The sequence below is a fragment of the Microcebus murinus genome, chromosome 22 (assembly GCF_040939455.1).
Source record: "Microcebus murinus isolate Inina chromosome 22, M.murinus_Inina_mat1.0, whole genome shotgun sequence".
In the NCBI taxonomy this organism is placed as follows: Eukaryota; Metazoa; Chordata; class Mammalia; order Primates; family Cheirogaleidae; genus Microcebus; species Microcebus murinus.
Window position 1 is genome coordinate 27211149 of NC_134125.1, and position 68232 is coordinate 27279380.

Here is a 68232-nt window from a genome sequence, read left to right on the forward strand (position 1 = left end):
CTGTGGGCAGCACCAGGGTTCCAGAGGATCCCCGAGGAGTGGAGGGGGGGCGTGGAGGGTGGAGGCGTTTTGGGCATTTTGAAGGCAGAAGCATCAGGGTCAGAACTCTATGGGGGAAGCTGGGCTGACTTCACAGGTCCCCAACAGTCCCCAGTTACTGGCCCGTGTCACAGGTGAGGAAGACTGAGGCAGGGAGAGGTGACCTGTCACACCCAAGGTCACACAGCCAGCAGGTGGCTGAGCCTAGACCCAAACCAGGCCCCAGTTCTGCCATGCCAGGCCCCGTGCATGCCCCTCTGCTGGGGGAAGGATGACAGGTGTCTGGGTGCTGACCTCCACCCAGCTTCGTCTTGGCACAGGGGCTTACTTCCTCCTCACCTCGCTGGAGCAGGATAGGGACAGTGCCCGCTTTATAGATGGGAAGACAGGGGCTCAGAAAAAAGCAGTGGCCAGCCCCACTGCTCACAGAGGCCCGCCCTGCAGCTGCCCCTCTGTCGGCATGTTTCAACCCTACATGCCCCGCTAGGATGCCCTGCCTGTCCCCACTCTCTGGATGAGGACAGTGGTAGTGACTGGGGAGCAAGAGGTGTGGCCCACCTCTTTGAGCCCCAGCTGGGGGTCCTCCCCAGTGCGAGTGGGTCAGCGGCACCCTTACCCCTCACCCGGCATGGTGGATCTGCTCAGTGCTCCACACAGCTGGAAGCAGGTGAGACCACATAGGAACCCCTCACCAAGAAGGTCCCTGCCATGGAGAAAGCAAGGCCCCTCTGAGGTCACCTGCTCCAGTCAGTTGAGCTGCAGTGGTGGCTGAGTATGCCCAGGGTCTGGCCTGTTTATCTCAATATTGACCTTACGGTTTGAAATGGGTCTTCCCTGCCCAGGCTGGTTCCAGCCCAGCATGGACTACCACTGCCCCAGCACTGGTGGGCGGGGAGTGGCTGGGAGACTCTGCATCTCACACCTGGTGGTGGGGGCACTGCACAAGCCCCCAATACATGTTCCAAGCCCTCTGCTCCAGATTGAGTCACAGCCTCCCTGGGCACACAATGGGCACTGACTCCCAGAGGCAAGGAGACATATGCTGATGTGCCCACAGGCACACCCAGTCACGCGCATAGACACACACGTGCAGACGCATATGAAGTTGCACACACACATGCTGAAAGGCTGTGAAGGGGAGACTCCCAGGACATGGGGATAGAGACAGGCAGCCCTAAGGGTATCTCACCCTTGTCTGTAGCCCCAGCTGCCCTGAGCCTCCCAGGAACACAGGAGCATGTGGACGGGGGAGTGGGTTTTGTTAGAGGGGCCCCAGCATATGCTAAGTGTGGAGACCATGGCAGGCATGCTGCATGCATGCGTGTGTGGCCGTGGGCGTGCAGGCGGGGGCAAGGACGGATGTGCGCCTGCATGGTCCGTGTGTGCACCCACAGTGTTTGTGCATGTGCACACTGGGGCAGCAGTGGTATGCATGTGCACATGCCCTGTCCAAGTGTGCAGCTCCTGTAGACACGTGCACGTGCAAGGAAACGTGTGCAGCCTGCGGCAGCAGCAGAGCAGCCTAGTGGGCACCTGGGAAGCACCCTCCGGACAGGGCACGCCAACTCACACAGACCCCACCCTCCCTTGCCCCCCTTCCCGGACCTCACACCGGGTTGGGGGAAGGGTCCTGGGAGGGCTGCCAGGAATGGGATGCTGCGAGGGAGCCCCACCGCCCCTCACGCCCCTCAGCCAAGGCCCTCAGAGGCTCTCAGGCGACTGCTGCTGCCTTCTCTGACTGCCAGCCTGGGGAGGCGGCACTGGGACTGCCCTGTGCCCCACGCCCTCTACTGCTGCCAACGCCCCCATTCATCCCGCTGCGGCCTGACCTCAGAGAAACAGGAGGTTCTGCGCTGAGCTCGGGGCTAGGCGGGGGTGGAGGTGGCCCGACACCCCCACCTCTGCTCGGCACCCACGTTTCTGCAAACCCCGCTCATTAACCCCTTCGCAGCGGGGCGCTCCGAGGCCAGATCCCACCCTTCCAGCCCGCAGCCCCCACCCCGAACCTGGGCGAGCCTCAGGGACCCCCGAACCACCACCCCTGGCCCCGCCGTCGCCGTCAACTTTCCTGGGAAGTGGCAACTTTTCCTGCTGCCGCCGGCTCCGCCCTCCCCAGGCCAGGGCGCCCGCGACCCCAGCCCGGCGCAGCACTGCGGTGGCCCTCCCGGCCGCCCAGCGACGCTCCCGTGCCTCTGCAGCCCCGGACAGGCCCTGTGCCCGGGGAGGGTCGAGCGGCCCCCTGCCCCCCACCCCTGCTGCCGGGCTCGGGCGCTGCGCGGCCACTCACCTCCGGCGGACGCCCTCTTCATCGTAGGGGTCGGGCGGGGCGCGTCGGGGACCGAAAGTCGCTTCGGGGCGGCCGCCCGTCTCCCCGCGGCCGGGTCCGCATCCAGGCGCCGCAGCTCCGGCCCGGCCCCGGCCCGGCCGCGGGACGAGGCTCGGCGCGCTCCGCTCTGCCCGGCTCGGGCTGGCCTCGGGCCGCGGGCGCGCAGGGCGAGGGCGGCGGCGCGGACTGGCGGGGCGCTCGCGGCGCGGGCCGGGAGCGGATGAATGTTTTATGGGATCATGTGGTTTGACGCGCAAGGAAGCCGCCCGGTCCCCCGTCGGCCGGGGCGGGGCGGGGGCGGGCCCAGGCGGGGCTTGCGGCGGGCGGGGCGCTCACCTGGCGCGGGCCGGGCCGGGCCGGGCCGGGCCGGGCGCGGGCGCGGGCGCGGGCGCGGGCGGCGGGGGCCGGGGCGGGGGCGCGCGAGCCGGCAGCTGAAGGCGCTCCGCCGACCGGACCGTCGCTCGGGCGCCGCGCGGCCCCAGACAAAGGCGGCGCATTCCTGAAGAGGCGGCGGCCCCTGCAGGCGGCCGCGGGGATGGCGGCAGGGCGGGAGCGGGTTGGGGGCGCGGGCCGAGGGCGTGGCGGCCAGGGCTGGCCTCGCGCGCCGCCGAGGGCTTTGTCCCGAGGCTTGGGGATGGGAGGGGCCTCTCAGGCCTCTGCCTGGGCCTCCCCTTTCCTTGCCCACTAAATCCTGGAGACCCCGGCCGCCTGCGCAGCAGTCCTTGGCTGAAGTGGATTGCCTCCATTTCTCAGTAAGTGAACCGAAGCTCAAGGTTGAGACAGTTCCAGGGGCCCCTGCCTGTCTTTGCAGCCCTCTCTGCCCCATCCCAGGGAGGGGCCCCAGGCCTGGTCCTACCCTTTACCCCGCAGGGCCCCCCACCTCTTCCCTTCCGTGGAACAGGGCCTCCAAACCCAGAAGACTCTCTCAAGTGCACCTGCTTAGTGTCTCCTACCGTCCACCAAGCCAGCCTAGGCTGTGGGGCCAGGGGCCCCAGTGAGGACCCCACCCCCACAATTACACACAGGGGTCCCAGCTCCCTCTCCTGCTGGGGAGTCTACCCAGCCTCACAGGTGAGCTACTGAGTGCATCCCGGGCTCCCTGGGAAGGCTGCCCTGTACATGGAGGAGCACTGGGACCCAGGTTGGCTGGCCCCGGGCCTCTCCAAGCCCAACTTGCAGGTAAGAGGACTACGTGGATGAGGGACTGGCTCGTGGAGCTGGTGCCAGTGTGGATGGCCCTGACCCAAGGAAGTCGGTGAGCCTGCCTGAGGCCAGGCCCTGGCTCCTGCCTGTGGCTGGAGTGTCCTGGCTGAGAGCTTGTTACCCTTGTCTGGCGATGTGAAGCGGAGAGACCTGGCGACTGGGCAGCCCTGAAATACAGCCCCCGACCGTAGAGGTGTCCTTGAGGGAGACCACTGCCTTGTCCAGGAAAGCGAGGACCTCGCAGAACGCCAGCTCTGAAGCACGGGTGGCAGGCAGCTTCGTGGGGTGCCCATGCTGGACAGCCTCTGGTGGGGTGTGAAGGCTACACTGCTCAGACTCCTCTGGCTGTTGCTTTGTGGCCCTGACCATGCCTCAGCCTGCTTTGTCCCTGCCACCCTGTCCCAGCCTTGGTTTTCCAGGCCATTGTGGAGTGTGTTCAGTTCCCAGCCACATGGAAGGTGAGGTGGAGCCCAGGTACCCCCAGCCACTCTGCCCTTGGCCCCTGCAGGGGCAGGGTGTGCACCCACCGCTGCCTCTCCAGTGGACGCTGGCTGCTGAGTGCCACCAGCATGGCCCCTGCGGTGGGTCAGTCAGTCCTCCTACAGCCACACAGGAGCTTTGTCACCCATTGCACAGATGGGGAACTCGAGGCCATGCTCACAAAGCCTGACCTGAAGCCAGCACCCTTCCTCTAGGGTCCGTGTATAGGCAGCCACCAGACCAGGAACTGAGCTCTTCCTGCAGGGACACCTCAGGCCAGGAGAAAAGGTGTGTGGCCATCAGTGTGAGGACAGGACTAGTGTGGGCCAGGCTTGGTCGTAGGCTGCCCTATGCCTGCAGAGGGGCCTTGAGAAGACGCTTCCCTGTTGACTGCGCATGGGGGACTTTCGTGGTTAGTGACCCAGAGTTGCCCACCATGGTTGAAGGTTGTAATCCCACCCCCTGTAGGGTCCCCCCTACAGGGGGATCCCACCTCCTCCTACAGCAGCTGGGACACAGGGTGGGCATCAGAGGGAATGGGGAGCCAGGGCTGCCATGGAGGCTTCTGGCACCTGAGCCCTCTCCAGCCGTCAAGCCCGGCTGTTCCTGGATGTTCTAGGTTGGGGTCTGGTCCTCCACCTGCGCACAGGTCTGTGCAGTGGGAGCAGGGCCGAGGCCTGCAGAGAGAGCCAGGGCTGCTGGCAGGTTTCCTGTGCCCACTGTCAGCACCTTGGCCAGCGCCCTCCCCACTGGAGGCGGGGCCAGACTCTGGGCGTTGGCTGGAGTGGAGTATGTCTGGGCCAGTGCTGAGGGGACTGTTGCTGGCGAGAGGGGGTCGCGGCATGGGGGATATAGGACTCTCTGGACAGGCAGCCATGCAGGCATCACCCCCAGGACCCAACAGGCAAGGGAGGGTGGGCAGCTGATAGCTGGCAATGGGCCAGTGGGGAGGGCTAGACAAGGCTGGATCCTCTGGTCAAGGGGCCCAGCCAGCTCCCTGCCTCTGCCTCTTTCATGGAGTTCATACCACTCAGTTCCTAGGAAGTCCTGGCAGGGGGCTGGGAGGACAAGCCATTTGGGACATGTGACCCTGGGGATCAGGAGTGAGCTGTGACTGGATAGACCTGTCACACCTTGCCTGGGCTGGGTCGCAGAGCACACCAGCTTCTGCTTGAATTCATCCCTGTCCCCACACCCACCACACGCAGGACATGGCTTCCTGCTAGCCCTCCTGAACCTCCATCCGCTCGAGGGAGGCCTGCTGCTGCCATGGGACCACCTCACCTCCCACCCGCACTCAAGACTCAGCCTCCACGACCAGTGTGCACAGCCTGAGCTGTGTGGCCTGGCCCAGCCCTTGGCCTCTCTGAGCTGGGTGCAGCATGTGGATACACTGATGCCTCTGAGTGTGGTCAGCTGGTCACTGTCCCTCCTTTGTCCACCGTTCCTGTCTCCTAAGAGGACTGTGGGGCCCTAACATGGCAGTGCAGCATTTTCACTCAAACCTCCAGGACCACTCACAAAACCCAGCTTGGGGCAAGGGGACCCTTCCCAGTGGCCAGTGCTGGGCTGGCAGGGACGTGTTTTAGCCTCCTTGGAAGGTCTCTGCTTCCAAGGGCTCAGGGAGGCTTGTTTCCATCCTGGAGAGACAGGCCCATCATGGATTTGCACAGGCATCCCTGTGTGGTGCCCATGGACATTCAGATCCTCAATCCCTCCTAAGAGGGGTAGGGGAGCAAGGGAACTTGGTCTTTGATGTACATGTCCTGGACCACTCCGGGACAGTGAGGACAGACCAGGAAGAAGCTCGAAGGTCATGTGGCAAATGTGTGCCTGCTGCCCAAGCGTGCCAATGTGACCGACCCTTCCCAGCACTCTGAGTGGGCAGCTGGGGATGTGGTCCCAGTGCCAGGGAGCTGGGGGGTGCCAGCCTGCCATCTGCTCTCACCACAGAGGGCGGCTGTGTGCCCGGGGCCTGAGAGGACTGTGTGCCAGGCCTGCTAAGTGTGTCGTCTCATTCAGTCGTGTGATGTAGACACCACTCCCCCCACCCATTTTCCAGATGGGAAACAGGTCTGGGGCAAGCTTAAGTGGACACATGTCCTGGCAGCCCCCTCTTGGACCACTCTCTGTCCTAGAAGCCCCAGCTTCCTCCAGAAGCCTCTCACCATTCCCCAGCCTCGTGGCTGTAGGGCGTGTCCTGGCCTTTCCTCAGCAGCTCTGTACCTCCGGGGACTCCCATTCCGATGAGTCCCTCTGCCCAACTTTGGTGCACATGAAGCCATAATTAATCTGCTTCCTCGTTTCTTATTCATCAAAGGCACACACAGCAGCAACAGGGGCTGGTGTAGGGAAGGGGCCAGCAGCCCAACCCTCGGCAGTATCCCAGAGCATCCCACTGGGCTAGCCTATCTCCAAATGCCTCCGGCCTCTGCGCCAAGCAGGGCCTCCTCCCACAGGATGGCGTCCTGGTTCTGCCTCACCGGGCATGCCCCCTGCTAGGCCACGTGCACCTCTGTCTCTTGGAGGCCAGTGGGGTGTGTGCATTGCACAGTGACAGCTCTCACCTCCACCTCCCCAGCCCCGGACTGGATCCCCTGTGGCCCATCTCCAGGATGGGAATCTGGCCAGGAAAGCAGACGAGACTCAGGCTGGGTGGGACATACAGGGCCGGCACCTGGTCCCCAAGGCTGGCTCTGCTTCCTTTTTCTGGGTCCCAGAGGAAGGGGTGAGTCACTAGAGTCTTGGGATGCGCTTGGGGCACGCTTGCAGTCACCAGTGGTACTCAGGGTCCTCTCCTAGGTGGTGTGGCTGAGTTGGTGGCTTCTGTCTGGGTAGGCCAGCCTGGGCTGGGGCTGGGAACGAATAGGACACTTCTGGCCCATGAGGACCCAAAGTCTGGTGCAGAAGCCAAATTCCAAGGTGGGGTCCCTGGGCTGTGCCCAAGGCGTCTTGCTGTGGCTTCCTGCCCCTCCCCTTCCCCCACAGGGAATGCGGATCCCTCTAGAGCCACCCACCTGGCAGTGACAGCTAAATTGGGAGCTGCTGTTCACACCAGAAGCTCAGCGGGCAGTCAAAACCGGGTCGGGAGGGAGGGGCACCTGCTGAGGATACCCGAGAGCTCCTGGCAGGGCAGGGAAGGCAGGCCTGGGCACAGCCATGGCTGTCAGCTGGGGTGGACAGGAGTGGAGGGCAGGGAGGGCCTCGAAGACCCATCTTGCTGGGGCAGTTCAGGTTCGGGCTTGGTTCTGACTGCTGGCCTGGGATGCCCAGCTGGCCAGTACCCTGTCTTGCTCTTCCCAGGCCTCCTTGGGCCCCTGAGTCCCCTTTCTGGGCCCTGCGATCCATGGGGCATGCAGATTTGTTCCATATCCCAGATGGAGAGGCTGAGGGCTCATTTCAGGGTTCCTGGGACACAGGAGGGTCAGCCTGGCTCAGAGCTCAGTGGTCCCACCCAAGGGGTACCATGGAGGCCCCTCCACTGCCTTCATCTGATTACTTTCTTAGTCGTTTAATCACTCAGCAAACACTCTGGGAGTCCAGCTCCAAACCTACTCCTGTCATCCCCACAGTGTATAGGTGGGGAAACCGAGCCCCAGGGAGGAGGGCCTTGCTGTGGGTCCCTCAGCTAGTGATCTCAGAACAAAGGGCATGTGTGAGCCACATGGAAGCCCAAGGGATGATTGGGCAGAGTCCATCTGGCACCCCACATTCTGCCGGGGTGACTCAGACCAAGCCCGCAGGGCTCTGTCCCCCAGCAAATGGCACTGCACCCAAGAGCCACAGGCCTGGGAGCTGTGCAAGGTGGGGCCCACAAAGTTCTTACCCCTGCCCAAGCTGATCCCGGACTGAGTCTCACTAGCCCCTTTCCCAGGTCATGAGTAGGGGGTGGCACCACCCTGGCACTGTGATGAGGCAGGGTCTCTGTGGACTGTCCTGGAGACCAGACTGGGGCTGGGACCACTGGGCGCAGGGCCTGAGTTTTTCCTCTTGTCCAATAAGCCCTGTCACAGGCTTCCTTGGACAGAGAGCCCCAGGGCACATAGGCGGTGCCTGGAGTGAGGAGGGGGTTCCGAGGAGGCTATAGCAGCTGGTGGGCCTCTGAGACTGGGATATTTTTAGCCAGGATTCCTGCTGACAGTCCAGGCTGGCCGAGGTTTGCTGCCAGCCTCAGAGGCGCTGCTTCCAGCCTGCATCAGGACATCTGGGGTCTGCCCACCCCCACCTTCTGCTTGAAGCCCCTGCCCCACCGGGCTATGCAGCCGAGCTGGGTGAAGTTCTCCCAGGGTCAGCATGGCGGGAGCCAAGCCCAGGCCTGGGCTCTGGGGTGTGGTTGCCTGTGTCCTGGGTCTTGGGCTCCCAGCTGCCACTCTCAACCACCCTGTCTGAGGCTTAGGTTTCTGGAAGGCTCCAATCGCTGCCCAGGCTCTGGGTTCTTAGTTGAGCATTTGCATGCTCAGCTCAAGGGCCGACTGGTTGCAGCCTCCCAGCTGCCTGGAGGCCTTCTTTGGATCAAGCGGCTTGGCAGAGTGGCCACTGGTGCCGCTTGGCCATGGGGCTGCTCTGGCTGGGTTGAGCTGGGTTCCACAGGGTTGGGCTGGCTCTGCCGAGGTGTGAGTGTGCTGAGGGGCCCACACTTTGGATTGCAGAGGCTCCCAGCTTGGCCTTGACCACCTCCCTTCCCATCCAGAAGTGGGGACATTTGGAAAGTAGGTCTTCTGTGTTGGCCACTCCCTTGGGGCACTCCTCTCCCCCAGGCTGTAGGCAGAACCACAGTCCAACCTCTCCGACAGCACCGAGCCTGTGTACTCCATCTGCTGGACGTGGCTGAGTCCTCAAGAGCAAGGCCCAAGGGCACAGGATGATGAGATGGACCCAGAGTAAAGTCCAGTGCTGGGACCCACAGCCTCTTCTTCAGCCCAGCTGAAGCTCTCACTGCTGGTTCCTTAAATGAATCAGAGGTTTGTTGAAATCAGTTCTGAAGTTCGTGGGGAAGAGTAAGCACACAGGGCAGAGTGGCTGTGTTGCGCCCTAAAGCACATTACGTCCTAAGACCACAGTGACCAGCACAGCCGCGGACAGTCAGAGGACAGGAAGGTCCAGAAAGAGTCAAATGCAGACAAAAGAAAGAGGAGGTCAATTTGGAATGAAAAGGTGGAATATTCAATAAATAATTCTGGGCCAGGCGCGGTGGCTCACGCCTGTAATCCTAGCACTCTGGGAGGCCGAGGCGAGCAGATCATTTGAACTCAGGAGTTTGAGACCAGCCTGAGCAAGAGTGAGACCCCATCTCTACTATAAATAGAAAGAAATTAATTGGCCAACTAATATATATATATACAAAAAAAAAAAAATTAGCCGGGCATGGTGGCGCATGCCTGTAGTCCCAGCTACTTGGGAGGCTGAGGCAGCAGGATTGCTTGAGCCCAGGAGTTTGAGGTTGCTGTGAGCTAGGCTGATGCCACGGCACTCTAGCCCGGGCAACAGAGTGAGACTCTTGTCTAAAAAAAACCAAAAAAATTTAAAAAAATAAATAAATGGCAGATGTGTGGAGGGAAAAAACCAAAACAAAAAGATAAACAACAACATGTAAAGATATTGGCAACCCACAAAGGGCTATTTTTGATTTTATATACAAATCAGTAAGAAAAAGACCAGCGGCCCAAGAGCAAAATGGGCAGACATGAGATAAAGCTGTCAAACTATGCTGAACTCTGCTCAGAATAAGAAAGGTGCAAATTTAAGTTCCAGTGCCATGCAGTCCCCTGACCCATGGGGCAGCATTTGTCAAGGTGGGGGATTTCCCGTGGGGGCCGGTCCACCTGGAGATGTGGCTGGGGGTGTCAGGTAGCTGGAGATGGGAGAGCAGAAGAGGGGATCCACTCAAAACAACAAATGAAGTACATTTTAAAGTAAAAAACCTGACACCAATTTGTTTTGCTGCTATGACCAATGTGGCAGTGGGCTGTTGTGGCCATCCTGCCACCCTGGTCTGGCGCCGAGCGCTCCTGACGCCTGCTCGACCTCTTTGTCTTCATTAGCACCCTGTTAGCAGAGGCCTGCTCTAATTAGTCTCATGTCGTGCTTCTCAGGAGCAGCGCCAGGTTCCATGGGGTGGAGGGCACAAAAGCCTTGCTTGGCCCCAGGACCCCCCAGGGGCCCTGTCCACGGATCCACCACCCCTGCTCATTGGCTATGGCCATGAATGCCCACTCCATGTTGTCTTCATCTGTCACAGGCCACTAGCAAACCTCAGGCCTCCCACAGACACGGCCCTGGGTGGTCCCTTTGCCTTCCCACCCTCAGTTTCCCTGATGGTGTAATGGGGTGAGAATTACTTCCTAGAAGGGAGGATCTGCAGGAATGCGGAGGGTGGAGGAGTGGGGGGAAGAGTGGGAGGAGTGGGGGAAGTGGGAGGAGGAATGGGGGGAGGAGTGGGAGGCATGGGGGAGGAGTATGGAGGATGGGGAGGAGGGGTGGGGGAGGAGTGTGAGGGATGGGGAGGAGGAGGGGGAGGAGGAGTGGGAGGAATGGGGGAGGAGTGTGAAGGAAGGGGAGGAAGAGTGGGAGGTGGAGTGGGAGGTGGAGTGGGAGGAATGGGGGAGGAGTGGGGGAAGTGGGAGGAGGAATGGGGGAGGAGTGGGGGAAGTGGGAGGAGGCATGGGGGAGGAGTGTGGGGGATGGGGAGGAGGAGTGTGGGAGGAGTGTGGGGGATGGGGAGGAGGAGTGGGGAAGGAGAGTGGGAGGAATGGGGAGGAGTGTGGGGGAAGGGGAGGAGGAAGGGGAGGAGGAGTGGGAGGAATGGGGTAGGATTGTGAAGGAAGGGGAGGAGGAGTGGGAAGAATGGGGGAGAAGTGTGGGGGAAGGGGAGGAGGAATGGGAGGAGGAGTGGGAGGAATGGGGGAGGAGTGTGGGGGAAGGGGAGGTGGAATGGGAGGAGGAGTGGGAGGAATGGGAGAGGAGTGTGAGGGAAGGGGAGGAGGAGTGGGAGGTGGAGTGGGAGGAATGGGAGAAGAGTGTGGGGGAAGGTGAGGAGGAGGGGGAGGAGGAGTGGGAGGCATGGGGGAGGAATGTGGGGGAAGGGCAGGAGGAGGGGGAGGAGGAATGGGGGAAGAGTGTGGGGGAAGAGGAGGAGGAGGAGTAGGAGGAATGGGGGAGGAGTGTGGGGGAAGAGGAGGAGGAGGGGGAGGAGGAGTGAGAGGCATGGGGGAGGAGTATGGGGGAAGGGCAGGAGGAGGGGGAGGAGGAATGGGGGAGGAGTGTGGGGGAAGAGGAGGAGGAGGAGTAGGAGGAATGGGGGAGGAGTGTGGGGGAAGAGGAGGAGGAGGAGTGTGAGGAATGGGGGAGGAGTGTGGGGGAAGGGGAGGGGGAGGGGGAGTGGGAGGAATTAGGGAGGAGTGTGAAGGAGTGGGAGGAGGAGTGTGAGGAATGGGGGAGGAGTGTGGGGGAAGGGGAGGAGGAGTGGGAGGAATGGGGGAGGAGTGTGGGGGAAGGGGGAGGAAGAGTGGGAGGAGGCACAGTGGCTGTTAGCAGGATTGCCTCAGAACCCTCTGCACCAGCAGGTCTGGAAGCGCCTCTGTGGTCCCTGGGGTGCAGGCCTTTCCCCTGGCCCTGCCCCACTGGCTCTAGGACAGGGCGACTCTGTGTGGGGGGCTTTGTGGTCTGGGTAGGTACGTGTTGCCCTGCAGCACCTGATTATACCTAAAGTGGGGAAAGGCCCTGTCACCAGCCTGCCAGGTGCGGGGCCTGGTGTGGTCAAGGCGGCAGCCCCTGCACGTCACAATGGAGGACCCCGAGGCTAAGGAGTGTGTCTCCAGCTCCCAGAGTAACGAGAGGAAGGGCACAACCTTTCTCCACCTTCCAGGCCTGACTCCTGGAGAAGCCCCCAAATGCCCGGGGTGCAGGGATGGGGCATCTCATGGTGGTGGGAGCAGCCAGAGGCCTCTCTGGCCAAACACACTTTTGTGTCCCCGTGTTTTGGGGGGCATTTCAATGACCAAGAGTCAGATCCCAGAACAGAAAAAGGGCCTCAGGTGAGAACCGCGGAAACCTGTGTGGAGCCTTGGCGTTCGTGGTGGCGGCGCAACAGCATTGGCTCTTGCACTGGGACTTGCCAGTACGAGATGCTGGCAGGAGGGAACCTGGCTGTGCGGCGTATGGCAGCTCTCTGCACTGTCTTCTCAATTTTTCTGTAAATATAAAACTGTCCTAAAATTAAAAAGTTTATTTTACGAAAGAGGACAGACTTGTTAGCAAAAATCCAGGCTGTGTAGAACCAAGCTGTGGGGCTCAGCCCAGCCCTGCTCAGGGCTGACGGGTGGCCCAGCCTGGTACACTCTGAAGGGCTCCGCCTGGCAGTGGGAGGCCTCACGGGTTTGTTCCCTCTGTCTGTCCTGCTTGGGTGTGGCCATGGGCTCTGAGTTAGGTTGGGTCTTACCCTGCCAAGGGCACCCCTGCATCCAGGACCTGGCCCAGCTCCGGCCCCGTGGGCTGAGTTCAGCCCTGCCCAACAGGTACCCTGTGTGCAGACGGCTGATGGAGGGGTTTGGCCCATCTGAGCTCTTGGGAGGTTGGGGCAGAGCCCTCAGATCCAGCTGGCCCTCTCCTGTGTGGCCGCAGCTGTGTCTCCGGGCCTCTCTGGCCTCCTTTGATTCCTCTGCAGAAAGTAGAGTGTGCCAGGGGACATCCTGCCCTAAAGGGCGTCCTTAGACAAGTCAAGGACAAAGCCCTACACTGTCACCTGAACTCTTCCTGGCTGAGTGGCTGTGTCACTCTGGGTAGGGGCCCCTTGATAGAACAGCCATCGTCTAACTCTGTGGCAGGACAGAGACAATGGCAGCTCAGACACCAGCCCTCTGCCATCCGGGGGGCCAAGTGGGGCTCTGCCTGGGGCAGGGGGTTTCCTCTACTGGGCCAGGATGCCCAAATTAGGCCTGGTGATGTCTTGGAGCTCATATCTGCTGGGAGCGCTAGGGGCTGGGAGAGTGGGAAGGGCCCAGCTCTATCAATAATCTGCATGTGCTGAGCCCTGTAGGCAGTCCCAGCCCCATCTCCCTGACAAGTCCTGAGGCCGGGCAGGCTGGCTGGAGACTCAAGCTACAGGAAGCCCGAGGGGCTCAGAGCAGTAAGCCAAAGCCTTGGCCTCAGCTCAGAGCCGGCTGCTGACAGGCACAGTTCCTCCCGCCCAGGGAGCCCAAGCGCTGACCCAGCCCGAGGCCCACATGTCCACCAGACCTCCTGATTTCTGACCCAAAACACCAATGGGCGGCTCTGTGGCTTCCTTCCCTCTAACCTGTAACTCCCAGGAAGTCCCTAAGGGCCCAGCTGAGTGGCAGGCCTGCCCTGGGACCAGGGAGCAGGTCTGGGATTGGCCGCCCTCACCAGGATCCTGGGTTGGAGCTAGGGGGCAGGGTCTCCCCAAAGAAGTAGGTTGTCCTGTTCCTGGGCCCAGCACAGAGCCTGCTCCCCCAGATACCTGCAGACATTTGTTCAAAGAGTGGATGACTATTTCCATTATGCAGGAAAGGAAACTGAGGCTCAAAGTATTCCCAGACCCTAGATGGCTGGCTTTCCCTTTGCTATGCCAGGCAGGTGGGAAAAGGTGGCTGTAACCAGAAAATTCTGCTGTGGATTTTTCCAGTTGTATGAGTCTGAGGACATGAAAAATGAATAGATTGTGGGGAGATTAAAAGTATGAGTGGTACACAGGACGGGAAGCAGAGGAACCTCATAGACCCCACTATGCTTCTGACGGGTGACTCAGAGACAGCTCCAACACACAGAGTACATGGAGTTTGGAGGGACAGGCTCTGTGTCTGGATTAGGCACCTTGTGCAGCTGGTCCCAAATCCTGGCTGCCAGTCCTGGGCCATCCTGTGCTGGGGTACATCTCCCCAGGGCCACACTCTGGAGCCTCAGAGACCCTGTCTGCCCCCAGGCAGAAAGTGGCCCTCTCTCTGCACAGGTGGTGGATTGGGCTCAGGGAGGCAAGTGTATCTTCAGAGGGTGCTCGCTGTCTGCCAGCTGCTCATCAGCACCCTCTGTGTGCTGCAGAGTGACCAAGGGGAGCCAGCTCTCCCCAGGAACCAGCCGTGCCTCAGTTTCCCTCAGTATACCAAACTTTGAATTAAATCTCTATAAAAGCACACCTGTTCCCAGGGTGGGGCTGAGAGTCAGCCCCCCACATCAAAGTGAGAATTAGTGGGTACGCTAGCCCTGGCAGGGGCTGCATTTGGCTGGATGGAGAAGAGGAGGAGGCAGCACCCGCCAGGCTTGGGCAACTGTCTCAGCTGCCCCCGCCCAGGCCCACCAGGAGAGGAGGGAAGCCTTGAAGTGCCAGGCCTTTGAATCGCCCATCTCCATGGCAACGCATGGGCACAAAGGGCCGGGCCAGCAAGCAGGCAGCGGCTGCGCAAGGCTGGAAAGAGGAAGGGAATCTTCTATTTATTGGGAGGGAGCGTCGGGAGATCGGCTGCGCCCACACTCACGGCCAGGCCGTGGTCTTGAGGCCGTGCTCCTCGCCCTGTGTGCAGCCAGGGCCCCTGAGCAGCACCCACCCTGCCCACCGCTGACCCGCTCGGCCTGGCCAGAAGCGTGGGCAAATGGAGGGCAGGGCTGGGACACCCAGGCTGGGTAGCGACCCCAGAGGACCCCCGGGAGAGAAAGGGCCCCCGCCGTCCACCATTTCCCAGTCTCTGTGGCTCACGCACCCAGGCAGTTGCCACGCTGACAGCCCGCCAGACCTGCGACCCGAACCAGTCCTGCAGAGATAGCAGTCAGGTGGGGGCTGCTCCCACAGGCTTTAAAGAAGGGCCTTGCAGGAGAGGCGGTTAGAAGGAGCCAGACATGAGCAGAAAGAGACACAGGTGCAAAAGCCCTGAGGCCAGAGCTGGCAGTACCTGAGGACGGGCAGCAAAGCGTGAGCTCGACGGGCAGGCCCTGTAGGGCACAGGCAGCCGCCTCATGCTACCTGGCCTTAGCCGCTCACCTTGGATGGAGGGCCTTGAGCCCCAGTGCTGTGTGTCCCACTGGCTGTGCGTGAGGCCACCTGCAGCCCCACCTCTCCTCGGCTGCTCCTGTCCGTGTTCACACCTGCTCCCTGAGCCCCAGACACAGGAGATGGCACCTGTGGTGCCACAGAGGGGGAGTTCTGACCCAGACCTGGGAACAGTACAGACATTTTATTTCAGTTTTGTGAATGTCTGAGCCAGATTGAAGGGAGAAAGCGAGGAGAGAACGAAAGAGAAGCACCCACCACAGGCCCTGACCCCTCCCAGCCTACATCTCCTTTCCTGGAAAATGCCTAAAATGGGGCGATATTTATGAAATGGGAGAGCGAATTGGAAATTCAAAACCAACACATACAGTGCACATGCTGTGGTTTTGAGCCGAGGTGGGATGAAATGAGGTCCTAGGTGCCAGTGAGGAGCCCGGCTGCTGGGGCTGGGAACCTTGGGGAGACGCTGTGTCCCCTTTGGCCGGATCTGGGCTCCCTGGGAAGCTGCGAGCCTCTCAGGGACCCAGGGCGCCTTGAGCCCAAGACCCATAGTTTAAGTCTGAGCTGACACTGCCCCCCACAACAGGGGGGGGGAGACGGCCTCCCCCATGCCCACCTCTGCCCCAAGCCTGCCTGTCCCTCTCCCTGCGCTGTCTGTGGGGTCAGTTTTATTTCCAGCTGAGCCCTGTGCTGGGGGAGAGAGGGTTCGAAGGGACTGGGTGGGGCCGAGGGGAGGGGAGGCGCTGTCAGGCAGGCCAGGGGCCATGGGCACAGAGTCGCGCACAAGAGGGGGAGCCAGGGCGGGCAGGGCGGTCTCTCTGCAGACACTGTTATGCAACCACCCGGGACTCCACGTCCCAAAGCCGGGACCCCGGGCCCAAGGAGCCTGGGTGATTGTGCCCGATACCCCGCCACGTTCAAGTGGCACATCGTGGGTTTGAGACTCCCGCCCAGATAAGCTGCCTACTCTTCTGGGGGTCTCTGAAACTCAGAAGAAAAGGCTCACGGCTGCCACATGATTGCTCTGGGTTCCACGGGCCCTCTCCCGCCCTAGCTGGAGGGTTTCTCTTGCTGGAGTGGAGCGGGGTGTCTTATCCTCTCATTTTATCCCTCCTCAACTTCGTTCTAGAGATGAGAAAACCATGACACTTGGGATCAAACAGCTGGGAAAGGCGGTCAGTGCTCTGGGCGAGCCAGATGTGGAGCCTTCCCAGGACCACCGTGAGGCCGGACACTGCCCACCCACAGGTGTGGTCAGGGCACCCTGGATGCCCCCCAGTGCCCGCCACACCCTCTTGGCCCCTGTGTGAGCAAATTGTCCCCTGTCACAGCCACGGCCTCTAGGTGCCATGTCCAGAAGGACCACACATCGTCTCTCCCCAGCCCTGCGAATGGCTGGCAGGGGCTCCAGGCTTCCTCCCCACCCTCCCCACGCTTTCCCAGCCACTCTACTGCAGGACATTCCCAACGGTGGGGAGATGGTGGCCACTAAGCTGCAGCTGCCCTGGGAGGGGGACAGGTGAGGTCATGCCAGCTGGGGGCCTCAGTGTCCCCTTGGTGGCCTGATTCACAGGGCCCGGAGGAGGGCGAGGCGGGGGCTGCCTCCCAGGACAGTGGGGATAGGAGGTCCAGGAAGCCCGGTGGCTGGACGGAAGGGGATGCATGGCCAGGGGAGGGCAGAGCCAGGACACAGGTCTTTGTTCCGTGTGCAGCAGCCTGTGCAGCCACTCTGGTCTGTCTTGGTAAGTGGTAGGAAGGAGCTCCTTTACTCGGTCAACTCTCTTGTTACAAAACAACTCCCTCCTGGAAAACATTGTGCCTCGGAGAGGAGCCAGGCAGAGCCAGTTCAGCCGGGTGCCCTTGGGGCTCGCCTGGGACACATCGGTGGGCACTGCTTCTGGGGAAGGCCCAGGAATCAGGCCTGCGGGCATTTGTTGAGTTGGGCTGTCAGTCACTGGACAGGTGCTTAGCCAGAGGCCATGCAGGCACCCAGGGCGGAGTCACCCCTGAACCCTGAGGAGGGAGGAAGCTGTGGAGCTTATGCCAGCTCCCAGGAGGAGCCTGTAGATTTGCCAGCTCCTCAAAGTCATCTGAGAGCCAGCCAAGGCCACCACAGGCCCTGGCATCCTTCCCAGCCATGGACCGAGTTCCACACGGGCGGACATTGGGCCTGCCCTGTCTTCCTGGTGTGCCATGTCTGGGGTGGGGGGCGCAGATGTTCAGTGCAGGTTCCTGGGGGCCAAATAAAGGGTTCTGTGGGGCGGCAGACACCTGGGGATGGGGCTGTGGAGCTGGAAAGTGCACGAGGGGTTGGGGGGTGGGGCGGGTGGAGGGGTTGGCGAGGGTCTCCAGCTCCTGTCTCCCCACAGTGTGACCTGAGGGTTGGGGTTGAGAGCAAATGATTCTCCTGGGCATGGAGTCCTCCAAGGAGCACCTCCCAGGGAGCCTTCCCTGTGTCTACCCCCTGGAGGGGCCTCGCTGGGGAGCCGGAGCTGGGACCTTAGGGTCCACTGGGTGTGTCTGGGGCTCCTGCACCAAAGGGATTGTGCTGGGACCTGCTTCTTGCCACTTCCTGGGGAGCCAGAAGCCAATTACCTCCAGGGCGAGTTGGCTGCAGATAACTGGGAAGACAGGCTTTCAATGTGGAGCCAAGCTCCAGGGTGCCAGTACCGGGACTTGGGGACTCGGTGGCCTGCCCAACCCCATACCTAATTGGGAGCCCCTATGTGCCACTGTCTCTGGGGGAAGGGGAAGGCAAGTACTGAGATGTGGTCCCACAGGTGCCTCCGGACCCTATAGGTCAATTGGTGCTTCCCCAACCCTCCTCCTCTGCCTCGCAGTAAGGCTCCCAGAAGGAGCCTCCCCTCTTTTCTTACATGTGTGGACCTCCATCCTGGAGCCCTGGGGCTCCAGGTTAGGGAGTGACACCCCTAGCCTGCCCTTCCTGGAGGGGGTGCATGGCTCTGCTGGGGCACCCGGTCTCCTTCCCACAGGGTCCCCTGGGCTAGCTGTCCAGAGGGAAGCAAAGGCTTTGGGTCAGGCAGACCTGGCTTTGTTCCTCCTCTAGCTCACTGCTGAAAGGCAAATTGTCACCCCAACACAGGGTGGAAGTGAGGAATAAGTAATACATGACCAGCACTCAGCGAAGAGCCTGGCCAGGGTGGGGCAGAGTGAGGGACAGAGATGACACATAGTGAGTCTGTAGCTCTAAGGCACAGAAAGCCCACCACAAACTGGGAGATGGTGAAGGGGACTTCTAGGCTGGGAAGAGTCCCAGTAGGGTGGGTTTCAGGTGTTGCTTGCTCAGGGTTCAGCTCTGCTTCTCGGGATTCCCTCAGTGGTGCCTTCCTGGGGCCTACCTCACCCTCCAAGCAGCCCCCTTCTGCACCTCTCTCCCCAGCCATCCATCAGCCACCCTCAGCTCGCTCCTCCCTTGGGCACCATCCACTTGGACCATCACAGTGCTTGGGGCCGGCCACAGCGACCTGGCCGACCTGGGTTCTTCTCATTCCTGACCAGCCGCCAGCAGGGACATGTCTGCACCGATGAGCTGAGCCCACCAGCTGCAGCCCTCACTGCGGCCGAGGTTTGGGCCAGCTGTGGGGCTGGGCTGGTTCTCAAGGAGGTTCTGAGGAGTGGGTGGGAGCAGGAGGGCAACTGGGAGCTTCTATGCAGGATGGGCTCTGCAGGACAGACTCAGGGCCAGTGATGGGGTTGGGAGGTGGGGTGTGGTGGAGGTGGGGCTGGTGCAAGAGGGCAGAGGGCGCTGTCCCTGGCTGAGCAGGACAGGGTGAGGGTAGTGAGCAGGCGCAGGAGTGGGTCCTGAGGAGGCCGGGTTGGGTGAGGTTCACGGGCCTCCCCAGTTACAGAGGGGAATGCTAGTGACAGGCGTGACATTGGACATGGGCACCAACAGGCCGGTAGCCTGGGGCATCTGGTGGCAAATTCCAGGATGCCACCCCTGCGACTGAAAGAGCCTGGCTGATGGGAAGGAGCTGGAACCAGCAGCCTCAAGAGGGCAGTTCCCCGTCCCCAGAGGACACGAGGGAAGTGACCACTAGCCAGGGCCACAAGGCTCTGCAGCCCTCAGGTGCTGGGCTCCAGGTGGCATCACAGGGGCACAGCCCATGGCCACCTTTTGGAGACCCCATGGGGAGGGGTTGGCCTCTGAAGACTCTTAGGCCTAGCTGAGCCTGGCCAGGTCCTGGGGCCACATCTCTGTCTCACTCTGTGACATGGCGCTCTCACAGTGGAGGGGTCTCGGCTGGAGGGGGCCAGGCTCTTGTCCACACATGTGGCTGATGGCATGCGGACAGAGGTCTCGCGCTGCAGAGGGTGTGTCCAGCGCGTGTGGCGCAGGGATGGCATGAACATGTTCTGAGGCGCCTGGATTCGTTCATCCCAAGTACTGCCCAGAAGGTGCTGGAGCCTCACCCTGTCCTCCAGGGCCCAGGAGCACAGGAAGGAGACCTCATGCCGGGCTGTGGCCTGGCAAGGCTGGCATGCAGGCGGGGTACATGTGGGAAGACCAGTGGAGGGGTGCAGAGGGGAGAAGCTTGAGTGGAGATGGACCCTAGTCAGCAACGGGGCTGGGGTCACGAATGAGGAGTGAGGCCTGGCCTCTCTCTGCTGTGGCTGCCCAGGTCTGGGTCTGGGGTGTCCTGAGGTGGGATGAGACCAGGAGCAGGGCAGAACTGCTCTGGGCACAGGGTGGTCCAAGTCAGTGCCCAGTGAGTGCTGTGAGCACAGCTTGGTGGCTCCATGGCTCTCTTCTGCCCCCTGCCTGCCATCTCTGTCCCTGCAGGCCTGGCCACCTGCTGGGACAGGACACCCCCCCACACCTGGGAGCTGGACCCTGGAGCCTGCAGCCCAGTGTGGGCGGTGCCAGGAGTCAGGGCAAGGTGGAATCCCATCCTCTGTGGGGGGCTGAAGGGGCGGGAGCCTAGGTGCACCCCTATGCACAGTGTTGCCCTGGTTAGTGGCTCCTAGGGACTCTCTCTGGTGGGAGTCTGGGGGCTACCACCACTGCCCCCAGTGACTAAGGAGGAAAGAGGGGCTTAGAGAGGCTGAGCAGCTGTCTGAGGTCACATAGCAGGCAGACACAGAGTGCCCCTTAGAGAGGCAGCCACAGGAAGGCCCTCGCATGGCCATGACCCAAAGGACAAGAGACCCCAAGGTAGGTTGTGGCTCCCCATTCCCAGCCCTTGTGGGGGTCTGAGGAGAGAGATTAAGGGCAGGGTCCCACCTGCCTCCTGTCTTCTGTCCTCAACCACACCCTAAATGGGACCCTGCTCCCTCAGCTCCTCCCCCCACAGGGTCACCACTGGGAACAAGGGGAAAGTCGGTTTCTTGGTGGATCTTTCTCCATGTGCCATAGAGCACTGGGCACTAGAAATGAATTCCATCCATCTCAATGGTAAAGTCAGGTAGCCACAGCCACGGGACATGGGTGTGTGCTGAAGGTGAGATTTACACCCAGCAGGTGGCCAGGCTCATCCCATGCTGAGCACCCACCTGAGCTCGTCCCATGCTCAGTCCCCAGGGCCCCAGGAGAGATGCGGAGGCTGCAGGCTGGGTGGGCCAGGGTAGCTGGAACCTAGGAGGCTGGGGTTAGATGTGAGGGTCTGGTACCTGAGCTGGAGCCCCAGCCCTGCTGGCCCTGCTGGGGCTGGAGAGCATCTGCATCCCCAGAGCTTCCTCCTGGCATGTGAAGTGGGAGTGGGGCCTGCAGGCTGCCCACTGCCGGCTGTCGAAGGATGCCAACTGAGGGGGGCGGGCCCTGACACCCAGCCCTGGGGAGGAGGTACAGTTGTTGTTCTCCATTGGTGCCGTGGGGCTTGCTGACTCTTGGGGGATGTCCCCCAACTGTGCATTGCCAGGACAGAGGCTGTCTGTCTGCCTCTGGGTTCCATGGTGCCAGACTGATGGCTAGACGGATGGGCCTACTGTACGCAGGGGATGGTGGCAGGAGCTGAGCTGAGGCCAGGTTTTTACCTGTGGGCAGGAGGCCAGGAAGGGTGTGGGGAAGCATTGTGGCAGAAGGGGTCCTATGAGATGAGAAGCCCTTGGTGCCCTAGCCTCCCTCCACCTCCTTCCCAACTCCTGTCCCTCCAGAACATCACCCGGAGCCCACCCTGCTCTTTGGGGGTGTCAGGATATCCCCAACTTGCTTCTGCCCTGGCTCCAACCACCCTGGCAGGCTGCTGGCTGGACAAGTGCTAAAGGCACCTCTTGGCTTTCCCTGAGGCACCTACCTAGAGCCGTTAGCTTGGTGTGGCCTGTCCAGTGTCCTGAGAACTTGCCCTGCCATTGTCCCAGGCCACATGTCCTGGGCTGTCCTGAGCTCATCCCTCACTGTTCAGGCTTCTGTGAGGACACAGATGGACCCTGGAAGGGAGCAAATGAGCCAGTACGTGGCTGGTGACAGGGAGCTAAGGTCTGGTGAGAAAACATGAAGAATCATTAGTTAATTGAGAACATGCCTCCCAGGAAGTACACAGGCTGGCGGGGGCTGCAGTGACAGAGTGGCCTCAAGCCTGTGCACAGGTGTGGATGCACCTTCTTTTCAGGGCGGTGGATGTGCGCACTCCTTGATCACATGCGTGGGACAGGGAAACTGTCCACGTGTCTGTGCTTGTGCCCAAATTTCCTCTCTGGCTTCCCGCCCCGGGTGCTGGGATGTCAGACCAGGTTGTCTTCACCATCACCCTTCCTCTTATTGACTACCTGTCTACCAAAGCACACCTTAGCTTTAGAATCAGAAATGAAATGAGTTTTTTGAAAATGAGCAGCCTTCAGAGTGTGTCCCCTGAGGGCCCCCCTGGCTGACTTCCTTACCGTCCCAGAGAAGGGCCCAGGGCCCTGTCCTGCCCTCTGACACCCACCCCCAGACCCGCTGTGGCCCCAGGGAGCTGGCAAGGGCTCACCTGAGGGCACATCCCTCATTCCCTAGTCTTAGCCCCAGAGAAGGCGCAGGGCCCCAGGTGACATGTTCTCTCTCAGTCCTTCCAGCTGGCGGCGCCCTCCCACTCCACGCCTGCTGCTCCCTCCTGGGCAGGGAGCCTCCAGTGGCCTCTGTGTTCTCGGGTTCCGTGGCAGCCAAACACGGGCCTGTGCCTGCCAGGGAAGAGTCCCTAGGTATGCCCCTGGCCCCCCCACCACTCTTTCTCACTGGCTGCCACACAAACACAATGTGGGTTTAAACATTAATCAGAGGCGGGGAAGGCCCTGTGTACTGCTGTCTGTGGTGACAGGGTCAGTCACAGCCCAAGGCCCTTTCTCAGCCCCAACCCCACCTGGTGGCCACCTCTGAACAGCTGCAGGGCCCCATGCAGCTGCGACCATAGGCCAAGCACTTGTAGAGTGCTGGGATGTGCAGGGGACACTAGCCGCATGCACCACTTGGGTCTGGGAGGCAAAGGTCAGTGTCACTCAGGTCCTGCAGGTACAGGGAGTACCAACAAAAAGCCTGGCAACACAGGGAAGGAAATCGATGCTGGACAGGACTCAGGAGCCGCGTGCGTCAGAACCAGCCGGCAGGCGCCAGCTGAGTGGTGCCGAGAAGCCCATCCACGTGGCTCGGAACATCCCTGGCATGGGAGGACGGGCTCCTCACTGGCCTCCACTCTGAGCTGTGACCAGAGAGGAGACGAAGGCCTTGCAGGGCTCCAGGCCAGTGCCAGCCTGGCCCGCCAAAGATGTCACAATTGAACCCGAGAGCCTGGCTGAAGGGTGCTGGCCCTGCTGTGGGTCTGCCCTGGGAGGGCACATCTCTGGGCAGCCATGATTATTACATATCACAACATAAACTGTAGGGTGACATTATGGCATCATTACTTTTGTAAAAACTGATGGCAACTCTGTATAGAAGAAACAAAACAAAAACATTACCATTAAAAAGAGAGTCCTCCTGAGTCTGAGTCCTGCCTTCCTCCGTGCCAGCGTCCCCGCCCCATCCATGTGTGGCCTACATAGGCTTGCAGCTTTGTCCACATGAGCTCTTCCCTCCCTGAGTATCAGGAATGTGTGTCCAGTTGCCAACATCCAGCTAGGTGCCATCTACCATCTTGGGCACCCCCCACAGTGTTGTGAGCCCAGCCACCCCCTTGATGGACATTTAAGGGTTTCCTGCACCTTCGTTATCAGGAGCCTTGGCTCTGGCCACTGCCTGGGAGGTCAGAGGTTGGGGGCTCCAGTACAAGCATGCCGCCCTGGACCCAGCTTGCCAGTCCAGGGAACCAGGCAGGCCTGGCTCTGACCATGCCCCTGGGTCATTACTGGCTGGGGCTTGAGGTTAAAATCCCAATGAGGACAGTACCTGCTTGAGGCCAGACCCCTGACAGGCTCTGGGACAACAGGACATGCAGAACCCTCATTTGTGATGTGCAGCCCTGTCTGTCTCTGTACCTGCCAAAGGAACTCCCCTTGGTGACCCCTGGGAAGGCTCTGGTCACTGACATTCTGACACATCTGGGAGGGGGCCAGCAGGGAGCCCCCGCTGCCCCCCCCCCCATGCTCAGACCTCCAGTAGAGACTGTGACTTGGCACCTGGACACAGTAGCTGGGACCTATGGGGGCCTGTGGGGTCTGGGCCCTCCTCGTGCTGCTGCAGGGGGATGAGGGGAATTCGGGTGTCCAGGTCAGAAGTTGAGGCTGCCAGTCCCCCAGGACAACCCCCTGGCAGGGGGGCAGGCATGAAAGTTCATTTGGGGTGCTGGTCTTGCCCTCTCTGGTCAAAGTCTCAGTAGCTTCATGGACAGTCTCCTGTGTCCCCGAGGCCCTGGCTGTCCCTCACTCAGGCAGGGTCCTCTTTATCTCAGCTCAGCTGTCACCTCCTCTGGAAAGCCTGCCTCCCCCTGACTGGGGGCCCAGGAGGTACAGCCAGCCCTGGGGCTGTGAACCCTGCTGGTGGTGTCTGGCAGGAATGCAGCCATTTCCAGAAAGCCCAGAAAGGCTCCGTCACTTAACCTCCACTTGGGCCAGCCCTTCAGGAGTGCCAACCAGAAGCCACTGTTTGGCTTTTTCTTTCTAGGGCTATTATTTGAGGACTTTAAAAAATCCTTTTTTTTAAAAATCACAAAAGTCACACATGCTCATTGGGATAAGAAGCTCAAAGTAGACAGAATTATGTAAAGTACCTGCCCCAGCCTGCCCCTCCCAGAGAACTTGCTGGCCTGGGACACAGGCAGAGACCACCAGTGCTGCCCACCTTGCATCATGTTGCGTCCTGCCCTATGGCCTTGGGCCTCGTGGGATGGCCAGGCACCACTCTCTGGGGAGAACGCCAATTGGGCATCGGGTACATTCCAGTCATACACACTGCCATGGACGGGCTGGAGAGAGAGGGTGTGGTTGGGTCGGGGGTGGTGGGAACACCATCCCAGGCTGCTGCCTGGTGTCACCAAGCATTTGGCTCCTGGTCGACCACAGAACCCCACAGATCTGACATTCCACCCAGATATGAAGGGTGCAGGTTCCAGACTCACAGGGTGTGTGTATGTATCCCCCAAGGGAGGAGCTGCAGGGAGACCAAAGTCACAGCTTCCTAGAATGCCCCTTCCTCTGAGATCCTGCCTGACACCTGTCAGCCCTCCAATAAGGTCCCTGGGGACCTGCTCCTGCCTACATAGGCACCAGCCACCCTGCAGAAAAGTTGTGAACACCATGCTCGCCAGCAGAACATACCGATTTTACAAGGAAAGAATCTGGGGGTGGGGCTGGGGGCAGGAGTGGAATCTAAATACCTTTCCTCATACATGCATTGAAAATGGTTATATAAAGTGACAAAGCACGGTGGCATTCAGGTAAACATAGTGGCATGTTCTGGGATCTAGCAGACAATCTTAACTTCAGGAATTACAACCATATTTTACTAGCTCCAAGAAAAAAAATGAATAAAATGACATACTAAATAGAACTCGAGTAGGATCTATGAACGCTGGTATGAAGTGGATAAAGGGATGACTTGGCAATCAGGGAATTTACATGCCTGGGGAGCAAATACCAGTCCACATTTGGTGCAGGCTGATAACGGGAAGACAAGCCTCAGATTAAACAAATGTGAATGAATCTCTCTGCCTGCAGATAGAGCAAATATATCAGTAGAAGCAAGTATACAGCAAGCAATGAAATGCAACAGACCAGGCAGACAATTCGGGCAGACAAACAATATTTCAGGAAATACAGGTAAGAGGCACGTGGCGAAAAATAACTTTGACAGAGTTCCAAAGTCATGTTCATGGCTGAAGTAGAAACAAATATTTCACTGGGTGTCAGTGCAAGAGGGGGAGTGGGCGGCGCTGAGGGGGCTGTCTGAATGTAGCGAAAAGGGGTGTGTTCGTGTGCTGAGGGGCCAGGTAGACAGCGTTGTGGCCCCTCCGTCTTTGAAGGTCTGTTTCTTGCCGTCTTCCTCCTCCAGAGCTGATGGCCCTGGTGATTGGCCTAACCTCAGGGGGCGACCAGTGGCTGGGTCCTGCCTCGTGCCTGAGCCTGGCCCTCTAGAATCCACCCATCTCTGGAGCTGGGAAACAGGAGCCCACCCCCATCCACAGAGCCCTCACCCATCCAGCCAACCTCCTTGAGGACAGTTCCCCGACTTCCCCCAGGACCTCCTGACCTTGGGTACTGCCCTTTAGCACAGGGTAGTTGTCTGCTGAGGGTTCCCTGCTGAGTGCAGGACCAGCTTCCTACCATTTACAGAGCACCTGTGAAATAAGTGACTGTCACATGCAGCTGGGGACTTATTGGCCAGCCTTGTTTCCACAGGCATGCACAGGTGGGTTCTCCCAGTGGACCTGGGGCACCCATCCTACCACAGTCTGCAGGTGAGTGGGCCACCCAGGCAAACCCTGTGCTCTTGCATCTCATGCCCTCTCTCTGCAGCCCTGCACCTGGCAGCCCCTGCCACCTTTGCCTCTGCCAGGCCATAGGCTTCCTTGAAGCAAATGTTGTAACTTTGAGCTCTTGCCTGTGTTTTTTTTTTTTGTTTTTTTTTTTTTTAAGATAACAGCTTTATTGAGATACAATTCACATACCATACAATTCTCCCACTTCAAGGGCACAACTAAATGGTTTTTAGTTTATTCACAAGGTGGAGCAAACATCACCAGTGTCTAGTTTCAGAGCACGCCCAGACCCACAGAAACTCCAAGGACATTAGCAGTCACTCCCCATGCCTCCCATTCCTCACCTGTGGTACCCACCAGTCTACCCTAAGAGTTTGCCTCCATGAGATTTCTGTCTCTATTGGTTTCCCTATTCTGAACATTTCATACAAATGCAATCAGACAACATGCATATTTTGTGTCTGGCTTCTTTCATTTAACATAATCTCTTCTAAGTTCATCCAAGTCATAGCACATACTGGCATTTCATTTCTTCCTCGTGGCTAAGTAGTATTGCATCATATGGATGGACTGTGTTTATCCATCCACCCATCGCTGGACCTTTGTGTTGTCTGCACACTTCGGTGACTGTGAACCGTGCTACCAGGAGCCAGGACTGTATAGCTGCTTGCTGTTGGCATGGGGAATGGGGCTTGGTAGCTGTTCCCATAAAGATAGAAATTGACCAGCCTCTTCACAAAACTGTTCCCTTGACAAGTCTAATTCCCTACTAGATTCCAGTGCTCCAAAATCATTGCTTAGAACAGTTCCTCTCAGTTCAGGAACTCAGTGTCGTACAGTGGAGGGATGGGAAAGGTTTACTGTAAGATGTGAGGTGAGGGAGTCAGTGTGACCCTCCCACGCACATATGACAGGTCTGAGAATACCTGAGGGCTGTGCTGGGCAGCTGTGGTGCTGGAGCCAGGCTGGGCTCCCATAGGCCACTGCATGACAATGGCCACTGTGCCTGTGAGTTTTGCTTTGGCCTTGCCGTGACCTTTCCAGGTGTATTTTGGCCTAGACTCTGCTCTTTTGTTTTCTGAGCCAGAATAGGGATGGAGAAGTCTGAGCCCTTATTTGTTGTTTGTCATGAATGCGAGAGGACAGGTGATATGGGGGTAAGCCAGTGAGCTGGCTATCACATACACAATCATTTTACCAAAAGTGTGTGTGACATGGAGGGCTTCTCCACCATCAGTGCAGTGAGAGTGGCACAGTTGCCCCCAGTGTGAGTGCATTAGAGGGCAGATCCCAGGGCAGGGGCAAATAAGATTACCAGGCTTATCTAGAAAACAGGCTGTCACAGTATTGGCCCTTGGTGGGGCAGGTCAGAGTGAGCTCTTCCCACCTTCTGAAGCATGCTGCCAGCATCGACAGAGATGTGTGCACCTGCCTCAGTAGTGCTGTTCCTCCCAGCACACAGGGCCTGGGTATAGGCTGAGGGATAGGGACCTGGGGTCCAATTCTGCTACCCAGGTGCAGATGCTCTGGGGAGGAATGCAGCCCAGGCCAGCTTCATGTGCCCACCACAGGAGAGGACACATCAAATTGGTGTCTTCGTGGAGAGCAGGAGCAGAGCCACTGGGAAGGCAATGAGTCTTGGCCTCAGTCCTCCTGCAGAGGGTCTAGACCGTCTAGCTCAGGCCCCTGGGTGCTGGGTGAGGGCCAGGTGTGGTCCAGGGTGACTCAGGGGCCAGAATAGGGCGTAGGGAATAAGTCTGTAAGTCACAGTCACCAGCCTAGAGCCTGGGGCCAAACTTCCCACATCAACTCCCACACCAATTTCTTCCTTCATTCACTGAATACACATCAAGGTAGCAGTGTGGCTGGAACACAGCCATCAAAGTCACCAGCTGCAGGTGAAAGAAGAGGAGAGGGAGTTGCAGCCACTTAGGTACCCAAGCCAGCCCTGGGGGTCAGGGAAGGCCTGCCAAGGGAGGCACCATGCTGACCCTGAGGAGGAACAGGAATGAGAGCACAGGGGTGCAGGGAGGGATGGGTGCAGGAAAGCAGCATGCATATGGCCTGGGGCTCAGAGCAGGGGTTGGCAGAATGACCAGCATGGGGAGAGCAGTCTAGGGGATGTGGGCAGTGGCCACCAGGAGGAGGGAAGGAAAGACTCTGGTCACCATAGCCAGCTGCTAAGGCTGCCCCCTTTCCAGCTCAGCAAAGTTTCTGAGCTGCAGGAGCAACCCCTGAGTTCCTGCCTCTGACGCTCAACTCACCTGCCCCTTTCGTCTCCCACTTTTTCTCATCAATTCCAGCAGGAGGAAGAGGGGCAGAAAAGCCAGGAAGCCTCTCTCAATCCAGAGTGGTGGTGATGGTGTTTCCAGGGGCACCTAGCAATGTCTGCAGATGTTTTTGGTTGTCACAACTGTGTGTGTCTGTGTTTGTTATTGGCATCTGGCGGGTGGATGTCAGAGATGCTGATGTACATTCTGCAATGCACAGATCAGCAGCCACCACAAAGAATGATTGGGCCTCAAATGTCATCACCCCTGAACCTGTCAGGGCGTCCAAGGCACCTGGGGCTTTTCCACCAAGATGCATGGTGCAGGGGGTAGAAGGGAGAGACCAGGTGGGTGAAGTGGGGGAAACTGCCACCAGCATGTCATGAGGGGTGGAGAAGGGAGGAGGGGTGAGAGGGGGAAGGGTGCCGCTCTGGCAGGCTGTCAGGGTGGGTCCCTCTAAGAAGGTGACGTCTGCGAGGGGCATCAGAGGCAGAGGTACAGAGTGTGAAGGCCCTTAGGAGGAGAGGGAGCACCGAGGGAAGGGGCAAAGCGGGTGGCTTTGCTCTGTGCCCCCTGCGAGGCACTGAGGGCCAGGCCTGTGGGGGAGGCGGAGTGGCCCGGGAGACCTGGAGTGGAGAGGTAGGGAAAGGGACCACGGGGGTGCCAAGGGGAGCTTCGGGGTCACGCTTGCTCACCGGGTGTGAGGTCAGGAGAGGAACAGCGTTGGGCAAGCCCCTAAGAGTTGGGAGGGAGGGAGAGGACAACATCCTAAACTCCCCTTTAAACGAAAGAAGAGGGACCACCTTCTAGAGCTGGATTCTCAGTCGATCTGGCCTCAGCTCGACTGTGAGTCCACGCAGTCCACGCAGCTCCACAAGGTAGGAACCCAGATGTGCAGGTGTGCGATGGCGTTGACTGGCGGGCTCCGGACCCACCTGAACAGCTTGGCGACCCGGGAAACACCTGGTCTCGAACCCGCTCCCAAGTGGGAGGGGTCTCCTGTAGGGAAGGTGGGGCTCCAGGCGGGCAGGCAAGGGGACAGGGTCTCCGTGGGTGGGCGGGGGGAGGGGGATGTGGCCGCCGGCTGCAAAAGCCGGTTTCCCGCGCTCCGCACCACCCGGAGGGCGGGGCCAGCCTCCGACGCAATGTTGGCCGCAGAGGGTGGGCGGGGCCTCCGGGAGAGAGGGCGCGGGTCGAGGGGCGGGGCCTCCGGAGAGAGGGCGCGGGTCGAGGGGCGGGGCCTCCCGGAGAGAGAGCGCGGGTCGAGGGGCGGGGCCTCCGGAGGAGAGGGCGCGGGTCGAGGGGCGGGGCCTCCGGAGAGAGGGTGCGGGTCGAGGGGCCGGGCCTCCGGAGAGAGGGCGCGGGTCGAGGGGCGGGGCCTCCGGAGAGAGGGCGCGGGTCGAGGGGCGGGGCCTCCCGGAGAGAGGGCGCGGGTCGAGGGGCGGGGCCTCCGGAGAGAGGGTGCGGGTCGAGGGGCGGGGCCTCCGGAGGAGAGGGCGCGGGTCGAGGGGCGGGGCCTCCCGGAGAGAGGGCGCGGGTCGAGGGGCGGGGCCTCCGGAGGAGAGGGCGCGGGTCGAGGGGCGGGGCCTCCGGAGAGAGGGTGCGGGTCGAGGGGCCGGGCCTCCGGAGAGAGGGCGCGGGTCGAGGGGCGGGGCCTCCGGAGAGAGGGCGCGGGTCGAGGGGCGGGGCCTCCCGGAGAGAGAGAGCGCGGGTCGAGGGGCGGGGCCTCCGGAGGAGAGGGCGCGGGTCGAGGGGCGGGGCCTCCGGAGAGAGGGTGCGGGTCGAGGGGCCGGGCCTCCGGAGAGAGGGCGCGGGTCGAGGGGCGGGGCCTCCCGGAGAGAGGGTGCGGGTCGAGGGGCCGGGCCTCCGGAGAGAGGGCGCGGGTCGAGGGGCGGGGCCTCCCGGAGAGAGGGCGCGGGTCGAGGGGCGGGGCCTCCCGGAGAGAGGGCGCGGGTCGAGGGGCGGGGCCTCCGGAGGAGAGGGCGCGGGTCGAGGGGCGGGGCCTCCGGAGGAGAGGGCGTGGGTCGAGGGGCGGGGCCTCCGGAGGAGAGGGCGCGGGTCGAGGGGCGGGGCCTCCCGGAGAGAGGGCGCGGGTTTGGCGTGGGTTGCGGCCACCATTGCAGGGCGGGGCGGGCCTACCGGAGAGAGGGCGCGGGTCGAGGGGCGGGGCCTCCGGAGAGAGGGCGCAGGTCGAGGGGCGGGGCCTCCGGAGAGAGGGCGCGGGTCGAGGGGCGGGGCCTCCGGAGAGAGGGCGCGGGTCGAGGGGCGGGGCCCCCGGAGAGAGGGCGCGGGTTTGGCGTGGGTTGCGGCCACCATTGCAGGGCGGGGCGGGGCCTACCGAGGCGCGGGTGCAGGTCCTAGCGGGGAACGGCGCCTCGGGAGAAGAGGGCGTGGCTCGGGTCGCGGGCGGGGCTACCCGGGGAGGGGCGGGGCTCGCGTCCCGGGGCGGGTTAAGCGCTGCCTACTTAAGCGGCCGGGGCGGTTATCGGCTCCCCGCCATGGCTCTGAAGCGCTTCTGGACTGCGCTGCTCCCCAGCCTGCGCCGCCTCGCCCCGTTGTCCACGGCGCCGGCGGCCCGCGAGCAGCCCGGCGCGGGCTCGGGGGCAGTGCCGGGACACGGGGCGGCCGAGACCGTGCGGCCGCCGGTGCCCGCCGTGGACTTCGGCAACGCACAGGAGGCGTACCGCAGCCGGCGCAGCTGGGAGCTGGCGCGCAGCCTGCTGGTGCTGCGCCTGTGCGCCTCGCCCGCGCTGCTGGCGCGCCACGAGCAGGTGCGCGGTGGGCAGGTGCGGGGCCAGCGCGCGGGGTTCTGCAGGTTCCGGGAGCCGCCGTGGAGTTTGCAAGCGTAAATCCCGGGACTCCCGAGCATCGCCTGCCGCGAGGGAGCCAGGAAGGGAGGTGTTTGCTGGACCCCTCTCGGACCTCGGGAATTTTCCTATTTGTCAATACTAGCAAGTAGAAACAACGAAACAAAGACCGTTTTAAATTTTAAGATATAGATTACTTGCTGGAGTACGGAGTTATCACCTGGAATTTATAATTGAGTATCCTTCTTGTTGCCCCCTGTTGTCTAAGGTATTGAAAGGCCCATGGCCTGGGACCCCAGAGTTCCACAGGCTGGGACGCAGCCACCCCTCAGGCACCGCCATTCTGAACAGTGTTGGGGAAAGATGGGAAGACGCTCAAAGTCCAACCTTAAATTTGCACATGGTAACTTTAAAATGTGTGAGGACTTCAAGGAAGTGACAAGCAGAACATCTTAGCCACAGTCTGGGGGTATTAGAGAGACAGTTATTTCAAGGTGACCCTGGGGAAGAGTTTGCAGGAGTCAAGTTGTTGGCACTGGGGATCTGGTGCTTTTGATTTCTTGGGTGAGACTGTGCTGAGATCACCAGACTGGCCCCTTGGGCCACCCTGGGGAGTCAGGAGGCAGCACAGGGGTGGAGAGGAATCATCAAGACACACAGCTTAGATGAGGCCTCTCAGGTGGGGAGAGGTCTATGCAGTCAGAGTCAGGTGGCTGTGAGGTGTTGGGTGAATCCCAGTGGGGATTCACTGTCACTTTGGAGCCTAGGACTGATGGTGGCAGGAGTGGGGAAGATGGTAGAAGAAGGGCTGGACTGGGCAGATGGGGGTCTTTGGGAGGCCATCTCTGTGTTTGTGCAGATGTCGATGTCTGAGGTCAATCCCTGGCTGTGGAGAGCCCAGGCCAAGGGGGCAGGAGGGTGAGAAGGGACATTCCAGGTAAAGGAACCCACCCGGAAAGGGGAGGCAGAGAGGACCCTCTGGGGAGTGCCAGCATCTAGGGAAGAGCAGCAGGCGCCAGTGGTGTTGCAATAAGGAGGTCGAGGCAGTGGGGCAGGAATGCCAGGGGAGGGAGCGGCCAACCACAGGGTCTCTGTGGGGCATAAGGACAGGTGCATCGGGTGGCTGCTGGGTGGGACGGGAAGCAGTGCAGAAACCTTGTCCACCTTCTGGCTGGCTGGGAGGGAGAGCGGGCTAGAAACCAGCTAGGCCAAACTTTTCTAGGCACAGCACTGAACTTTCTTCCACAGATTCAAAACCAGCTGTCGTGCTGAGTAGCCAGCAGAGCTGGGGCGTGGGGTTTGGTGCCAAGCTTGCTGAGGGGAAAGAGCCCCAGCACCCTAGTGCTAACCATGGGAGGGATGTGTTGGCTCCATTATCCCTAGGGTGCCTGCCTGGGCAAGTGCCAGGACAAGTGCCAGGGCTCAGGGATGGGAAGGTGGGTACCCGGAAGAGGCAGAGCATCTGGAGACAGCTTTTCCCAGGCTCTTGATGGGTTGAGTCTGTGTCCTAGGGAGGCCTTCTAAGGACTGTGCTGTTGTCATTCCTGGTGGTCCCACTGGTGTCAGTGGCCTCAGCTCCTGGTGCTTCAAAGCTCTGAGCATGTGAGCTGCTTGCCAGAACCCAGTTTTGTGGGTACCTTATCCTCTGGACTGTGGCAGAAATTCCTCCTGCTTAGACAGGGTCTGTGAGACTTTGCCTGGGGAAGTGGGGTCTGTCAAACCTGCCCCGAGGAGCATCCAGTTGGAAGAACTAAGGTTTGAACTGCTTCCTTCGGTAGGGACATTTAGGGACTCTGTTGGGGCCTGCACTTGCCTGAAAGCAGGCCTTTTTAAGGAGGGTTCAGGAAAGTCCAGGTTTCCAGGATAGCAGTGCTGTACTTGGGTGTGAGCCATGGCAGAAGACAGGATAGGAGCAAGGGTGTAGTGGCTCCCGGAGGGTCAGGGAGGGGAGAAAACTGGCTTCATAGTCGATTGTATCTCTGCATGTGTGTGAGTCTTTCACAGTGAAAACAAGTGCATGTGTTACTGTTGCAAGTTCCTAAATCCTGGAGGGGTTCCCCACCTGGAGAAGAGGTGGGGGGCTGCTCTGGTCTCAGTAGAGCCATGCCGGGACATATGTGACACCAGGATGGTTTTACACTTTGCTCTGGAGTTGGCTTTAAAATTGCCAGCCTGTCCGGTGCGCTTCCACAGTCCTGTGCTGAGAGCTTCCAGGCACAGCCCAGCCAAGCCCCACCTGCCCCCGTCTTTTGGAATAAAGCATTCCTGGAGCCAGTGCAGACTGGTGTCCCCTTCACTGAGTTCTGGCTGTGGCAGAGTTGAGCAGTTAGTTACACAGAGACTGCCTGGCCCTGCTAGGGCAGTTTGCTGGCCCCTGCAGCAGTCACCGACCCTCTTTTTTGGTGTGTTTCTGAGGATACCCTCAGAGCTGACGTGGATGAGGCCAGGGGTTCTTTTGCAGAGCTGAATAATGGTTTTCAGGTCCCCAATTCTGCTCTGCCTGCCACTTGGGTGATCTTTGATGTGTCCAAGACCCATCCTTTCCTCCCACCTAGCCCTGGGTGCTGCCCGGTGGGGATAGAGGCTGGCTTAGTGAGACGTGGAGGCCTGTGTGCATCTCAAATGTTGGCTTATTCATTTTCTGGTTTCTAATCCTCTTTATAAAAGAACAAAATGCAGTAAAGTCAGATACTAGGCAGAGGCTGCAGTAAGGTGGGGATGATTGCCTTGGAAATCCTGGTCCCTGGGGCTGCCAGGTGCCATGCACAGCAATGGCTGGGAGGCATCTCCGCAGGCTCCAATGTGCGGTTCAGGAAAAGGTGGTGGCTGCATCTGTCTGTGGGCTGCGTGGAGTTGCTGGGGGCTGGTTTGCGGATGAAGGTGTTTGACTCGCTGATGCTTTTGCTTAGACTAGAGGTTGTTCCTGAAACTCCAGTCCCAAGAGATGCTCTCCATGAAAAAGTGGTTCTGGTATCCATCGGGTTTGAGAGACTCCAGACTCTTCCTGTCTTGGAGCCAAGTAGGTGGGGGCAGTGGGCGTGGGGTTTCTGCACAGGGTGGCGTGTGTTCTGAGCATCACGCTTGGCCCTCCTGCCCCCGCAGCCTCCTGCTGTTGCTGTTCCCGGCTGCCCCCCTGCCCCACCCTCAGCTCGCCCAGTTCAGCATGTCACCTCCTTGTGGGCCCCCTCCTGGGTTAGCAAATGCCCTACCCCTCCCCTCCCACCCCGAGTTCTGAGTCATGTGAAGGTAACCCCCTTTGGGGTGCCTCCTGCCAGGATGTGCACTCCTGGTTTGTTTCCTCTAGCTGTTGCCAGTCACCAGAACTGTCCCTGGCGTGCAGCCACTAGGGACATTTGAATAAATGATGGGGTGAGATGTGACTGGGGGAGTGAGCTGAGTGGTTCCTGGGCAGTGTCTTCCACAGTGGCATGTCTGCATTTGTGGCCAGTCAGCCTGGACGACCTGCCCTGGCCCCGCTGGCCCTTGGGTGAGCAGTCATCTCCCAGGCCCCTGTAGACAGTCCCTGGGCTCACTGTCCCTATTGGCAGGGCATGCCACACTCCAGCTGAGCTCACATTCAGCCTGAGTTTTGCATGTGTTCGTTGCTCAGCTGGCCTCATGCCAGGCACACTGTTTTAGGGACTTGGAATAAGAGTGAACAAAATATTGAAAAACCTGGGAACTCGAATTCTAGAAAGTCTCATGAGATCTGCTTCCTTCCCAGTGGAACTGCTGAGGTGTGGTTATAGAGAATGTTTGGAAAATGCTCAGTGCTGTCCCCTGGGGGGGGGGAGCTGTTCTCTTTACCCACCAAGTGGTGGTCAGGTACCCCTGTGTGCAGCAAGGATGACCGAGAGTGGGCCCTGTGGGGGTGGCGTCCAGGTGGGAACAGCATGCTCACGGTGGCAGGGAGGGGGTTGCCCTGCCCTAGTCAAACTGCCATGTGTGCAGAAGCAAGCTGCTTTGGGTGGTCCTCACTGCAAAGTCGACATCGTGAGCTGAGTCTGTCCCGGGAGACCGCATCAAGGCTCTGTGGTTGGAATGAAGTGTTGGGGTGGGGGTAAGCTGGGGTGTCCTACAGGGAAGGGGAGGCTGGGTGCCCCCAGACAGCCATTTCTCATTGCCTTTCAGCTGCTCCACTTCGCCAGGAAACTGCTGGGGCAAAGGCTGTTCGACAGGCTCATGAAGATGACCTTCTATGGGCAGTTTGTGGCCGGAGAGGACCAGGAGTCCATCCGACCCCTGATCCAGCACAATAAGGCCTTCGGCGTTGGCTCCATCCTAGACTATGGCGTGGAGGAGGACCTGAGCCCCGAGGAGGCCGAGCGCAAGGAGATGGAGTAAGGCCTGGCCAGAGGCCACACAGGCGTGCTGGTGGTGACCCCAAGTCGCCCTGGGCTTTTGGGGGCCTGTGGGGCCATGCCTGGCCCCCTTGCTGACAGCCCTCCTGGGTTCTGCTTGGAGTTCTTGTGTTGTCATTGTGCCGATGGCAGCTCTGGGCTATCAAGTGTGCAGGAGGCCTGAGGAGGGTCGAGGGTTAGGGCAAACTGTGGCCCCTGGCCCTGTCCAGTCCACCGCTCAGTCTTGTATGGTTTGCAGGCTAAGAATGGTTTCTACATTTTCAAATGGTTGAAAGAAATCAAAATAAGAGTACTATTTTGTGGCACATGAAAATTATGTGAAATTCAAATTGCTCTCACCCTCCGGGAGCAGAATTGAGTAGTTGGGCAGAGAAGCTGTGGCCCAAGGCTGAGAACATGTGCTAGCTGGCCACTGGCACAAACATGTGCCAACCTCCCATAGGAGGCTTCTCTGGCTCCCTGCTCCAGCTCCCTTCCTCTCTTCTGGAGGGATTCCTGACCAGTGGGCAGGTCCCACCACCCCAGCCTGCCAGGCCCCAGCCTGCCCTGGGATAGTTTCCATGTCTGCAGGTGGGTGTGGAGCCTCCCAGGCCTGGACTCTGCCTGGGTGTCTATGGATTACAGCCAGGAGTGGCATGGCCAGGTTACTCCCATGGTCACTGACTGGCTCTGGGACCCCTTCCCTGGGCAGTGAGTGTAGGGGAACAGTTGGGTACCTCCCTGATCCCTCCTCCTGGGCAGCAGGACAGATGACAAGGTGATGTTGCTCTCTGCTTCCATGAGTGGTGGCTGGTGCATGAAAGTCCAGATGAGACCAGCCCTTTCTTTGAGAGATGCCCGTGCTGGCACCTATCTCCCTCCAAGCCAGGCCCTTGCTGGGATTTGCAGCCCTGATGCCCTGACAGCAGCTGGGCCAGACGCATATGAGGCTCAAGGCAGGCCCATGGTGGCCCCTGTCAGGCCTGGTGTTTACTCTGCCCCTCCCCAGCTGGCTGGCCTGGGTGGGGAGGGAAAGGCAGTCACATGAGGCCTCCAGCCCTGGGGACAGAATGTCCAAGTTTCTTGCCTTGGCAGGCCAGTTGGGGGAGGACTGGCTTGGGGAGTCCAGCCCCTGCCTCGGGATTGGCTGTTTTGAAGGCGGAGTGCTCCAGCCCAGGACCCTTCCTCTGTTCCTAGCAGCCGGAGTCTCTCAGCCACTTGGGTACTTGGCTGCAGTCCCTGTTGAATAAGGAACAGGCTATGTCCTCAGTGAGCGTCTTGCTGGTTTCACCATGGGTTTCTCTCTCAGGCGCCTCTGGTGTGAAAAGACTCCTTTCCCAGGGCAGGGCAGGCCTGCCTGGCTTCCTCCCTGCCCCACAGGGAAGTTTGGAGGTGAGTCAGCCTGCACTGTCAGTCGGCTGCCTCCCTCCCCACTGTGCCCTTCACCTCCCCTAGGACACCCTGCTGCTGGCAACTGCAGTCTGTAGGAGCCCTGCTTGGGCTCTGGGATGTGAGTGGCAGTCCCTTCCCATCTGCCTGGGCCATGGGGGCAGAGCTGGGCTTGCAAGAGTCAGTCCCACGTCCACACCATGGCGTGGCCCACCTGGCTCATGGGGCAGGACCAGCCATGCAGACCCCTGTGCAGGGAACTGTTTCAGCGTCCTTGGTGAGGTCCAGAGATCCATCTCCCAAACCCACATTTCTGTCACAAGGCCCATAGACTCTACTCTGGGGAGAGAAGCAGAGGCCACTGTCCCAATTTAAGGCCACAGGGGGTGCCAGGCCTAACCTTGAACAGCACAGGAAGGATGGAAGCATCTGAGGGCCTGGTTAGGCTGGGAGTGCTCCCAAGGGAGGAGGAGGAGGAGGAGGCGGAGGGCTGGAAGGCACAAGGCAGGAGGGGAGTGCCTATCTGAAGGAGGGGTGGGGTGGTACCTCCTGGAGGCTTGTGAGAATGCAGAGGCCAGGCCTGGCCCCACATGGGGAGAGGAGCCCCAAGTGGGGATAGGGCCCAGGGCGTATTTGTGATGACAGTACCGTGAGGGCAGGCCTGGGTGGGGTAGGTGGTGGGCACCTGGCCGTGCAGGTGTGACAGGGCCTGGTGGGAATGGGCCCTGTCCCTGCCAAGTGGTATCTGCTCTGAGACCTGGCTGCGCCTGACCGCCGTAGGTGCTGGGTAGTCAGTTGAGCTGTTTGCCCCTTTTCTAAAGCACTGCCTGGTGTCTGCCCAGGAGGTTCCCAGATGGAAACAGTGGTGGCCTCGGGCTGTTTCATGTGGCTGAGCATGTGGGAGCAGGAAAGGGAGTGGCTCTGATCTAGAGGGAACTTCTCTTGTCCTTTGGTCCTGGGGTTGGGTTTACCTGTTCCCTGGAAGGCAGTTGGCCACCCCACAGGCAGGTGACTGTGTCATCTGAACTGTGGGCTGAGAGGTTTCTGGATGGAGCCTTCCCCTCTAGTCTTCAGGCACCTACGGTCCACATCTGCTGTCCTTGCCACACAGGTTTCTGCCCCAGGCAGTGTCTGAGTGCCTCCCCGCCTTAGTGTGGACAGTGGGGCTCTCTTGGGGATAGCTTTTGCCTGGTTGTACCTGGGCCTTGGCTCTGTGACTGGTCTTGAGATGTCTAAGCCAGGGGCCTTAGGAAGGCCCAGGAAACTCCCCGCCCAGGCGCAGGTCGCATGTGGGGCCTGCCTGCTCCTTCATTACACGGTGATGTTTTGCTGTGTCCTGTTATCATGTCTCCTTGCCAGGGCTAGGTGGCCGGAGCCATGGCTGCCTGCCAGCTCGAGTCCCCAGGCTGGGCCTTGTGGGTGTGGCGGCACGTGGGAAGCCAGTGCAGGCTGTGCCCAGCTGCCTGGACTTTTGGGTCTTGACCTGGGTATCTGGCTCAGAGTCCTCAAATAAGGGCCCTGGGGTTGCCTAGGAGCCAGCCAGGGATGGAAGGCTTCTTGGCAGTGGTCCAGTGGCCCAGGGCTAAAGCTGCAGCCAGGCCCTCCTGGCATTGAGGCCTCCAAAGCTGAGTTCACTCATTACTGCCCTTGGCGGGGGGCGCAGAGCAGAGCTGCAGCCCTCCAAGTGAGTGAGCTCTGTGTAACTTAGTAAGGCTTTAAATGCAAAGGCACATGATGGACAAAGCTGCCGGGAGGGGTTAGGGTTGGAGGAGCCGTCCCTTCCTCTGAACAGACTTCTCGGCCCTGGCTCTTTCCCAAGTGGCACAACACCCACACTGAGTGCTGGGAAGCTGTGGGCGGGGACTGGGCGGTTGGTGGGCGCTGTGGAGGAGGGATTGGCCATTGGGGACCACCCAGGGGGACGGCCAAGGGCCACAGCAGCCTGGCCTCCCATTCCCTCCTAAGGTGGGGCATGCCCCTGGGGTAGGCCCTGGGGTGGGCCATGATGAGAACCCAGCAAGGGGGTTAAACCAGATAAGATGGTGAGATCTGATTTGCATTTTAAGTGAAAGTTTCTGGTTGCTGCTTGGAAAACAGGCCTCAGGGACAAGAATGCAGCAGGGGTTGCCTGGAGGGTGGCAGGACTGAGCTGGCCTTAGTGGGCTAGGCTTGAGGGTGTCATCAGAGAGCAAAGGGCCTCTGGTAGATTTTGGGAACTTAGGATGCTTGGTGGCCTCCCCTGACTGGCTCTGTGTTTCATGTTTTCCTTGGAAGCAGGAATCCCTACTGCACACCCTGAGCTGTTTTGAGGACTTGCCCAGCGGTAGGGAGGGATGGGCTCCACCCACAAGGGCCCTAGCCTTCCTGAGCCCCATAAACTGCAGTCCCTCCCAGGCTCAGGAGGTTCCTCCAGGCATGGGTGTGGCTGGGGCTGCGCCTTGGAGCCAGCCCTCCGCCAGGGTCAAGGTTAGATCCACAGAGTAGCCTTGATGGGAACTTGCTGTTACCTGTGCCCTGGGTGCCATGACCCTGACCTTCGTCTTCCTCCCTGCAGGTCCTGCACCTCAGCTGCGGAGAGGGATGGCAGCGGTGAGTGAGAGGCCAAAGTTCAGGGACAGGTGCTGTCCCTACCCTGTACATACCCTGGTGGTTCAGAAGAATCTGGGCTCTGGGCTTTGGCATACCTGCAGCGCCTGATAAAGGACGGCCACTGCTTTCTCTTGGCCCTCCCGGTGGACCAGGCCTCTGATGGAGGCTCTGCCCTCCTGGCTCTGTTTGCCCCAGGAGGTTTAGCAAGGGGGCTGGGGAGCCAGGGTGGGACAGTGCAGGCACCAGGCCGGGCAGGGGCCTGGGGACATCCGAGAGCCTGCTTCTGAGCCCGCGCATGTGTGCACCTTCCCAGGCATAAGTAAGAGGGAGAGGCAGTACCAGGCCCACCATGCCTTTGGCGACCGCAGGGACGGCGTCATCAGTGCCCGCACCTACTTCTACGCCAACGAGGCCAAGTGCGACTGCCATATGGAGACGTTCCTGCGCTGCATCGAGGCCTCAGGTGAGGCCCCCTCTTGGCTGGCAGGGCCTGGGCTCATGGAGACGCTAGTGGGTGAACACCAGGCTATGCTGAGTGAGGGAGCTGGGCTCCAGTCACATGCAGGTCGCACCCGTCCAGCCCCTTCCTGACTGGCCCAGCTGCCTCCGCGGAGGCACCTCCTGCCCCAGCCCCGCTTTTGCTCCCTCTGCATGCTCCTCCTCTGGTGCCGTGCCAGGACGGAGCTGTAGGAAGCTGGCCCGTCTGGCTGAAGTGCTCCCGCCCTGGGGTCGAGGTTCCCTTCAGGGAGCTGGTGCCAAACCCTCCAGCAGGGAAGCCCTCCCTGGTACAGCCTGGGGGCCCTGGAGGGGAGTGGCTGCCGCAGTGGGCAGGGAAGCCCAAGGTCACTGAGGCCCAGTGCCCTTCATCAGAAACTCACCAGACCCCGCATGACCTGTGCTGGCCCCGCAACCCTCCCATTAGGGGCAGCGGGTCCCACGCCATCTGAGCGTTTGAGGCTCCTAACGGGGCTGGAGGGCCCGAGTGGCCGGCACGGCCACCAGTGCATCAGGGTGAGTGCGTCTCCTGGCCACCGCCTGCTCTCCCTGGGGGCGGACAGACAGGAGGGCCACGCAGAAGCAAATGCTCCAGCCTGCCTCCGCTCTGCGTCTGTGGGTGTGGCCCCCAAAGGGGCTGCCTGTGTTGCTGGTGGCACAGGAGAGGAAACTGAGGCAGGGAGCCTGTTGGGGCCGCTCCTCAGTGGGCAGGTGGCTTCTTTGTCCACTGTCACCCTGCACACACGTGGCAAACACAACTCGCCCCTCCCCTGCCCCCCGTGGGGGCCTCAGGGCTGCCGTCACCCAGGCTCCTGCCCTCTTCCCACTCTTGCCACCCCCACATGCCTCTCTGGGGCCTTCACAGCTTTTCCTGTGGCTTCTGACAGGCGGAGCCTGTGAGGACGGCTTCTCGGCCATTAAGCTCACTGCGTTGGGGAGACCCCAGTTTCTGGTAAGTGCCGGAACCTTCCACCCGCAGAGTTGGTGATTTGCAGGTGCACATGTGGATGCTGTGGAAGCTTGAGCCGTGCTGTGCAGGGCTGGGGTGGTCAGTGGGTGTGCACCCCAGACGGCACTTAGGCCTGTGTTTGCAGCTGCAGTTCTCAGACGTGCTGACCAAGTGGAGACGCTTCTTTCACCAAATGGCTGCAGAGCAAGGGCAGGCTGGGCTGGCTGCCATGGACACGAAGCTGGAGGTGGCTGCGCTGCAGGTGGGGCAGCCCTCTCCTTCCTGGACGCTGTGGGGTGGCACCCTGTGGCTCAGGCAGAGCTCTGCCCAAGAGAGGTGGCTGAGCAGTGGTGCCAGGAGGTTCCTGGAGCTGATGGGGGTCTGGGCGTGCAGTTCACTCTGCAGCTGCTGGAGTTGGCTGGGGAGGAGGGGCAGGTCAGAAGGACCCTGGATGGGGCTTGAGGCTGAACAGGGACAGAGGAGGTGCTGGTGGGAGGCATGGGGAGCCTCCTGGTAGGGGACTTGCATCCGCAGACAGGCGGGAATAGACCTGTCTATGCAGCAGAAACACAAGCCAGAAGTGGGCTTGTGGGCTGCTCTGGCTAACGGTGTAATGAAGTCAGATACACAGCACCACAAGCCAAGAAGTGGAGGACATGAGTGAACGGGGCTGACCCAGGCCTTCTCACTTCTCAAGGAAAGCATCGCCAAGATGGGCATCGCATCCAGGGCAGAGATCGAAGGCTGGTTCAGGGTGGAGACCCTGGGTGTGTCCGGGTGAGAGCAGCCCCCGGGCTAAGAAGGGAGTGTCTGCCCATTTAGCGAGGGTTTGAGTCCAGCAGCATCTCCTGATGTGGCTCCCTCCCCAGGCGGGTGGGCCTCGTGGGTGACAGTGCCCAAGGAGCCACTCCTCGGAGTTGCACAGAGCAGGAGTTGTCAGGGAGCAGGAGTCCCAGGGGCTGCGGTGGGCAGCATGAGCACCGGGCCAACCCAGGCCCCAGAGAGGTTACAGAATTATGTGGGTCCCAGACCGAGGGTGTCACGCTTGGTCCTCCCCAGGGCCCATGCTGGCAGGTAAAGGATCAGAGCCCCCGCCCTGGCCTCCTGCCCCTCCGAGGCTGTGTCTGCCTCCACCTGCCAGGTCTGTGCTGGGCTCAGGGTGGCCACGTTTTTACTGCCATCTAGATGCAGGAATGTTTGTATTTTGGTTTTAATTTTTTATATGGCAAACATTATTTACATTTTTTCTGCTTTTTTAAAACTGAACACCAAGGTGGGGTTTGTGGTGGTGGGGTTGGAGGATGCTCTTTTGGGGAATGGTTGGTTTAGGCCCGAGTCCCCTGCCTGACCCCAGTGCTGGGTGGGGCTGCTGCTGGCCACCATGCTGACACGCCTTCTCCCCAGCACTGTGGACCTGCTGGACTGGAGTGGCCTCGTCGACAGCAGGACCAAGCTTTCCCAGCACCTGGTGGTCCCCAACACACAGGTAATGCATCCCCTCACTGACTCAGTGCAGCACAAGCGTCTCCTTTGGCCTATCCTGGAGACCACTGGCCCCTCAGAGACCCCCGTGACGCACAGAGTGCTCGGTGGGACAGAGACTCACATGGAGCCTTGCACCGGGAGGAGACGGTATCTGGGGACCTTCCCTATCTATCCTGCGTGTTTGGTCTCCTCAAACCTCAGAGCTGTGAAATGGCAACAGTCACTTTATTTCCCCCTCGTGGTTCTAGGGTTGATAGGGCGTGGCTGTGTGATTCTCACGAGGGGTGTCCAGGGCAGCTGTACTCAGAGGGTGTGGGGCTGGGGTCCTCTCTGAAATGTCCTAATCATGCTTCGCAAGGTCAGTACTGGCTGCTGGCTTGGGCTTCCTCTGAACATGGCGGCTGAGTTCCAAGGGCAAGTGTCCCCTGAGACGAGAGAGCTCAGCCTCAAACTTTGAGCCACCGACCTGGAGCCTCAGGCTACAGCACGTCCAAAGTGGCCCTTCTGCAGGGCCACCAGCTGTTGGACACTTTAGCATGTGTGTGGCTGGAGATAGATGCCATCTGTGCCCAGTGGAGCAAGGCCACCAGGGCCACATGGGGCAGCAGAAGGCCATGGTGCTGCCCGGGCCCCGCAGGGTGGGTGCCTGCCACCCTGAGCACCTGGCTTCCTGAAGGCATCTTCCTGGACGGTGCTTTTAGTCCCCCACCACGCGTCAGTGTGTTCTGCATGGCTGTCCCTCCTCCCTGTTCTGAGCTGAGCCCTTGTTGGACTGGGTGATCAGTGTTCATTTCCTTAGTTTTCTATGGAAGCTGAAGAGGGGCCCTCCCCATAGTGGTAAGGCCTTTTAGGGACCTGGAGTGCACATTTTGGGGTTCGGGCCTTGCATGGGCACTGAGCTTCCTACTGGTGCTGCCAGGCCTTGTGCGGGCTGGCTGCCAGGTTTCAGAGCACCAGGTCACCGTGTCTGGCCAGCGTAGGGCAGGGTGCTGACCTTCACATGCAGACAGTGGGAGTGAGGAGGACGGGCTGGGGCTGGCACTGGGTACTGGCAGGTCTAGGTGGGCCTGGGTGGTGCTGCTGAGAGAGGAATAGCTGGGGCTTTCCAGCCCTCGCTGTGCCCCTGCTACGTGCTGTCCCTCAGACAGGACAACTGGAGCCCCTGCTGTCCCGGTTCACTGAGGAGGAGGAGCTGCAGATGACAAGGATGCTACAGCGGATGGACATCCTGGCCAGGGTGAGCCGGCCCTGCGTGGGTGGAGGGCTGGGACTCAAGGGCCCTGGGACTCGCGCAGAGCCAGGGCACCTGCCTCACTTGAGCCACAAACATACCCCTGCACCTGTCAGAGAGCCAGGGAGGTGGGCGTGCGGCTGATGGTAGACGCCGAGCAGACCTACTTCCAGCCGGCCATCAGCCGCCTGACGCTGGAGATGCAGCGCAAGTTCAACGTGGAGAAGCCGCTTGTCTTTGGCACTTACCAGTGCTATCTCAAGGTGGGCCCTCCCTGCGGCCTGCATGCAGGGAAGGGGTGCCCTCATCCAGCTCTGTGTGTCTGCTGGCCTCACTCTGAGCATGGGCTGGGGGCTCATGGGGTGGGTGAGGGGGGAGTGGACCGTGCCCCGGGGGCCTGGTGGGATCCTCTGCAGCAGAGTTGGCCCCTGTGGGGCCTAGGTTCCCAGCGGCTCTGCCCTTCTGTGCAGGGGAGGCTGAGGCCGGGGTGACTGTCCTGCACAGAAAGGGAGGCCTCCTCTGACCCTAGCTGCCTGCCTCCCTCCTCGGGGCCAAGAGCATGAAGGGCGCGGGAGGAACATGTGACATGCCTGGCACCTGAGTTCTGAAGGCTTCGTGTTCATTTCTTCCAGTTTGATTTTAGTTCAGGATCCCCTAAGAATGTGATGACAGCTCTGGGCCCCTCCCCAGAAGACTCACCTGGGATTTTCCATGCACTCAGGGAGTCCAGGGGGCCTTTAGCCTGAGAGCACTGAGCTCCTGGGCGTGAGCAGATCTGGAGCTCTCAGGAACGAGCCAGGTGCCCAGAGGACACAGGGTGGTGAAGGGGTCCAGGCAGGTGCCTCTGGCATGCACCCTGTCTCAGGCAGCCCAAGGGTCTGCACCACATAGTGACTGCTGTTGCTTAGGCCACTCTCCCACAGGGCCTCCCCCCAGAGCTGTCCCCCCAGTAGGCTGTGCCCCACACAGGGCTGTCTCTAGGCCACAGAGGAGGCTGCAGATGTTCCCACTGTCATTGCTCTTTGAGGACAGAGGTCAGAGGCCCATCCTTACACCTGCTCCAGGGCCCCTGAGCTGTACTTCCCCAAGACAGCTGCTGCCGGGGCCTGGGTACCCCAAGCTGACTACACCTGGGAGCACCTGGCTCCAGGAAGGCCCCATCTGGCTGTTGCCCTGGCTCAGCCAAGCTCCCTGTGAATTTTGGCCCTGGCCCCATAGGATGCCTATGACAATGTGACTCTGGATGTGGAGCTGGCTCGCCGTGAGGGCTGGTGTTTTGGGGCCAAGCTGGTGCGGGGGGCGTACATGGCCCAGGAACGTGCCCGAGCTGCGGAGATTGGCTATGAAGACCCCATCAACCCCACGTACGAAGCCACCAATGCTATGTACCACAGGTGCGCAGCCTCCTGCCTCAGGCTCCCAGGGCGGAGCGGGCACGAGGGACCCAGCTGAGGAAGGGCCTCGGGATGACACCGCTGCCCCACCTGCCCGGGCCAGAAATCCTAGCAGGAGCCTGAGCCGTGTGTGTCCTGAAGCCAGGACTCATAGATCTTCTGCTTCTGTGTCACTTTTTCCACATTAAGGTTTTTCTTTTTTAAATTTAGAAAAGCCTACTGAACAAAACAAAACTGGCCACATTCCCCGGCTCCTGCTCACACTTAAATGAGAGATGTGCCCGGGCGCCCGGCCCTATCTGCACCGTGGCTCGGCCTGTTTCCTTTTTAATCCACATGGCAGGATAATCAGCTGTTCTTCACCTGCTTTTATTGCTCTAGTTATCTGGGTGATCTGAGCCTTTCCCTCTCAGAGGTGTGTGCGCATGTTGCAAAATCAGAGATCCCTGGTATCCCCTAGCCAGCTCCAGCTCCCTCCTCTCGGCCCGCCCAGCACATTCCTGCCGCACCATGCATGCCTGTGCCATCGCTGTGTTTGTGGTACACTCTGTCCTTTGCCCGGTGCATTTTTTATTTAACGCTCTATCTGGACCCTCCTGTGTCAGCATGCAGAGCGTTGGACGTCCAGGGCTCTGTACCTGGCGTCTGCGATCTTTGGTTTTCAGCCTGGTTATTGTAACAGGGACTCCCCAAGCATACTGTCCCCCTGTCACACATATGCTGTCTGGGGTTCTGTGTGTCTGAGGACACAGCTCTCGCACATTCCTGGAAACGGAGTTGCTGAGTCAGGGAATGTCCATCAAGCCTGCAAGTGTCCTTGCTGCTCAAGGGCAGTACTGTTCCGTCTCCCTGGGGCACAGGGATGCTGTCCCACCAGGCCTCTGGGGACCTGCTTCCCCTTATTTCCTCGTGGGGGCAGGGGCGCACTACAGGGTCCCTTCCCAGAAGCGAAGCTGCACATGTCAGGAGGTGCATGGGCAGGTCCGGGCCGGCCCCCGCAGGCCCCTGTGGTCATAGCATGTTTGATGTAGGAACGTTGTAGCCCAGCTCATTCCGCTCTCTGAACTGTCCTCTCTCAGATGGTTGCTTGTTCTTGGTGGTGGTTCTTTCTTTTTCACGAGGGGCTGAGGAGGGGCGGATGCTGCTCTTGTCCCTCCTGACGCTGTGGGCAGCCTTGGTGGGAGCCAGCTCACTGTGTGGTCCTGGGTTTGCCTGAGGTCTCCTGCCCCTGTGGCGGGCTGGCAGTGAGAGGCACAGCAAGGGGCAAGGGGCCAGGGGCCGGGCTCATGTGGTGCTCCCCCAGGTGCCTGGACTACGTGCTGGAGGAGCTGAAGCACAATGAGAAGGCCGCGGTGATGGTGGCCTCCCACAACGAGGACACTGTGCGCTTCACTCTGTGCAGGTAGGATGTCCCGACCATGCTGGCAGGGTCTCTGGCTAGGGGAAGTCGGCAGTGGCCCAAAGTGGGCAGTGACCTGCTGGCTGTGGGCAGTGTCTGGGGTAAGGTCTGTGGAACGAGTTGGTGTGGTGGCCTCAGTGCCCCACAGGCCCTGGGCCCAGCTGGAGTGCTCGATACTACTCCACTGCGGGAACAGGATGGCTATTTGCAGTTACTTTGGTATTTTTTTTTTTTGAGGCAGTCTTGCTCTGTTGCCCAGGCTAGAGTGCAGTGGCATCATCATACCTCACAGCAGCCTCAAACTCCTGGGCTCAAGCGATCCTCCTGCCTCAAACCCGAGTAGCTGGGACTACAGGCATGAACCACCATGCCTGACTAATTCTATTTTTAGTAGAGATGGGTTCTTTTTGCTCATGTTGGTCTCAACTCCTGACTTTAAGTGATGCTCCTGCCTCAGCCTCCTAAAGTGCTCAGACTATAGGCAAGAGCCACTGCACCTGGCCAGTTACTTTGGTTTTTAAAATGAGCACCTGACTCAGTAAAGTTTCAGATTCAAAATATAAATTTCATTAGGAGATTCACATAGCTTATAGCAACCTACAAACACAGAACCTCAGAGTCCTGTGGTAGGCCTCGGGGGCACTGCCTCATTTACAAACAGTTTCCTTTAAAGTTCTGAACTACAGCTGCAGTTTAACATAGCCTGTTTTCCCTTTACCATGGAGCACAGCTTTAGTAGAATTCTAACAAGTCAAATGCAGAAATTAGGTCAAGTCAGTTCCTAGATATTCCAATACTGTCCCCACTGTCTTGTATCTCATACCCTAACTTCCACCAGGCCCGCACTGGGTCCTGTTCCCCATTCCCCTGGACTCTACCTTCGTGGGTTTTGGCCCCCAAGGAGCCTGGAGGGCCTGGGCAGTGGCCTTGCTGGCCCTCGCCTTCCAGGGCCCTGTTGGGGGCTCCATCCTATGGGGGGCAGCCGCAGGCCCGAGGCTCGTGGGACTTCTGGGCGCTGCTTAGGGAGCTGCCTGATTGTGCTGAATCATTCAGTGACGTCCATGCTTGTCCTTTGTTCGTGACACTGCTGCTTTTTCACACTCTGGAATTGCAGTGCACCCCCTTTGGTGCCCTGATCCTCTGCTAGATGTCGTAGATGTATTGGTGACAGGACGGGCTCGCTGTTCCTCTGTGGGGAAGGAGGCCTCCTCTCAGCTTTCAGTGAAGAACTCACAGCCTTTCATTGACCACGTGCACTTCACGTTGGAATCACAGGCTAATGGACTTGGACTCTTGAGTAGAGACATCATAGTCCAACTCTTAAAGGAACAGCCTGTCCTCAGCAGGCTTCCTTTTTAATCTAAATCTCACCTCCACCCCCCACCTGTCTATCATCTTGCTGCGGCTGCGCCTCCTGCCCTGCACACAGCGTCCCCCTCTCCCGAGTGGCAGATGGGTTTCTCCCTTTCCTCGTAGCCTCTAGGGACCTGTGCTGGACTCCACTAATACTGAGTAGGCTCAGCGCCTGCAGGCCAGGGTCTGCTCCCCTGCTCTTGGTGGCTGGGGAGCCCCAGGCAGCTGGGGCCACCTCCCCTGGGGAAGTGGTTCTGAGTCCCTGACAGTGGTGGCTGCTCTGTCGTCTGCCTGGCCCAGGCTGCCACACCACATATCCAGGCACCTCAAACAGCCTGACTGAGTAACAAACCAGCTCCAAACTTAAGAGGCTTGAACAGTAGCGTGCTCTGTGGTCTGGGCTCAGTGGGTGCTTCTGTTGGCCTTGCCTGGGTCCCTCCTGAGTCTCTGGACTGCATCCCGTGTCTAGTGCCCCACAGGCCAGCCCAGGGTTGGTAACGTGGTAGTCTCAGGCTTCTAGAAGACCTGGAGAGGCCAAGCTCTGCTGGAGTCATGTTTCCTACCTTCCTGTTGGCCAGAGGCAGTCAGGAGGCCAAGCCCAGATGCCAGATGCAGAGCGCCTCTGCCCTATGCTAGGAGAAGCTGTAGTCACATGGCAGAGGCTGTGGACACCAGGGGGGTGGGGGGAGGAAGGACAGGGGCAGCCTGGCTCTCTTGGCGTTCACGTTCCAGTGGTGGAGAAAGACAAACTCAAGACCAGGGCGATGTGGCAGAGACAGGGACCTGCTTTAGATCAGGCAGCCCTGATACTGGATGGGGATGGAGACAAGTCTGTGACTGACCTTCCTGCAGAGTCCTGGCTGCTCTAGGGAGCCTGGGTTGGAGCCAGGGGGGCCCTGAAGCTGATGAGAACAGGGGAGACAGGCCCTGAGGGAGGGGTGGGAAGCACAGGCTTTGCCAGGTGCCTGGTGGGTGAGGCCAGGCTGAACTCACCCTGGTTGGGGGCCCACAGTGCTGGTGTGAACATGCCAAGTCTGGATGCCTGGGGTTGAAGATGTGTGAATCGTAAACATGAGGACATTTCAAACTCTGGGAGCTTTAGTAAGATTCTACAAGGGGAGTTGTGAAGACAGAACAGAATTGGGGGCCAACATCTGTGCCACAGGAATATGATGTGAGCTGCATCTGTAATTAGTAGCTATGTTAAAAATATGAAATTTCAAGAATACATTTTATTATTTATTTATTTTTGAGACAGAGTCTCGCTTGTTGCCCAGGCTAGAATGAGTGCCGTGGCATCAGCCTAGCTCACAGCAACCTCAAACTCCTGGGCTCAAGCAATCCTTCTGCCTCAGCCTCCCAAGTGGCTGGGACTACAGGCATGCGCCACCATGCCTGGCTAATTTTTTCTATATATATTATTTGGCCAATTAATTTCTTTCTATTTATAGTAGAGACGGGGTCTCGCTCTTGCTCAGGCTGGTTTCGAACTCCTGACCTTGAGCAATCCGCCTGCCTCGGCCTCCCAGAGAGCTAGGATTACAGGCGTGAGCCACCGCGCCCGGCCAAGAATACATTTTAATTAACCCCAAATATACAAAACTGTATTACTTTAATTCACAGCACATCTCACTTTAGAGTGGCCACCTTCTAAGGACTCAGGGTCACTGCTGGCTGCCATGTGGACACAGCAGCTGTCAATATGGGGCAGAGGAGCAGCCGGCACATGGAGGACGGGTGGGGGCATGCAGGGTACCAGTCGCCAAGCAGAGCCTGGGGAGGGGCTGGAGAAGGGCCTAGGAGCTGCCCCACTTCCAAAGAGGGAGGTAGGGGAGGGCAGGAGCGGTGGCTGCGAGGGCAGGGGAGGAAGGGGGCACTTTTGCTGGCTGTGGGCTGAGGCCTCCCCAGGGAGAGCCCGGTGGAGCCCTGCTGGGAAGAGGCCTGGCTGGGGCAGGGCAGAGCCCATACCCCAGTCCTACCACACAGGGGATGAAGACTGGAGTGCAGATGGAGGGCTGGGGAGTGGCAGGAGGGGCTTGGTGCTAAGTCAGGGGCCCTATACCCTGTGCCAGGGGATAGTTTCTTGGGGCCAGGCCCTCACCTGCCCAGCTTCCCCTTCTCACAGGATGGAGGAGCTGGGCCTGCACCCCGCTGACCGCCAGGTGTACTTTGGACAGCTGCTGGGCATGTGTGACCAGATCAGCTTCCCGTTGGGTGAGCCGGGAGCTCCCTGGGGGTGGTGGTAGTGGTGGTGGTGGTGCTAGGACTCACGGCTGCTCTGCCGCATGTGCAGGCCAGGCGGGCTTCCCCGTTTACAAGTATGTACCCTATGGCCCCGTGATGGAGGTGCTGCCCTACCTGTCCCGCCGTGCCCTGGAGAACAGCAGCCTCATGAAGGGTGCCCAGCGGGAGCGGCAGCTGTTGTGGCAGGAGCTCAAGCGGCGGCTTCGCACCGGTAGCCTCTTCTACCGCCCAGCCTAGTGGCCACTGCTGCATCACTACCATTGGCCTTCATGCACCCCGGCTGTGGCCTCCCAAGGCCCTCATGCCCAGCAGGGACTTGGGGGTGGGGCCTGGGTGGCCCTTAGGCTGTCACCATAGCTGCAGCCCAATCCCAACCTTGCAGATTCACCTATTTACACCTAAGACTTCGGGACCTGTGGGAGATGGGGCCCTGCCCAGGGTGTGGGCACTCAGTGTGGGCTGAGTCCGATACCTGTCTGAGCCACTGTGAACTGTTGGGACCTCCCCACCTATGCAACCCATGTCCTGGAGGATTGCCTTCTGCCAGGGGCCAGCCCACACCCCGAGCCCCTGGGTGGCCAGCAGCTAGGCAGGGGAAGCACACCTGATCAATAAACCATTGTCCCTACAGCTGAGGGCCCCGACTCTACTGCAGCGCCCTCATACTGGGTCAGCTCTGGGCAGCAAGGAGGGAGTGCCTTGGATGGGGCCCAAGAAGTCTCCCCCGAGGCTTTGGCACCATCTGTCCCTAGAGGCCAGGTCCAGTGCAGACCTGGCCACCTGGAATGCTAGACACTCCCAACTCCATAACCCAGGGCCTTTGAGTTCAGGCCAGCACAGACAGGATGCCTGTGGACATGAGGCTGAGCTCCCAGGGCAGAGCCAGGGCACCTCCAGTGGGCTTCCCCCCTCAGACCCTTCCTGTCACACTAGCGACCTTCACTAGCGACCCACTTGGGACTGCTGCCACTCTGACAGGCCCTGGAGCAGGACTGGGCCCCCTGCTGCCTCCATGCTGTCCAACCCCAGCCCTGTGGAGCAGGGTGGATGTGGTCCTTGTGCTCTGGGACCAGGGCTGGGACGGGGAGGCCAGGAGGCTCCCAGTCTCCGTGCAGGGGTGAGGGTGGTGAAGCTGGGCACATGGCCCAGTAGGGCAGCCCCAGGCAGAGGCCTCTGCTGCAGCATGAAGGCATTGGATAAGGGCCCCATCTGGGCCCCAGTGGCAGTGGAAACCAAGCCACACGCCAAGTCACACAAGCCACACGCAGGCCATGAGGCATCTTTATTTCTCTGAGTCACAGAGGGCTTGGGCCTCAGAGCCTCTTCCACGCAGGGGCTATCACAGCCAAGGGAGGGTCTGAGTCTAGAATAAGCACTTGGGCTGAGGCCTGGTGGGGTCAGGATGTGCCCCCTGGAATGAGAAGGTGCTAGAATGCTTCAGCCCTACTACCTGCCCAGCCCTGGGGCCTGGGCCCGCCTCCCCTTAATGAGACTATTCTAGCCTTTGGACAGAAAAGCCCAGATGTAAATGGGTAACAGACATAGCCAGGGTCCACCAGCCTCTCCTCAGAAGGATGACCCCTATCGGCAGCTGGGGGGCAGTGGCCAGACATCAGGTTGACAAGTTTCGCTCGGTGTTCTGCTGCCTGTGGCTACAGCAGGGCAGGGCTGCCTTCCCAGCCATGCTGGGAAGCAGGCGGCTGCAGGGCCCCGTCACAGGGCTGCCTTCCCCACCTGGCAGCTCCTCTGCTGCAGCTTCTGGATGAGCTCCAGCAGGTTCATCTGCAGCATCAGCTCCTGGCATACAGAGGGCCCCGTGTGGGCAAGTGTGGCAGCTGACTCCTTCCCCTGCCCAGAGGCAGATACCAGGGCCCAGGGATGCCAGGTAGTGAGGCTCCAGGGCCAATGTCCTGGTGCAGCCTGGCGACGGCCTTCCAGAAAGGGTTGGGACCCAGGCCTCCGCCCCCAGCAGGGCTGGCTGTTGCCCTGGCTTGGCACACAGGGAGTGGCGCACAGGAGGGGGGCCCTAGAGGGTGCAGTGGACCTAGGTAGGGATATCAGGCAGTGTCCCCTGGGCAGCCAGCTGGCTTACCCTCCTGTGGGCAGTAAGCTTGGCTTCCGTGGGAGCAGAAACCCTCCAGGAACCTCATTTCCATCCCACCCCCATTTTCTGGGCCTGGGTCCCCAGGGACCAGCAGTAAAACCCAGATGGGATTGGGCCTTTAGGGGACCAGTGACACTTGGGCTGGGGGCAGGGCAGGCCCAGACGCTGACCTGTGGGTTAGTGGTCACGTAGAAGCCAGCCACTCCTGCCTTCTCGAGTGTGCTCTGCTGGTCAGCCACCTTCCGGTCTAGCTCCAGGACAATCTTGCGGTCCATTGCCCGCTGTTCCTCTCGGATCCGGTGCTCCACAGACTGCCACAGTAAGGGGAGTGAGGGCGGCTCAGGCTCAGCCCCCTGCCCACCAGTGTCCCAAACGCATGCTCCTGCCTGCCACCCCCAGTGGCACCGGGTCTGAAGGCACTGACTCATCCTCACCATGCCCACCTTGCCCCCCCCCCCCCCCCCCCGGTCCTCCGCCAAGCCTAGAAAGGGGCTCTGAGGGGTTCCGCTGCATACCCTGGCACCTCATGCATCTCTCCAGGCATCCGCCCACGGCTTGCTGGTTGTTCCTAAGCTCCCCAGGAGAAGGACAGGTCCCTTCGTGGCTGGCCCTGTCACCCCACCATTGCCCTTGCACCCCTGGGGCCACAGGGCACAATGACCCCCATCAGTACCTGCTCCACATGGGCCCCAGCCCGAGGAGCTGCTGTCCCAGTGAGCAGGGAGGGCCTTCATTCCCCACACAGACCCAGGACACCCATCCTTCCCATGTGCCATGTACTGGGACTCACTAGGGCTCAGCGGCCCACATAAGCCCAAAGCAGCCACTGAGTCTCTCTGACCAGGTGGTGCCCATGAGGTGGTGCCAGCCCGACTCCCAACGAGCCTCCTACCTCCAGCTCCCGCTGCTGGGCTGCCTGGAGCACTGGCAAGTTGTGGGGCCGGCAGGCCTGCTGGGCATCCTGGTGCCTCTGCCGCAGCGCCTGTCTGAGCACTGGGAGGAGATGAGGGCCTGTCAGCCTTGAGCGAAGGGGGAGTGGCCCCATGGCACACCTCTTCCCTCATGCTACTCCTCCGGCCCACCACAGAGCAGCCAGGCCCAAGGGATGGAGGGAAGTCCTGTACCAGGGGTGGGGGCTGGGTGTAGCACCTGCCCTCACCCAGGCCCCTCAGACCTCCAGGCCTGCTTGCACAGAGGGCAGGGCCCTCTAGAAGGTGCAGGGCATTAAAAAGGGTGGGGTCAGAAGGCTGTCAGGTTGGGACAGGCTGGGTCAGTCTGCAGCCTGGCTCATAAGACCAGCCAGAAGAAGCTTCTGGGGCCACATGGCCATACGCCAGCAGTCCAGGGTGTGCCCTGTCCCATCACTGAGGGACAGCTACTCGAGTGTCCGACACCACCTGAGGCAAAGGCCTGGGAAAGCAGCAGGAGGAGAAGGTCACTGTGCCAGGCACGAGCCTCTGCCCAGCAAGGCTGTGGCTGCCCTTCAGGGTGGTAGCCAACCCCACATCTGCAGCTCCCAGCCCCTCACAGCAGCCGGAGGGAGACGGGTAGGCATAGACTGGGAGGTCCAAGACTGGGATAGGCCTGAGGTACCACGAGCCCACAGAGGCTAGGTGGAGGGGAGCATGTGGCTCTGAGAGAGGCTCACCTTCAGCCACTGGGCAAAGCCCCATGGTTTCTGCTATACTGTGCCATAAACACACATATGTGCAAACTGTCCAGTCTGACAGGAAGGGACATATGAAAACGGTATCATGTTTTGGATTAAAAGAAACCACTATCACAAAGCAGAATATGCACTATCACAAGCCAATACCCTAGACCAGTAGTGTCAAATGGCTAGATCTCCCCAGGCAGGATGAGTCCTTGGCCATAAAAAAAAAAAAAAAAAACACAAAAACAATACAAACATCAATACTGTGTTCCTAGGAAGAGACCTTAGCCTGCAGCCCTTGTCAGGAGGGTCCCTGAGGATCCTCTGCAGGCAGCCTGGCCCCCACTGTGCCCACAGCCCTGCCTAATCCGTTTCTTGGCATTCTGTACACATCTCGATAATGGCATTTATCATATTAAATGCATTTCAAACCAAGAGCCACCCTTAAGATATCTCCATAATAGAGGGACAAGAATGAGACAAGAAAATTATCTGGTTACAGTGTACACAAGGGGATGGCAGGGTGCAAGGAAACAAATGCAGGGAAATTCATCTCCTTCACTCCATTCATCAAACATTGCTATGAGTCCCAAGTCCACTGCCAGGTTCCACTGGGTAGGCAAGCAGAAGGCAAGAAAAGCACCATGCTGGCTGCCTGGGCACAAGGGGCTTGGCCTCAGTAATAATCAAGGAATGCAAAGAAGGCAGTGGCAGCCAATCGTCTGCTAAATCAGCAGGAAAAGCAAAGTCAACACAGGCTGGTCTGCTGCCAGTGGCACCGGAACCTGACCTGACCCTCCCGAAGGACAAGTAGTACAGGGTCCAGAGTTACCAAAAACGCCCCAGCTAAGGAGAACCAGGGCTCCATGGGGAAATGGCCAATTCCAGAACTGAGGCAAGGAAAAAGCAAAAGATGAGCCTGAAGCCCCTCCCCCCCCCCCCGTGGCCAAACACGGCATAGTTTGAGCATTAGAAAGAATAATGAGCCAGATGTGTGAGCTGTAAGCATCTAACACCTCAACAAAAATGTAGAAAAAGACAGTCGCCAAAATGTCAAGGGAAGAAGTAACAGCAATTCTACACAGACTCTTCTGGAAACCTGAAGAGGAGAGAACACTTCCTGACTTGTCCTGTAAGGCCGCAGTGTCCTGATACCCAAACAAGATTAAGATATTACAAGAAAACTACAGACCAACATCTGTCGTGAACATAGAGAAAAAAATTCCTAACAAGATCTTAGCAAATCAAATCCAACATATATAAAAAGGAAAATCCATCATGACCAAGTAGGATGGGAGCCAAGTCAGTGTAATTCACCACAGTCACGGAAACTATGATTTACCACACAATCATCTCAAAAGACACAGAAAAAGGATCTGACAAAATCCAACATCCACCCCTGAGAGAAATACACTAATCCTGGGGCAGATGGATGTTGCCTGCCCTTGGGGGAAGGGGCCAGGCATCACAGGGAGGAATTTTTTAAACATTCAACCAGCAGTTAGTCAGGTTCCTATCTGCTGTCCAGTTTACAGGAAAATAGGGGTGGAGAACCAGATTAAATGACATGACCAGGAAGCAGGTCCAGATAGGTCCAGATGGGGGACATTCTACAGGTAGAATGCCCTGGATTCTTGAAAAGTCAATGCCACAGTAAATGCTGGGTACTGTTCCAGAAGCAGAGACTAAAGTGACTAATTGCAATGCATGAACCTAGACTGAATCCTTACTTATAACTAAGTGATAACTAAGCCAAGTAAAGTGACCATGCACTAAAGGACAGGAGACACCCTGGAATGGTTGATTTCTCATGAGGCTAGCTTGTGAGGTTGTGCAGGAGTGTTCTTGTTCTAGAACGCTTGCTCTCAATCCCAGGCCAAGGGTGACCCCGCCAGGGTTGTATGGAGGCAGTTTGGGCTGACATGGCTAGGGGAGGGTGCCACTGCCATCCTATCCTGCAAAGCAGTATCTCACCATAAAGACTTATCTAGCTACAGATGCCAACAGTGTGGGAGTGTGGGGTTGAAAATCCTGGTCTCCAGGAATGATGAAGACTCATGGTGAAGTGCTATGGTGTTATGTATATGTAGGGATATAAAGAACTTAGGCAAAATGTTAAATATTGAACCTTGGTGGCGAGCACAGGGAATTCATTATACATTCCTTCTACTTTTCTGAACGTTTCAACTTTTAAAATAAGGGAAATATAAAATAGCAAAGGTGGAAATCTGATGGTGCAGGGGGAGCTGCCCCATATAATCTGCAGGAAGGGGGCTCCCTCTGAGTGGTAACGCCTGTGAGGGGCCAAGCTTATGGCTCAAGTGGGAAGCTCTTCAGGTCCAGGAAGTGCCACAGGGAACAGTTCTCAGGAATGCGATGATGTGCAGCCGGTGCAGTGCCCTGAGAGGGATCTAATCCTAGAGGGTGGTGCCAGCGGCAGAGCTGTTAACAGACTTTCATCCATCACTGGGCACTGCAGTCAAGGTCGCCACAGGGTCTGCTTGTGGGTGGACCAAACACTGAGGCCTTGGGCGACGCGTCCCACCAGGAAGGGGATAGTGGCACAGGGAAGCCTGAGCAGGGAGTTTCTGGATGTCATGCCAAGAACGGGACTGTTCAAGAGACAAAACTATTCAGAGATTCTGGACCGTCTTCCAAGAATAAGAAAAAAAAAAAAGTAAAAAAAAAAACAGACAAAACTGGCTTGGCACACCGGTCGCCACAAAAGCGCTATTGAAGGCTCTGCGCCCTCGATATAGTCAGTCTTAGGGACCTCTTCTGAGCGGTGCCCGGGAAGGGCCTGCGCAGAGACGGAGAGCTCCCTGGGCGCGCCTCCCCTGCGTACCTCGGTGCTCATTCTGCAGGCGCAGGCGCTGGTTGTACAGGCTCTTCTCGGTGAGGTGCTGGATCTCCAGCAGCCCCTGCACGATCTCGAACACTGTGCCGTCAAGGAGCGCCAGGGCCAGGTCGCTGAGCGTGGTGTAGGACAGGCGCTGCTGGAAGGAGCTGTCGGCAGGGCGGCGCGGTGAGTGCGGGCGGGCCCCGGAGCCGCCTGCCCCGCCCCGCCCGGCCTGCGTACCTGGGCAGTTCCTTGACCAGGCTCTGCAGTGCGGAAAGCAGCTGGTAGTGCCGTGCCTGCTGCCCGGCCCCATCCGCCGCCGCCTCCTCCAAGACGCCAGCAAAGCGCTCCATAGCGCCCACCGGCCTCCAGCAGTGACGTGCGCCCCGCCCCTTCTACGTCAGTCACGAGCGCGGCGCGCCCCGCCCCTCCTACGTCAGTCACGAGCGCGGCGCATCCCGCCCCTCCTACGTCAGTCACGAGCGCGGCGCGCCCCGCCCCTCCTACGTCAGTCACGAGCGCGGCGCATCCCGCCCCTTTACTATAGTCCCGAATGCTGCGCGCCAGGGCGTGGGCCCGCCCTCGCCGCCAGGCGCCCTGCTGCCTGCGTCCTTCTGAGCGGGTCGCTGCAGCCCTCCGAGGCGGGTATGTGGAGAGTCTCGCATTGCCCCACTCTTTACCGTGTCCATGGAAAAAAACCAAAACTATGTAAAATAATTTTAAAGAGATTTATTCTGAGGCAAATTGGAGGACCGTGAATGACCTGGGGGAGCCATTCCCAAAAGCCTTGAGCAGGTGGACTCAATGTAGTTGGGTTTGTGGAGGGAAAAAAGTCCAAACCTTGAAATATTTGAAAGAAGTTTATTCTGAGCCAAATTTGAGGACTGTAAAGAAAAGGCTCACGAGACCAGACCCGCCAAGGACAAACTGCTAGGCCCCGCTGAGAAAAACCACACGCAGATGGCCACCTGAATAAGAACATTTCTGCTCCCACAAATACCACCAGCCCCTCCTATTTCTGAATGACCACCCAATGTCACAAAGGAAAATCCCCAGCTCTTCCCACCAAAAGTCCCTAGCCAAACGGTATAAAAGCCCTCACCCCCTTCAAACGGGGGTGACTTCTGGGGCCCCCTTTCTTGGGACCCCAGAAACTTGTCCAGGAGGGCATAATAAAGCCACATGGTTTGGTCCCCACTCTTTCTGTCTTCACCTCTGCCAAAAAACCTTACAAGGACCATGGCCCGGTGCCACTCCCAAGAAACCTTGAGCAAGTGGGCTCGTTGTGGCTGGGTTACAGTTTGGTTTTATACATTTCAGAGAGACAGGGGTTACAGGTAAAGTCATAAATCAATACATGAGAGGCATACATTGCTTTGGCACAAAAAGGTGGGGCATCTGGAAAGGGGGGGCCTACAGGTTATAGGTGGGTTTAAAGATTCTTTGGCTGGCAATTGGCTGAGAGAGTTATACTTTATCTAAAAGACTGGAAAGGAAATGCTTAATTTAAGATATGGGTGTGAGCGCTATGGGAGGTCCAGACAGGAGAATGTTTCAAGTTTAAGCTAGGCATCTGCTAGGACGCTTGAGTTAAGATGGGGGCTTTCTATCTTTTAGGTGATGTTAATGCTAGACTGGAATCAGGTTGGGAAGTAAACCACGCTTTATTTGGTTAACAAAAGGTGCTTAGTGGGAATTTACCATTTGTGAGCTTGACTCAGCTGGCCTCCTTAGGAAGGAGTTTTAAGCAAAAGGAAAAGATCAGAGTTCAGTCGTCAGGTTACAGTTTGGTTTTATACATTTCAGGGAGACAGGGGTGTAAGGCTGGTGGCAGGGGCCCCCCTCCCCTCCCTAGATGGAAAAAGAAAACGCTTAGTGACCTGACCTGCCAAGGACAAACTGCCAGGCCCCACTGAGAGGAACCATACCCAGATCTCCACCTGGATTCGCTCCTGGATTCCACAAATACCTCCAGCCCCTCCTATTTCTCAATGACCATCCAAGGTCACAATAGAGAATCCCAGTTCTTCCTGCCACAAGTCCCTAGCCCCGCCCAAAGGGTATAAAAGGCCTCAGCCCCTTTAAACTGTGGCGACTTCCACCCCCACCCCCACCCCCCCCCCCCCCACCCCCCCGCTCTTGGGGTCCCATAACCTTGTCCACTAGTGTATAATAAAGCCACGTGGTTTGGCCCCCCACTCTTTCTCTTCCTGTGTCTCTTTTCTTTTCGCCACCGCCTAAAAACCTTACATTTGGTGCCAAAACCCGGGAGGGGAGTCTTGGCTGTTCTGGCCTGCCTCAGGGCCGTGGTCCCCTCGTGTCTTCCAGACCTCTGACCGGGACCTCCACTGGACGCCAGTCGACCAATTGGCCTGGGTAAGTCCCTCTGCCCTTGTGTTCCTAGCCCAATGAGTCCATTCCAGGGTCTCTGTCCATAGCCCAAGTCAGAGATCCTCCACCATAAGGACCTGAGTGTCTCTGGGACGTCTGAGCCCCTCAGTCAGTCCTTCCATCCGTAAGGATTTATAAGGACCTGAGTGTCTCGGACGCCCGAGCCCCTTCAGTCAGTCCTTCCATCCGTAAGGATTTATAAGGACCTGAGTGTCTCGGGGACGCCTGAGCCCCTCAGTCCTTCCATCCGTAAGGATTTATAAGGACCTGAGTGTCTCGGGGACACCCGAGCCCCCTCAGTCAGTCCTTCCATCCGTGAGGATTTATAAGGACCTGAGTGTCTCGGGGACACCCGAGCCCCCTCAGTCCTTCCATCCGTAAGGATTTATAAAGGACCTGAGTGTCTCGGGGACACCCGAGCCCCCTCAGTCAGTCCTTCCATCCGTGAGGATTTATAAGGACCCGAGTGTCTCAGGGACGCCTGAGCCCCTCAGTCCTTCAATCCGTAAGGATTTATAAGGACCTGAGTGTCTTGGGGACACCCAAGCCCCTCAGTCAGTCCTTCCATCCGCAAGGATTTACAAGGACCTGAGTGCCTCAGGGATGCCTGATCCACTCAGTTGGCCCTTTCCAAGGCTCAGAGCCTTCTCTCCAAGGCCTGATCGGTGACCTGGGACGCCGCTCCCGATCTCCCCTCATTGGACTAGGACACCATGGGCAGTCAACCCTCCAAAATCAAGTCTAACATGCCTCTGGGCTGTCTCTTAGCCAGTCTTGCAACCCTGGGCCTCAAGTCTGATATTCGGCCCAAGCAACTCATTTTCTATTGTAACACCGCCTGGCCGATGTACAAATTAGGCAATGGGTCACAATGGCCTAAAAATGGGACTTTCAATTTCAAAATTTTACAAGATCTCGATAACTTTTGTCACCAAAATGGCAAATGGGAGATCCCTTATGTCCAGGCTTTCTTCCATCTGCGCTCCCGTCCTTCCCTCTGTCAGACCTGTGACCCGTCACAAATCCTCCTTGCACTGAGTCCTCCGCCGTCCTTGGCCTCTTCTACCTCTCAGCCGAAGGACCCGTTAGAAACCTCTTCCGCCTTCTCTGGCCCGCCTGACTCCCTTACCTCTCCCCCTGCTCAGCCTCCACCATATCTGGGTCCTCCTCCTCCTCCTACTCCTCCTAGTGCCCCACTGTCCTCTGCTACTGCTTGTGCTGGCTCTCTGCCAACGTCCCCTGTCAGTCACCACACTCGATCCCACGCAGGGCCCTCAGGCCAAACCCTTCTCTGTCCCCTGAGAGAGGTAGCCAGTGCCGAAGAGGTCGTGCACGTCCATGTTCCCTTCTCTCTTTCTGATCTCTCTCAGATTGAGAAGCGTTTAGGCTCCTTTTCTAACGACCCCACAGCCTACACCAAAGCGTTCCACGGTCTTACACAAGCATATGATTTGACCTGGCGTGATATTTTTGTCATTCTGGCTTCTACTCTTACTACTGATGAAAAGGAACGTGTCTGGACGGCAGCTCAGGGACATGCTGATCAAGTCCACCTAACAGACCGCACCGTGCCGGTCGGGGCCGAGGCTGTCCCACGCAGTGAGCCAGGCTGGGAATACCAGCCAGACCCCCCCCCCCCCCGGCCGAGAAGGTAGAACCCGCCGAGATCGCATGCTGCAATGCGTTCTTGCTGGTCTCCAGGCCGCTGCCCATCGGGCAGTTAATTTTAATAAGCTTAGAGAAATCACTCAAAAGCCAGATGAAAATCCCGCGGCCTTCCTTAGCCGCCTTACGGATGCTCTCATCCAACACACCCGCTTGGACCCCACTTCCCCAGCCGGTGCACCATCCTTGCAACTCACTTTATCACTCAGTCCTCCTCTGACATTAGACGCAAACTTAAAAAGGCAGAAGAAGGCCCTCAGACCCCCATCCGAGACCTGGTGAACATGGCATTTAAAATCTTTAATTCCCGAGGGGGGGAAATGGGCATTTATTGAAACCTTAAAATCTGTACCCCCATAATATGCCGAAATAAAAAAAAAAATCTTTAATTCCCGAGATAAACAGGCAGAGGCCCGAAGGAAAGCCCGTGCCCACCAAAAGGCACATCTGCAAGCCCAAGCCTTGGTTGCAGCCATGTGGCCGGTGGGGCCCAGAAAGCCATCGACCTCATCTAAAGCCACCAACCATGCTCCGCCAGGCACCTGCTTCAAGTGTGGTAAGGAAGGCCACTGGGCCAACCGGTGCCCGCAGCCATGTCAGCCCAATAAGCCTTGTCCGGCCTGTGGTCAAGAGGGACGCTGGAAGAGTGATTGCCCCTTGAGACAAAGGTCTAGAGGGTCAGTCCTTCCACCCCCAGACCTGCCGTTGACGGTTTTGGGCTTGGCTGCAGAAGACCGACAAAGCCCCGGCTTTGCCACCGCGATCACCCTCACTGAGCCCAGGGTAACCATCAAGGTAGCGGGTGAGACAGTGTCCTTTCTGGTCAACATGGGGGCTACCTACTCTGTTCTGCCTTCTTTTTCAGGCCCTACTTATCCTTCCCAGGTGTTGGTTATGGGTATTGACGGCAGTCCTTCATGGCCTCTTACTACTGGTCCTCTGACATGTCTTATAGACGACCATCCCATTACCCACTCCTTTCTTATCATGCCCTCCTGTCCTGTTCCACTTTTAGGAAGAGATTTATTAGCCAAATTAGGCACCATACTCCACTTTTTCTCAGGGACATCCGCCCTTCTTCTATCCCTCTCTTCAAATTCCTCACCCCCACCCTCCGCCTCTCCCAAGATGTGCCCTCTCCCGCCTGAACTTGTAGACTCTCGGGTTTAGGACAACTCTACCCTAGTAGTGGCCACTGTCCTCATTGAACTCAAAGACCCTTCATCTTTCCCTTCCTGCCCCCAGTTCCCTGTTTCAATGACCCACCGCAGAAGTCTAAAACCCATTATATAACGTCTTCTGCATGAAAAACTTTTAATCCCAACTAATTTTCCCTATAACATACCCATTCTCCCGGTAAAGAAGCCAAACGGGTCCTACCGGCTGGTCAGGGACCTGGGGCTCTTTAAAGAGGCTGTTATCCCCATACACCCTGTGGTGCCTAATCCTTGCACTTTACTTTCTCATATTCTGCCCTCCACTGCCTGCTTTTCTGTTCTGGACTTCAAAGATGCCTTCTGTGCTATCCCCTTAGACCCAGCCAGTTACAATCTCTTTGCCTTTATGTGGGGAGATCCTGACACAAACACATCTAGACAACTCACTTGGACCGTCCTGCCCCAGGGGTTTGGGGACAGCCCCCACCTATTTGGTCAGGCTCTGGCTCAGGACCTACTTCAAAGTCCCTTACAGCCTAGCACTGTTCTCCAAAATGTTGATGATCTACTGCTCTGTAGTTCCTCTTCACGGCACTCTAAGACCCGCACTGCCTCTTTACTTAACTTCCTTATTTCCAAGGGCTGTCAAGTGTCCCCCTCCAAAGTCCAGCTGTCCAAGCCCACGGTCACATATCTTGGACTTCGTCTCACACCCACGTCCCTGGATCTCACTGTTGACCACCAACGGGTGTAAGGCAGAGGAATTTGTAGGACAGAGGAAGGGCAGAGGAATTCTTCCACTTGTCGGGAATTCACTTGGGTGGGGCAATGAGCTAACGGGCAAACCTTTGCTTCTGGTCATTGCTTGCTTGCTACACCGCTGTAAGGGGAATTATGGGATGAGGTCATTGAAGCACGGGCGACTGGCCTATCAGGCAATAGAGGGCAACCAACCCGCCAATTATTTCAAAAGGCAATAGTGGGCAACCAATCATTTTAAAGGTCAACGCATGATCCATGCGTAGTCGGCTTGTGCGCAGCTTGTGCACCGTGGGGATAAAAGGCATGCCGTTGTTCCGGTCGGGGTCCTTGCCTGCGAGAGTGGCCACTGCGTTGGTGCTCTGGGGCTTGGACCCTGGCTAGCCAGAAAATAAACCTCCTCTTGTGTGATTGCATCCTCGATGTCTCTGCTTTTCTGTCCGGTGGGGCTGTGGAAGGTCGGTCCCTAACATTTGGGGGCTCGTCCGGGATTTGCCTTCCCCACAGACTACCGGATAGAACTCAGGGCTGAGGGAGGAGTGTGAAAATCCACCCCGGACTAGCCGGGTGTGGTGTTAGGCAAGGGACGTGGAATCCCCTTGCAGGACCCCGAATCAGGACGCCGGCACAGGACCTAGGCGGACGCGCTGGTGGGTCGCCGGTAGGAGCCAGGCGGAGACGTCCTCTGGCCCCGTTTGGACTCCGGAGCTGACCTTGTAGCCAAGGGCTCGGTCAGGAGGAGACCGGGGAGTAGGTCCGGACTAGGTTAGGTTGTCTGTTTACCTCAGTGTCCACTTGTCTGTTGTCTGCTGTCTGCTTTGTTTGTCGCCGGCTTTCTGTGTGTGTGTGTGTGTGTGTGAGTGAGTGTGACATCTCTCATTGGCTTGTTGGAGTCTCTGGGTTCTATGGTTTCAGCCCGAGAACCCATCAGGGTTGCATGGGTTTTCGGGCTGGGGCCGTGGAATCAGGGGACCCACGAAAAGATCCGCAGGGGCGACTAGAACCTCCAGGTAAGCATTCCCCTGCATGGGCTGGCAGTGCACAGTGTATCTCCTGCCGCCCGTGCCAGGAGTGGCTATGCGGGAGGGGCACAGCCGTTACCTCCGTAGGGAGTGAAAGGCTAGGGATTCAGATCCTTGTCCCCAGTGCCCCAACTGCGGAATATCGGTTTGCACATCTGCCTATTATTGACTAGCCATGGGACAGGCTCTAACAACGCCATTGTCCATCCTGGTGAGCCATTTTAAGGATGTCAGGGCAAAGGCACACAACCTGTCCCTGGAGGTCAAGAAGGGAAAGTTTGTTACCCTTTGTAAGGCCGAGTGGCCCACGTTTGGAGTGGGGTGGCCCAGGGAGGGCTCATTTGATGCCTCCTTGATCGAAAAGGTAAAAGGGGTGGTATTTGGCCACCACGGCCACCCTGATCAGATCCCCTATATTGTGGTCTGGCAAGACTTGGTTCGAGACCCACCACCTTGGCTGAAGGCCCTCCTACCTGCCCCGAGGGGAAAGGCGGAAGTTCTGGCAGTTAAAAAAAGTCAGAAAGGAGGGGGCGCGGAGTCCGAGGTCCGTTGGGACGCCAGTGTTGCCAGATTCCAATCTCTACCCAGACCTAACAGGTCCCGAATGGAACACGCCTCCACCCTATAACCCCGGGGCAGCCTCTGCGGCTCTCCCGGCCGAGGCGGATGCGGGACCACCGGCAGCGGGGCCAGCCTATGGGACCAGACAGCGAGCTGGCCGAGCCACCGATCCGGAGCCCGTAAAGGCGCTCCCTCTAAGGGCAGTGGGACCCCTGGGGGAGGATAGAAAACAGACATTCCAATATTGGCCCTTCTCTACCAGTGATCTTTATAATTGGAAATCTCAAAACTCGAACTTCTCCGAGAATCCGAGAGACCTAATTAATCTTTTAGACTCTGTTCTTTTCACTCATCAGCCCACCTGGGATGATTGCCAGCAGTTGCTTAAGGTGCTCTTCACAACAGAGGAAAGAGAAAGGATTCAGGGGGAGGCGCGGAAGCTGGTTCCGGGGGAGGACGGAAGACCTACTACAAACCCGCGAACCATTGACCGAACTTTTCCCCTTGAACGGCCGCTTTGGGACTACAATGAGGCTGAAGGTAGGGAGCGTCTCCGGGTCTACCGCCAGACTCTGATGGCCGGTCTCCGTATGGCGGCGCGAAAGCCGACCAATTTGGCCAAGGTAGGAGATGTTCGTCAGGGGCCAGAGGAGAGCCCGGCAGCATACTTAGAGAGGATCATGGAGGCCTTCCGGCAGTACACCCCCATAGATCCCACTATAGAAGAGAGCAAGGCAGCTGTTATGATGGCGTTTGTCAATCAGGCAGCCCCCGACATTAGGCGCAAAGTGCAGAGAATAGATAGATTGGGCGAGAAGACTCTACAGGACCTGTTAGAAGTGGCAGAGAAGGTCTATAATAATAGAGAGACGCTAGAAGAGAGGTTAGAGAGGATCAGAAGAGAAGACAGGAAATTCCAAGCTGGGGAAGCACGGAAAGCAAACAGAGAGATGGCTAAAATCCTGCTAGCTGCCACAAGAGGGGGACAGATAGGGTCAGAGGACAGAGAAAGGCCCTGGCGGGAGAGGCTAGGCAAGGATCAATGTGCCAATTGCAAGGAGCATGGGCATTGGGCCCGAGAGTGCCCCAAAAGAAAGGGGGGCGAAGACTTGGAGGTCCTGAAAAAGTCATGGTTGCAGGACAGGTGACAGACAAATAGGGAAGATGGGGTTCGGTCCCCCTCCCCGAACTTAGGGTAACTTTGCAAGTGGAGGGGAACCCAGTCAGCTTCCTCATAGATACAGGAGCAGAACATTTGGTACTAACGGAAGACACAGGAAAATTGTCCAGTAAGACCAGTTGGGTGCAGGGGGCAACAGGAGCCAAACTATATCGGTGGACCACATGGCAGAGATTGGGTTTGGGTTCAGGAAAAACTCGCCTACCCTGTTCAACAAGGCCCTCCATGATGACCTTGGGTTTGCGGAAAAGGCTCCACCTCTGTATGAAGGGTTTAGGGCGGGGCGAGCATGGGAGTGGACTGCAAATGGAAGATGCTTTTCAGGCCCTGAGGGCAGCCATGCTGGAAGCCCCGGCCCTAGCACTCCCTGATCCTACTTGTCAAAAAAAAAAAAAAAAAAACTAGATCTGGTGGTGGCGGGGTGGCCAGCGTGCTTGCGATTCATCGCAGCCACGGCCCTGTTGGTCAAAGACGCTGATAAGCTCACCCTAGGGCAGCGGCTGCAGATCACCACCCCGCACGCCATAGAGGGGGTTCTGAAGCAGCCACCGGGACGGTGGATCACAAATGCGAGGCTAACTCATTACCAAGGGCTTTTGCTGGACGCACCCCGCATCAAGTTCCAGACCCCTGCCACCTCGAATCCAGCTACGCTTCTGCCAACCCCCGCTGCAGCCGCACCTGAACGTGATTGCCTTGAGATCCTAGCCGAGACCCAGACGACCCGTAGAGACTTGAAGGATCGCCCCCTTCCAGGTAGCGACCTGACCTGGTTCACGGACGGAAGCAGTTTCATCCGGGACGGACGCAGGCAGTGGCGGTAGTCCATACCCCAGGACACCAGAGCGGGGATTCAGTGGAAGCACGGGGCAATCGGAGAGCAGACGCTGAAGCTAAGAAGGCTGCAGAAGACACTCCGCAGCCAAACATCCTGCACCTTAGCCTGCCACCCCCAGGCATGGGACGGTTGCCTCCTCTGCCGGACTGTAGATGAGGTCTGGGCCTCAGAGCAGCTACGTGAAGATGGCTGGTTGCGGGACGAAGGGCATCGCCTAATAGTGCCAGAACTCTTAGGACGCCACCTGTTAGAACACCTGCATCAGACCACACATCTAGGGAAGAGAAAGATGCTGCAACTGCTGGACACTGCTCAACTAAGGTTCAAGTCACAAGGACGGGTTCCAGATGACATCGTCAAAAGTTGCCGAGCCTGTCAGGTCATGCAGCCGGGGAGGACCAGAGGGACCCATGCAGGTACGAGGGAAAGGGGGAGGCAGCCAGGACTATTTTGGGAAGTGGATTTCACAGAGGTCAAGCCTAGAAAATACAGGTACTGATATTTACTGGTCATAGTAGATACGTTTTCCAGATGGGTAGAAGCCTTCCCTACAAAAGGAGAAACAGCTTTGATAGTAGCTAAGAAAATATTAGAAGAAATAGTCCCCAGGTATGGACTGCCGGAAGGGATAAGATCAAATAATAGACCTGTGTTTATCTGTCAGGTTAGTCAAGGGCTGGCCCAGGCTATGGGGATAGATTGGAAATTACATTGTGCATATAATCCCCAGAGCTCTGGGCAGGTAGAGCTAATGAATAGAACAATAAAGGAGACCCTGACTAAATTGGCCCTGGAGACTGGCGGAGACTGGGTGACCCTCCTTCCCTTCGCCCTGTTCCGAGCCTGGAACACCCCTTATCACTTGGGTTTAACCCCTTTTGAAATCATGTATGGCACACCCCCTCCTGTAGTTCCTAGAATGAGCCCTGAGGCAGGCTCTGCAACGTGTCCACAGTCAAGTATGGCAGGGCCTCCGTGCTATCTACCGGCCTGAGGAGGAGGGTGCCGGACACCGTTTCACCCACACCAGCAGGGGATTGGGTGTGGGTGAAATGGCATAACAACAGAACCCTCGAGCCGAGGTGGAAGGGCCCCTATCAAATTATTCTTGTTGCCCCCACTGCTCTTAAGGTCGATAGAATAGTAGCGACCTGGATACACCACTCCTACGTGAGACCTGCTAATAAAAAAGACCAGGAGCGGTGCCAGGACCAGTGGAAAGCAACTGCAGACCAGAGGAATCCTCTGAAGACCAGACTGACCCGCGTGGCGGCGACAGCCCAGGACTACTGACCCAGACTTGGACTGGGGTTGTGGCATCTAAAGATTGAACTGGGTGACAACATGGACGGGTTGTAGTGGGGGTTGGTTGTTGTGTTTTTGGGATGTTGTGTTTTTGGTCTAATGTTTTTGGGATGGAGACCTACAGCTATACTTACCGCCCTGAACCCCCACCAACCCCATAACCTTACATGGGTCTAAAGATTACTGTATAATGGTGTTAGTGTTCCCAAAAATAATATACCACACTGAGGAGACAATGTATGAGGGCATAGTAGGGTGAAGAGTCACCAACTTAATTTTTAAAAGAAAAAGAGAGCCCATCACAGCCATAACCCTGGCTACTCTTTTTGGCTTAGGAGCGATAGGAGCAGGTTGGTTTGAGTCTTAGGTTAACAGTTCCCCCTAGTTAACAACGCTACTATCCATCCTACTAGGCCCACTCATTATGCTAATCTTAGTCCTTACTTTTGCGCCATGTGTAATTAATAGACTAGTAGCTTTTGTAAAAGAACGCATAAACACTGTCCAGCTACTAGTATTGCAACAACAATATCAGCAGCTATGGTCAAGTGCTATAGAACTAGAGCACCTAAGAGACCTTGAGGACGAGCAGGAGTGCTCGTCTGCTACCTAGAGAAAGGGGGGAATGTAAGGCAGAGGAATTTGTAGGACAGAGGAAGGGCAGAGGAATTCTTCCACTTGTTGGGAATTCACTTGGGTGGGGCAATGAGCTAACGGGCAAACCTTTGCTTCTGGTCATTGCTTGCTTGCTACACCGCTGTAAGGGGAATTATGGGATGAGGTCATTGAAGCACGGGCGACTGGCCTATCAGGCAATAGAGGGCAACCAACCCGCCAATTATTTCAAAAGGCAATAGTGGGCAACCAATCATTTTAAAGGTCAACGCATGATCCATGCGTAGTCGGCTTGTGCGCAGCTTGTGC

General features: G+C 58.6%; 3 protein-coding genes across 5 annotated transcripts in view; 1 reads left to right on the forward strand and 2 right to left on the reverse strand.

The window, feature by feature from the left end:
- Positions 1-2581, reverse strand: part of RTN4R (reticulon 4 receptor) — a 21592-nt gene extending 19011 nt beyond the window's left edge. Inside the window, exon 1 of the mRNA XM_012776518.2 lies at positions 2327-2581. Coding sequence (XP_012631972.1) covers positions 2327-2348 — 22 coding nt within the window. The 5' untranslated portion in view covers positions 2349-2581. The remainder of the gene's footprint in view (positions 1-2326) is intronic.
- Positions 2582-30626: 28045 nt separating this feature from the next.
- On the forward strand, positions 30627-50463 carry PRODH (proline dehydrogenase 1). Of its 3 annotated transcripts, none has more exons than XM_012776514.2 (14): positions 30628-30929; positions 35097-35305; positions 39249-39283; positions 39597-39746; positions 40666-40730; positions 40873-40989; positions 41425-41504; positions 42132-42213; positions 43357-43449; positions 43560-43706; positions 44662-44837; positions 46141-46239; positions 49715-49803; positions 49883-50463. In XM_012776514.2, exons 1-14 carry the CDS (start codon positions 30657-30659, stop codon positions 50068-50070), a joined length of 1803 nt encoding a protein of 600 aa, XP_012631968.1. In that variant the 5' UTR covers positions 30628-30656; the 3' UTR covers positions 50071-50463. The 3 variants fall into 3 exon arrangements, with proteins under 3 accessions (XP_012631969.1, XP_012631968.1, XP_012631970.2); XM_012776516.3 differs by lacking the exon at positions 30628-30929 and adding an exon at positions 33965-33984; XM_012776515.2 differs by lacking the exon at positions 43560-43706 and having other exon boundaries at positions 30627-30929.
- Positions 50464-51082: 619 nt separating this feature from the next.
- LOC105877714 (DiGeorge syndrome critical region gene 6 like) lies at positions 51083-56819 on the reverse strand. Its single transcript, XM_012776517.3, has 5 exons — positions 56671-56819; positions 56437-56597; positions 52830-52930; positions 52108-52248; positions 51083-51630 (listed from the first exon to the last, which is right to left on the reverse strand). Exons 1-5 carry the CDS (start codon positions 56781-56783, stop codon positions 51547-51549), a joined length of 600 nt encoding a protein of 199 aa, XP_012631971.1. The 5' UTR covers positions 56784-56819; the 3' UTR covers positions 51083-51546.
- Between the last annotated feature and the right edge of the window lie 11413 nt (positions 56820-68232).

What these genes read in the sequence shown, in the direction of transcription:
- PRODH (XM_012776514.2), top strand. Translation starts at nt 30,657, where the DNA reads ATGGCTCTGAAGCGCTTCTGGACTGCGCTGCTCCCCAGCCTGCGCCGC. An exon ending in TGGAGGTGGCTGCGCTGCAG is followed by an intron (nt 40,990 to 41,424) that starts GTGGGGCAGCCC and finishes TCACTTCTCAAG; the next exon opens with GAAAGCATCGCCAAGATGGG. An exon ending in GGATGGACATCCTGGCCAGG is followed by an intron (nt 43,450 to 43,559) that starts GTGAGCCGGCCC and finishes TGCACCTGTCAG; the next exon opens with AGAGCCAGGGAGGTGGGCGT.
- LOC105877714 (XM_012776517.3), bottom strand. Translation starts at nt 56,783, where the DNA reads ATGGAGCGCTTTGCTGGCGTCTTGGAGGAGGCGGCGGCGGATGGGGCC. An exon ending in CCTGCAGAATGAGCACCGAG is followed by an intron (nt 52,931 to 56,436) that starts GTACGCAGGGGA and finishes ATCTCCTCCCAG; the next exon opens with TGCTCAGACAGGCGCTGCGG. An exon ending in ACGTGACCACTAACCCACAG is followed by an intron (nt 51,631 to 52,107) that starts GTCAGCGTCTGG and finishes TCTGTATGCCAG; the next exon opens with GAGCTGATGCTGCAGATGAA.